Consider the following 72,089-nt stretch of genomic DNA (forward strand, 5'->3'; position numbering starts at 1 on the left):
TGCCCCAGGAACAATGGAGAGAATTTCTATCATAGGAACTTTCACAAGCATTGGATGTGATCAACAATGAAGACCATGTCCTTCATAACATGAAGATCATCTTGAATAGGCTATATAGGAAGGAGTATGTTATGAGACATTTTGTCTTAAACATTAATACTTATAAGGAGCAGGAATACATAGACCATCTAGGGGCGGTTAATTTATTCTTGTTAAATCATTAAAAGACTTGTTTAGTTAGTTACAATTTGTAACTAAGTTATGTTTTATTTTCAAATAGACATGATGTTTCAAGTTTGTTTTATATTTCCTTATAAAAGGAAGATTGTTTGTTTCATGTGGACATATGAAAAAACATTTTAATACTTTTACAATCAATACATCAGTTGGTTGTTGTCTTTTATATGGTGTGTCAAGAATTGTGGGTTCCTATTTTGTTCAACTTATTGTTTTGATTAAAGTAATCAAAGTTTGTTTAGATATTCCTTATGCTTGGTTATTATTTCATTATTTTAGACTACTATATCAAGGATTTTGTAGATTGATGAAGGAGGTATTTGCATTCTTGAATGATTATTGTATTTTCTTCTTTCAAGGAAAGATTAAATGGATGTGTGATAATCATTGTAACAAAATTAAATCATAAAGAGAACAATTGACAGCTTCACATTAGGTGTGAAAATAAAAATTGTCCAATAAAGAGTAGTTTGGGAGTGGATTCATTTGACTCTACACCCAATAATTGATGAGGCACTGATCACAACTATTCTAAATTTAATCAACTATTCATTTTCTTTCATTGAAGGAGGATTAGGAGTAGAGAAGAAAGGTCACCTTAACTTGATCATAGAGCTTGGCATTCTCTTAGAGTTTAGCAACTTGCAATTTTGAGCTCCAACAGAAGGAATTGAGTTATCTATGGAGGATTGTCTTAAATCTCCTACTAAGGTGGAGGATACAATTGGTGTACCATATGTGTTTTGTTGGGAGTCTTATGTATGCTATAGTATGTAAATAATAGACATCTCCCAAGTAGTGGGAGTCCTAAGTTGATATATGAATAATCCTATATGGGTGCATTGGGATTATTTAAGAGAGTGTTTAGATATTTGAGGGGTACTTTTAAGTATTCCTTCTGTTTTCATAGTTATCCTACTAGACCTCAACATTATATGAGTATCCATGGATAAATGGATTTAGATTGGGTAATTGTTATTAAAATAGAAGATCCATTAGTTGTTGTGTTTTTTATTAAGGAACAAATAGGTTTTGAAGGGACCTGAAACCCTCTAACATATCATATTACAAAAAAATTCTTCAAGATAAAAACATTTAATAAGATGATAACCATCCATTAGTTATTTTTTTATTATGTTCAATGGTGGTATTAGTTGGATGAGTAAGTGACAAGATATATTTTTCTTTTCTAAAATAGAAGTAAAATACATAGAAATTAATCCTGCTTGTAAGGAAGTCATTTGACTTAAATGATTGTCTTATGATATTAGGTTTAATGCAAGGATGATTATTATTTGTTATGACAATTACAGTTCTATTTTCTTAGAAAATAATCTAACTTTCCATGCTAGAATAAATCACATATATGTTTAGTTTCATTTTGTTCAAGATATAGTGGAGGATGAGAAGGTAAAATTGGAGAAGATTAACTCTTTGACAAATATTATAGATGTATGGACAAAACCTGTGAGCATGGAGAAGTTAAAATGGTATTCCAGTTTCATTAGTTTTTTGACCCCCTGCAACTGTTTGATAGATTCTTGAAAGATATTTGACGAGTGGAATAATTATAGGATTAATTTCTCAACCTTTACAAGTCCTAATATTGGTAATTAGATTTATTAATTTTATATTTGATTTAATTTTATTATCCTACTATACAATTTTGTTTGCACATGTTATTCCACCATCTTGTGGGAGTTGGCATGTTCTCATCCTACTAGGAAAACTACGTGGTTTTTTTTCCTCACACAAGGAAGTAGGCATCCCACCTAGAGGATATTGGATTATTGATATGTAGGTGCCATGTGCCATGAATTGAAAAGATTGTGATAAAATCTATGATAGGTATTATGACACACATGACAATGTATGGCAGATTCTATGATAGAATTGACAAATGTCAAATGAATTATTTATATGGAGAAGGTGGGTACCCAAGTTGGGTTATGATAGGTTCTAAGAAAATTAAATATTAATAATAAATCATCGTAGATTCTCTTACAACTATAGGTCTTGTTAATTATGATACCTACATATAGAAAAGTTTGGGCACCCAAATTTGGAGGTGTGAATGAGGATTCAAAGGATCGTGTACATGTGTCATTTGCATGCTTACAAGTGGTTGAAAAGTGTACCACATAGATTTAGATGTCCATTTCTTTTGTCTTGGTCTAAAAGATTCCTTTTTTGTCATTTTTTTATGTATTGGATGTCTTATAGAACATTATGTATGTTAATTTTTTTATAGGTAATGTTATGCTACTAAACTCAATTTAGAGTGTTGTTGAATAGATTGTCGAAGACTCCTATAGAAGTAGTGTATTGTCATTTTATTGTATCAATTGTTTTAGTTAATACAAAGTACCATTCTTTTGGAGTGTGATTTTTTCTCTCGAAAGGATTTGTCCCATATATATCATGTGTTCATTGTGTTACTCTTTATGCATGTTTAATATTTCCTTATGTATGTGATTCTCATTTTGTAACATTTAAAGATTTATAGTAAGAAAAATTGCACTATCTTCCCTGCTAGATTAGTTATGAAGAATTTTCCACACCTTTTCTTTCTTCCAAATTCATCTTGATATTTTATCTATAGAACCTTGCACCCCTTAATTTTATACCAAAATATACCAAATGGAAAACTAGATGTGAGTGGTGCATATTTCCATGTGCTCTTGTAACTCATTGATTGCAACTAGCATGTCTTTAAATCTATTTTTGAAAAACACAATAGATTAATATTATGCATGATATCTCATAATCATATTCATAATGTAAAATTTAAATAGTGAGCATCATTTAGGATCATGATCTCTTATAGAAATATTTTTTTTAACAAATTCATGTAGATGACCCTTCCTATTCATGGTTCTAACCAATTATATAATCTATCTATAAGTAATGTTAAAAAATATATACCAGGTAACCCTTTAGTGGCATAATCATTCACTATAGATGCTTCAATTCTTTGCCAATTAGTTTTCTACAATCTACATTAGGGTTATTTACTAATGCATAGATTAGTACCATCTCTCTAAAAATATTTTGTCGTTTAGAGGTCATTGATGTAGATTGATCAATAATGTTTCCTTCAACCATCTCCATCTTAAGAATGAAAAATACGTATTTATTTAATAGATTTTAATTGGTCTAAATTATATATAATTTTAATTAAAGAATTTTCATCAATTTAAAAATCTCTATAGAGGATTTTTATGTTTTATTCCCTCTCTTTATTACTTATTATAATTTATTTTATGTTTATTTAATAAAATAATTGATAAATATTATATTTGATGTGATAAAATTTTATAAATAATAGAAAATTATGATATATCCTTTGTAGTTAAATTGACCTTTATGTTGTATGTGTGATTGAAGCATTGGGTTGATTTGTGTTATCAATGTTTTCTCATTTTGTGTTAAATTTGGATGTCCCAATGGTTATGGACCATTATCCATATTGTTTAATGCTAATAATTAGAGTTCATATTTCTCTTGCTCATATCTATCATAAATAATGTCTTTAAGCACTCTGACAAGCTATAGACGTCTAAAATTAATTAAATTATTATTTAATTAATTTAAACATTTCCACATAATTAATTAATTTAATTGTGTTGATCCTACTCTTCTTAAAATTAATGAAGTCTCATTTAATTAATTTTATCACTCTGACCTTATAATTAATTTATCTAAAATTAATTATTTCCCATTCATCTACCATTTATTCCTTCTAAACCTCTATTAGTTAATTAATTTCAATTAACTAAGCTAACTAGGTGATTCCTACAAATCACTTTTTATAATCCCCATATAGCCTAATAAATCACCCTCTAATCATGCTTATCATTTCCCTCAATTTTATATTCTTCCACTCATTCTCTCTCCTCATGTCATATCCTCCTAACTTCCTCACTTGCTCTCTAATCCTCCATTAAGCCACATAATCAATCCTCCTAATCGCTTGCACATTCCTAATCACCTTGACTAGGGATGGGTCAACTCTTTTACATAAATGGCTTTTCCCCTTCACCTTCCAAACCTTTTAAATGCACCAACTTTGGTAATTTCAAGGAATTTCAAATTCCTTGAATCTCCCCATGCCTTGTCTTCCCAAGGAATTTTTAATTCCTTTTCACATTTATTCTCTCCACACATCCTCTATTTGGAATTTTAATTCCTTCTTCCTTTCACCAAGGAATTTTATATTCCTTTTCCCTTCCCAATGTACTTGGGGAAATCTTTCCAATGAACTTTGAGAGATGTGGAGACAAGAAATGCCTTTATGGCATATCTCTTGGATCTCCCACTTTGTCCTCTCAATTCTCTTCCACCTTCTTTCAATCCTATTCCTCCATTCCAAATCAATATTGGCCCTTTATTTTGGCCTCCTCCAATCTATAAATTAGAGCCTCCTCCCTTCACAAATCATCCATCTTTTTCCCATTGTCATGCTTCTCATTTGAAATCAAGAATCATCCATTGCATTTATATCATACCAAAATCTTGCCATAGATAATTCATCATCCATCACACTTAGTCAAATATCATCACCCTATCTTGTTGTGTAGTGGAAATCAATACACATATCCCCCATCCAAAGAGAAAATCAAGTGGAGCTAGCGCACATCTTCCACTTCATCTAGCTCAATCTAAGGAAGAGTGAAGAATCAATATATAATGGTCTTTTATTTGGCTTAAATGCTTTCATTGGTGTTTTATTTTGTTTATGTGATTGATCACTAGGCCTAGATTTTCTCCCCTCTTCATTTTGGAATGCTTAGTGGGAGCCCAAGTCTCTTTTATTTCATGTTTTTGTAGAAAAAAATTCACAGGTAGTTCATCAGCATCTCCGACTGTGATTCAATGTTTCCACCTTTGCTTTGATGTCTCCATAAGGGCAAATCAGCATCTGCATTCAGATTTCTATTTCTCACCTAACAGTTTTCTGTAAGAAACTACATCAGCATCTCCCCCTACAGAACTATGCATGCACCTCTATTTCAACATCTCTACAATCTCAGATCAACGTCTCCACTGCCGACTATTTCTTTTCTATTTTTTAATATCTTTAGCTTAAGTTTTTAATTAAAAAAATCACATATAAGTTTTAAAAATACAAAAATATCAGGCTATTTTGTTTAAAATTTCATCAAACTGGGTCTTTTTTTAGATTTAATCTTAACCGTAGCATTTTAGGTTGAATATAATTAAAAAAAATTATGGGTTGTGCTTCGATGCTTGTGCAAACATCTGCAGCTTCGAGGTCTCCGTCTTTCTATTTTCTTGCCCTCTGTCTGTGTTTGAATTTTGAATTTTAAATCTAACTGTTTGTCTGCCAAAGAAAATCAATGTCTCCTCATGACTAAATCAACATCTTTGCTTAGGTATAATTCCTGCTTCTTTTTAAATTTTAATTTTTTTAATTTACAGGATAATCCTTCTTTTGTGTAGGACTCAAATTGATGTATGTGCATACTCCAATGTCTGCACCTACGTCAACGTCTGCACCTGCACTTCGATGTCTTTGTTGTAAGTTCTTAATTTTGGTTTTTTTGCTAATTACGTTTTGTCTTTGTAGTATGTCCAAGACTACTAATCACTTTTTTGTAGGACATTTGTAGAAGATTTTTGGTTTTCCACTAAATTAGATTTCTTTCATGCATTAGAGTAGAAAACACATATTTTTGGGTTAAAATAAGCATATGTTTGCCATGTCTTGTGCCTTACACGTTGTATAGGATGGACCCACGTTACACCAAGTATCCTCTCCCCTTGCATTCATGGACTTTTGTTGTAAGAGAATGGTGATTAACAACACCTTATTTTCTATTTTTGAGTAGAGGATCGCCCCTTGGGGGCCTCATCACCCCAAGGGAGTATCTCAAAATTAAGGTACATTAGGTATATTGTCTCTCCCAGGGGTATCTCAAGTAATGTTTTTTGAGTTGCTATAAAAATCTACTAGTTAGGCGATTGGAGTGTTGAGTGAATTTGATGTATGTGGAGGCCTCCCATGCTTTGAGAATATGTTGTTGGATTGGGATCCATCAAAAACTTATTAGACACCTTGTTTTAGTGGCCCAAATCCTATTTTCTTGTTGGTGCAAGTAGTCGGACCTCTGAAGCTGCCCCACATCATACTACTCAAAGTATAGATAGATGTCCCTTGGTTCATAAGATCTTTGAATCTTTGAGGTATGAGACTCTGGTATGCCCAAGAAGTGGGTGTTGTACAAGGGTGAGCCAATGCTACCAATTTTTTGTCTATCCACATTGTTTAAGTATATGGAAAAATCCAAGTGGGGATTTAACAAGTAGAATCCACTTTCCAGCCTATGTTGTATGTCTTTTGCATGTCTTTTATTGTTCAACTAGTAAATTTTGCCACATTGAGCTAATTTAGGCCCTACACCACCTTATCACATTGACCGATGCATTGTACACAAATCCTCTTGAGAGTGGGGGTGGAATAGGTGAGGATGAGTTAGCAAAATGTTTGATAGTGTCATCCAATGGTACCCAAGGGTGGCAAACCAATTGATGCAAGTGTGGTGCTTTGCAGTGTTGGTGCCACTGGTAATTGAACTTATTGATGAATCAGGAATGATGATATGGGTTGTTATTAAGACACTTGCTATTAAGGGGGATCTTGTGGACTCATGGTCACAGTCATGGGTGGATTAGGTGATGCAATAGTCATACCTCATGCAACCATGTTAGCAAAGATAAGACTTATGACTCTCTATAATTTCTTCTACCATTTGGGCATTATCTGGATTTGAAAGGAATCGATCTACCATATTGATTTGAGAATCTATCTCATCAGTTTGGTTGACCATAGTGTCATCAGGGATGACAAGATTAAGCGCATAATTGGTTGTGGGAATGTTCCCACAAGGACTTCACTGGCTAGGCAATATTATATCACATGTGTTCATATTGGGGGGTTTAACATCCAAAAAATGAGGGTACAATATTTTTTCTACCAATGAAAATAGGGGGGTTTTTTATTTGAGCTGTGAAAAAATGCAATATTTGGTGAAAATAGGGGGGTTTTTACTTCAGTGTGTGTATTGGGAAGGGATGACAAAAAAGTATTTTAAGTCAATATTTTTTTTAAATAGTGGGATTCTTTTGTATGCCATGAACGAACATGATATAACCTATATTCACTAAGTGAAGCCCCCTGTGAATGTTCCATGACATGATATGACTAACACTTGAATCGGGATTTTGTTGTGGATCTGAAAAATCCTAATCCTAGTTGAGAAGGTTGTTGCTCCATAGCTTGTCTGGATCGAGACTGAGTAGTGACTGGCATGAACTTAGGAGATGATGATAATGCAACCTTAGCATCAAGGATTAGATTGAATTCTTGATTATATCTAGCTAACAAGAAGAATGAAATGTGGATGAATGCGATGACCAAAGGAGAAATAAAATGAATAAAAAGCATACCCAAATTGCAATTGGGATACCATCTCAGTAGAGTGATACAATACTAAAGTTATTCAAGAGGATGCACTAAAGCAACTAAATAAGTCTAATGTGATTCAGGCATCTGGCTTGAGGTGACAAGATCACAGTGAATCTGAATATGAAACTCTAGTCACGATATAGTCAAAGAGTTTCTAATTTGGTATAAAAAGATGCAAACTATATTTCTATAGACACCTAAAATTGTCTTGTTTAATTAAATAAATATTTTTATTTATTTAATTATTTTATCCTAATTCTTCTATTAATTAAATTAATCTTTATTTACTTAATTAATTCATTTATCCTCTTCTAGCCTTATTTCTCATTTAAATAAATACTTTATTTATTTAAATTATCCTTTTTCCTAAATTAAATAAATATTTTATTTATTTAATTGATCCCATTTCTTCTATAATTAATTAAATCTTTATTTATTTAATTAATTCATTAGCCTTTTCTACCTATGACACATGTCATTCATCTCTTAATTCCTACACTACCTACCCTCTAATCTTAGCCGACCATTTATCTTTTACACCTCTCAATCTTATCCCTTCATTTCTTATAGTGTCTTCTATATAAGAGGATGCTTCTTTCATTATCAACCCAATCAATCCATTCCTCTCCTCAACGAGCATTCAAACTTTCATATGCGATCAAGCTATCAACCACATTTTCATTCTTTGTTGAGCTCTTGTGCACACATAAAATCTGAGAGCAAATATATCAAGCAAGATCAATGGAGATAGGATGAATGGAGATTCAAACCCTATTGGACATGTGATGGTATAATCTTTGTGATTTTGTTGATTTGCATTGTCTTAGGTAATCTTCATATGTTATGGTGGATCTTTGTTGTTGTTAGGCTAGGGTTTCATGGTTGAATTCATTTGGTCTTTCAATATTGTTGTTCCATTTTTACCATAAATAATTTAAATCTAAGATGATTGAGACCAAACAACTTGGGTTGATTTAGATTGATTAATCGGACATGAAAAGGAATGACAAGATGGAACGACCATTGAGGTGAAGAGAAGGATGGACTGATGAGGAGATTCAGTTGGAAATAAGAGGGACTGATTTTGAATAAATAGATTATCCTTGACTTTATAGAAACCATATAAACAGATTTGAGATCTAAGTGACACAAGCTGAGAAATGGCAAGGGTATCAATAGTGTGGTCACAAAGAGGCAAAATGATGATCAACATGGAAACTGTATGCAACTAGGTGACAAACTAATAGCCGACAAAGACCAAGCTGACTAAAATAGGAGAAAACCTGAAGGACTAGAGCTCAAACCCGTGACAGACCAATTTTTGTAGTTTAACAAGGAAAAAGAGAAAACCCGTTGAAGGAGAGGGTGAACCCACCATAATAGGGATTAAACTCACTAGACCTAAGTTTGAACCCACCAAAGTATCAAAAACTAAGATCTGGCTAGTGAAAATTAAAATGAACCCATTGGACAAGGGTGCAAACTCGCTAGACCTAAGTGTAAACCCGCTAGACCTAAGCAAAAACCTGCTAGAGTATCAAAGATTGAGAGAACCTACAAGACTAACAGCGAACCCATGATTTTTTATAGAAAACCTATGAGAGTTAGAAAGATAGTGACTACGCTAAGTATGTCAATCTAGCTCAAAACAAAGGTATTTTTGTTATACTAGGAAGCAAACCTGCTACAAGACAACAACAACTAGGACTATGTGAAATATTTTGATGATACAAATTTTGGCAAAAGATGGTAGTGACACAAACACAACAAGCACACAAATATGACAAAAGCAGAATAATCATGTACGTCCTGGGTTGGTCAAATGATAGTACTTGTTGAATCCCCTTACTTAAAATACCAAATTTAGTTGGATAGATAGAAGCTTGGTAGCACTAGCTCCACTCCACCACACACACTTCTCGAGCATACCAAGGTTTGAATTTCTAAAGAACCAAAGATCTCAAGAAACTTTATATCTCAATTTGAAGGGTACATGAGGGGTGTCTTTGATGTGTGTGTATCACAATGCCTGAGTCAACAAGTAGGAGGTTTTTGACAACTAAAAAAAAATTGGTTTGTAGTGGGGGAACTTCAGTGGAACCCAGTGTCTACCCATGCGGTGATGACTTATTTAAAAAACCCATTCCTAGTCCTCAAAAGGATTTTTACGTATCTCACACAAGTTTGGATACTGAGGGAAAAATGTTGGTGTAGATGCATGTCACCTGGTAATCGTGGCTTTCACCTTAATAATTTATATAACAAGTTGAAGAAGTACCGCTTGGCTCATTCCTCTCACCTAGGCTTATTGGCTACTCAGGAGGTAGGCCCTCTACCTAAAAATAAAAACTTAAGCATCACTAACACTTTTCTCTTGCACTCAGGACCACAAGAGCTACAGAAGAGGATAGTGTGTGCTAGTAGTAGGTCCACTCAATAGATGCACAAGCGTGCCAAACATAGAAAATAGGTTGTTCTTTTCCTTTAAGAAATTGAAGTGTGCCACTAAGAAAAAGCATAAGACACAATGGAAAATTTAATGCAATTAAAGGAAAAAGAGATGTTTTTAAGAAACCCCTCTTTATCGATCCTACAACAAATTGTTAGTCTTTTAAAGCGTGGGGTCTTCAATTGACACAATTAGCTACACAAATATTAGTAAATATCCAACCAAACAGCCGAATCTAGCAACTTAGCAATAATCTAATCAAATGAGCATTTTGGAAAATGAAAAAAAAATAAAGACCCATCAAACCCGCCAGAACATAATTCAAACCTACTGGACTACACAAACAAATTGCAAACCCACGACAGTTAACTTTGAAGTTATTGGATTTAGCGTCGAACCTGCCAATCTATCAAAGCAAACCATGAACCTGCTATAATAAACCTCAAACCTGCTAGACTAAGCATCAAACCCACCACCGACTAAAATGAACAATGTAGTTTACAAGACCTAATACAGACAAAATGTCTGAGGCAGCGAGCTCACTAGACTTAAATGCAAACCCACCATACTGATAAAATTTAAGAATAATAAAAACAATAGGCCAAGAGAAAAAAGACACAAAATTAACTTTGCCTAATTTTGTTAGTTAAAACCCACCATAGTTGAATGCAAACCCGCTATAGCATGGAATTTTAATAGAAAATTATACCTATGGATGAAATGGTGGGAATGCGTTCTCGTTGTAGTTTGAAGCAAAACCCACCAAAGTTGGACACAAACTCGTCAGAGTACTGAAAATAACTTGGTGCTGAAATGACTTCAGCCAAAGTGAAAGTCAGCCTCTGAAATCACATGTTTGCCACCAAGTGCTGAAAAATTGCAAGTAAAATCACTAAAAACAGCAATAAAACCATCTCTCAGCTAGGGATGTTGGAGAGATAGATGGCTATGATAAAGGAATTATTTCATCAGGCAGGTTGCTATAGGGCATAGTACGAGCGGGTCATCCTAGTAGATCAATGGGAGACGTATGTGCCACCACCTAGGGCCAGGGCAACTAGTTCTTCTCATAATGGAGGGTCTAGCGAGGGGATAGGGAGATCTATTCAGAGCACTGGTGGATCTAGAAATAACAGGACTCACACAAAAGGGGAGTACAGGGTTAGCATCATGATCCATACAGGGATAAAGGACTAGCAAGATAGGAACCTATAGAGACACCCCAAATCATTTTGTGATAACTTGATACAGAGGACCATGCAGATGATTCTTTTTGGTCTATCATCTCATCTGTGTGCAGTCAAAGCTCTCAAATGAACTAAAACAAAGGATAGTCTCTACAAATTTCACTAATTTAAAAAGCACAGTGCACAAATGAGCCTTTATCTTGTCATTTTTGGCAATATAATGTCCCTAAACTTCTCATTTTGGTCGACTTGGGCCCTGCCAGACTCTTTTTAGCATACCTTCTTCCTATGTTCTCATCTTTGGGAGTCATTTTTGTCTCCTATTCCTATTTCTCATTCTCTTCCCTCTCATCCACTGGGGTAATATTTCTTTTGAGACGCCACTCGGGCCCTTGTTTTCCATGCACCCTCTTGAGAGGGCACCCCTTCTCTCATCCTTTGTCTATCGCTAGCCTAGTCTGGGGGATCTTCGTCTTGCTCCCCTTTTCTTTGAGTCACAAGTGTCTTATTGTCTCCGCATCGATGCTATTCTAGCACCACCGCAAAGAGGGGCAAAATGTAGACACTTAAATTTGACTAATCAATTTAATCTTATTTAATTCCCTTAGTCACTTATGTTAATTAAATAATTCATAGAATTTTATTAAATGTGGTAACCCATCCCCTCTAGATAAATTAATTTAATTAATGATGTCTTTCCCTATAGCCTATTAATTAATTAACCTTTTAATTTATTCATGTGCCCCTTTTGAGCCCTTCTTTTATTAAATAAAATATTTCAATTATTTTATTTTATTCATGTCATCTTTTTCTTCTAATTCTTAAATTCTAAATTAATTAATTTAGTCACATGTCTCCTAACCTAGACCCCCCATCTAACCCAACCCCTAGCCTAACTCATGGGTTCTAACTAACCTTATCCATCTAACCAACCTTGTCTTCTTTTAACCTCCCCCCTCACATGTGTGTGCACATTCATAATTTCCTAGGAAATTATAACCAATTTTGGGTGGCCATATCCCAAAATGGACATATGTCATGCCTCTTTTTGGCATTTATCCTTCTTGAGGATACTTGTCATTTATGGTTGAGCTACTTGACCTCTTTGCGGATAAGTGTGGAATCTCATTCCAAATGGCACCTTGAGGCCTTCCAATTTTCCTCTTTGAAGACAAGTGCCTCATTTTCAACCTCCCTTCATCTCCCATCCATTTTTGTTTAAACCTTCCCTTTTCTTTGCAAACCATTTACTTCCACACACTCATATTGTCATAATGCTAGAATAGTCACTCTCATTACACAATCCATCAACCTCATCTTTCATCAAACATCATGGAGAAAAATCAAGCATTTGCAACGTCATGAGCACGCACCAAATTACAGGATAATCAAATCAAGTAATTCAAATGAGGTTTACATTTTTAATGATTATTTAATAATTTGGCTTAATTTATTTCCTTTTTAACATCCTAATCTTGAGGTGTTTGATTTATTTGTGGTTGTTTGAATATTAGTTTAGCTTTTAATCATATACATTTTGCACCCACATTTTCATCACACAACCTAAATCTTCTCCAACCTCCCAAAAACCTATATTCTCTCCAACTATCTTATATCTTTGGAATTTCTCATCCCTGGTCAAGGTGAGAAAGATGCCATGTCTAATCCTTTTCCCCCTTTATCTCTCACATTTCAATCAATTCTTTTCAACCATCCATTCTCTCAAGATTAACTCTAAACCATTGATCTTTTCCACCTTGGATTATAGTCCTGCAAAATCTATTAAAGGAAGCCTAAGTTTTCCAACAATTGAGGCTAGTCACCATTAGAACATTCAAGCAATCAAGCATTATAGAATTCTAGAAAATAATGCATTTTCTAAAGTGTGTCTTTGTCTTAGTATAAGAGTATTTTAGTAGATTTCATATCATATTCCATCCTTTCATTTGCATTATCCTCACTATCATCACAATTTTCATTCTAGTTGCATTTTAGTTCTACTTCATTGCAATTTTCATACCACGTAGTCCATTTAGCTTTTTGTCATCTTGAGGTAGATTTTCAATGCATTCTAAGAGCAACCACACCAGAAAGATTAGAAGTTGATAGGACACAATGGAACATGTGGGAAGGTTTACTATTTAAGTTTACTTGTTTAATTTGTTTCATTGAAGATTTGGATACTTTGTATGATTTTGTCTTAGGTTTGTGGTAAGTTAGTATTAGTCTTATAGTAGTTAGATTTCCACATCGCAATAGTTGTATTGGGCATTAACAAGTCAATCTTTTGGTGCAACAACAATTGTGTTCCTAACACAAATACGTTGGAAATTTGATTTAATGCTCTAAACTTTGGTATAATTATATTTTTCATATCTATCATAGAAAATTTGATAAAAATTTTAAAAATCATCCCATCCTTCTAAAATTTTATTTTCTTATATCTTTTTCATACAAGATCATCTTTTAGTAAGATTTTTTTTTTCAAATCTATGAGAAAATCATTAAGAATTCACTCATAACATGATTTATATCATTTGGTTATTATTAGTGTTGTGTTATTCTTGTTGTGACTAACTTAGTCTATGTATCTTGTTCTTCATTTGATGAAAACCCCCCAGATTGGTAAGAATTTTCTTGCCAAAAAGGAGAGGGATTGAAACTACTAATATATGTTTTGTAGGATTCTATTTTATTGTTTTATATTTTCATTTGTTTGGTAGTTAGAAAACATTTCATTTTCCTAAAGGAATTAACCCCTCGTTTGAGTGTCCTGTGCTTCGATACGTTTGTTATTTATTTTAACCCAAAATCTCAAGAGAAGTATCCTCTCCCCTTGCCTTCACGAATATTGGGTCCAAGAGAAAATCTTAAGATTTCTTTAGGAGAATGTTCTTTGGGGATTTCATCACCCCTTGGTTTGACTTCAATTAATTTTTCTCTTTCAACTGCTATATAAAAGAGCAACCAGTGAAAGCTAATTTGAAGCATACGACCAAAGTGTAATTTGAATTGAGTATCTAGTGGCCTTGGACCTATAAGGGTTGTCAAAGCTTTAAGTAACTTGTTTTACGATTTTTCAAATGTGGAGATGTTCATTAGAGAATAACTAATAATCTTTGTTTTTAGAGGCCCAAATCCCATACTTGATAGTTCAAGGAGTGCAGACCATACCTCGTAGATACCCCTAATGTACCCCTCATTATGAGATAGTAATCCCCCAGTTATAAGGTTTTTGGACCTTCAAGATAAGAGGAAAGGTGTGTTTGTACCAACCCCAAAGCAAGTGCCAAGTTGACCTCTACTTGTTTGCCTTGAACGTGTATTTTATTGCAATAGGGGCCCTATCAAGTAGTATCCTTTGGAGCTTGTGTAGCATATGTTCTTTTCTTCTAAGTATTTTCTAAAATTCATTGTACAATACCAATATAGTAAATCTGCATTTGGCCTAATTTAGGCCATTTTATGCTTAACTCTAAATTTCAGAGTATTCCAAGTCCACAACCATACGATTTTTTTTTTCTAACTATCTAATCACATACTTTTTTTGAAATTTCACTCAAACAAATTGTTGTCTAATTCGATCTACTTCATGATCTTGTCATTCCTTCTATAACATATCCCACTCAAAATGGACTCATGTCTTGTTTCAAAAGTAACATGTATCCCATTGCTAAAAATATTTGTCAAAACATCCATTATCAAGGCAAAGGATTGGGCCTACATGAACAAGGTATATTAGAACACTTTCATATCAAAGCAAATCTCAATTATCATGGCCTTGCATACATAACTCACTCTCAAAAATTTGGTGTCCCTACTAAATCCTACAGTCCTCTACCTAAATCCAAGCATACACAATCTCTATCCTTCAAATCTATTTTGAGTCTTTGTATGGAATTCCTAAAATCAAAGCCTTCCTCCCTTCCATCCATCTTAAGACTGTACATCACTCCATCCACTATCCATATGGCCCATATCTCAAAATCCAATTACGCTATCATAAACCAAGATTAGGGAAGGCACACATCTTTGAGCACCTTCCAACCATCTATCTACATGAACCCATCCAAAGAACCTTCATATCATTCTTATCTATACATGAATCTCATTCCCCTTGGAAGCAATCTGGATGCCAAGCATAAAATCCATAAGTCCAAAATTAACATACATCCAAAGATCAATATGTTCTATTTAAAAGACATTAAAAAAAAAGAAAATTTTGATTCAAAAGAAAAAAAGAAAGATCCAAAAGGCCACAAAGGCTCATTAAGAAAAAAGAAAAATAAAAAACTATGCGGATTCCTATGTTTCTTATACAAGAAATGCACTCTGAAGAACCACAAAAGGAAAGAAAAATAAAAAACTATGTGGATTCCTAAGTCACTCATGGAAGCACTATATCCTAAAGAAAAATCAAAATTGGCATCCAAAATGATGTGGATCTTATTCATTCATATGTGTTTGGTCGTATTGATGTTCCTTCCTTTGTAAAATCCACATATTTTATTTCATTGATTGATGATTATCATATAAGGACATGGGAATATTTTGTAAAGAGTAAATATGAAGTTTTTACTTGACTTAAAAAATTTAAAGAAATGGTTGAGTTGCAGACTAGAAAGAAAAAATGTACGAGAACTGATAATGGTGGTAATTTTTTCTCTAATGATTTTGATAGATTCTATAAAGACCATTAATAGATAGAAGACAACTTTGTATTCTCCATAACATAATGGAGTTGCAAAAAGAATGAACAATACACTAATGGAGAAGGCTAGAAGTATGTTGAGTGGTGTTGACCCAGAACAAAAATTTTGTGCTAAAACTATTGTCACTACATACTACCTAATAAATAGGTCTCCTACATTAGCTCTTGCTCATGAAATGCCTCTGGAGCCATGGTCTGGTCATAATTATTCATCAAGACATTTTAGAGTTTTTGGTTGCAAGGAATATGCATATGTACTAAAGAGAAGCAAAAAAAATTTGAGAACGAGGCTACAAAATGTATCGTGATCTTATACAATTATGGAGTGAAAGGATACAAGCCTTGGGACCCTATTGTATAGTCAATAGAAGTGTTGTTTTAGATAAACTAAGCCTCATTTTGTTACATTGCAACCATAATAGACTAAATAGGAAGATGTAATTCAATTTCCTTGTACACTAAAAAAATATAATTGAAAACCCTAGATAGAAAAAAAAAGTTTGGAGAACTCATCTAGCTTTGCATCTTTAGAAGAGGAAGAAGAACCTCCAACTCTACTTGTTCAAACATCTAGAAGACTTAGAAAACAACTTGAAAATTATTCACTTGATGATTAGAGATATATTTTTTCTTTGAATACTAATATGGTTGAACCTAGTTCTCTAGAAGAGGCATTAGGTATGAATGATACATAATCCTATAAAATTGCTATGGATGAATAAATGTTAGCTTCAAAATGTTGGTATTCTACACTCTTATGAGAATAGTTGGTGTTGTCATTGATGGTAACCTACTGGAAATCATATGGCAACCAACCGGCAGTTACCGACGTCGACAATAGACTTCTACATACACCGACAGGCACGTCACCGACAACGGCTACAATGCATACCGGCACTCAAGCCGACATGGAATAAACTTTTGTTTATTGTTTTATAATGTAATTATCTCTTGTAAAAGCTAACATGGAATATTATAAAAGACTCATATATATATGAGATCTTATAGGTCATTTTGATATGAGAGAGAGGAATATAGATGATAAGTATAAGGCAATTTTGTATAAGGTGATATAGTTGACAGCGAAGGTTTTGGTTATAGACTGAGCTTAAACTGGTACTGAACCTAGCATAGTTGATGCTGATTTGAAGCAGTACATTGTATTGGATTTTGATAATCCATTTTGTAAGTCAGTGAGACTTCTATTTTGTAGTTGAGCAGTGAGCTCTAGGCTGCTAGCCTTCCTGCATGTGCAAGCCCCTCATGTAAGTAATATTTATTCACTGGCCAGTGAGTGAATATTGTGGATCACAAATCCCACTAAGGTTTTTCCCACACTGGGCTTCATTGTTAAATATCTTGTGTTAAGGTGTGTTCTCTATGTTGTCTATGTTATTCTTATTTGTTGCATTAATTCTTATTTACCAGTACATTGTTTTGAGATGCAAAGTTCTTAATATGTATAAATATTTTGTTAACTAGTTAGACACTGATTCACCCCCCCCCCCTCCTCTCAGTGTCTGTAGGACTGTCATTGATTCTAACAATTGGTATCAGAGCCTGGTCCTCTATTTTCAAAAGCCTAACAGCTTGAGAAAGATTTTGACACCAGTATAGATGGAGAACTTAAGAAAACAATTGGAAGGAGCTCTTTTAGATTATGATGCAGAGAAATTGAAGAATATCAAACTTGAAGATGATCTAAGAACTGCACAGGAATTCATTAAAGGACTTCAAGAGAACTTTGCTATGCAAAATAAAATAAAAGAACTTCATGAAAAGATGCAGAAAGATGATGATGAAAAAGAAACTCTTAGAGAACTTGCAAATAAATTGAGACAAGAAAACAGTAATATGAAGAATGAAATGCAAGATATGGCTATGAGGTTATGTAAAGACATTGAAGATAAGAAGAAGAATGAAGAAGACTTGACTAGGAGACTTAATGATGCTAGAAATCAAAATCTAAGACTTAGTCATGAAAATGATATGTTGAAGATAGATCTGATTCACATGCAACATGATAAAACTAAGCTTATGAGACAAATGGGAATTCTAGAAAATGAGTTGGCTACTGCAAATAAACACACAGACAAATTCAAGAAAAGTTCAGAGGAGCTTCATGACATGTTGAAAAGTCAGAAACCTAATGGAGATACTAATGGACTTGGATTTGAAGTTGGAGAAAGTTTTGGTACTACAAACAATCTAGATCAGAACAAACCAGTAAGACAACCCAATGCTTATAAATTTAATGGAAAATGTTTCAATTGCAACAAATATGGTCATAGAGAAAATTAGTGTAGATTTAGAAATAATCAGAATATTAATGCACCCACCGGTCAATGTTCCAAATGCAACAAAGTTGGTCATAATTTAGAAAATTGCAAAATGAATGTGAAATGCTATGTTTGTGGAAGATTTGGGTACTTATCTAATCAATGCAGAACACAAACTAACGTAGGATATGGAAAGGATATTTAGAGGAATAATGTAACTTGTTATGCTTGTAACAAGATTAGACATATTGTAAAATTTTGTAGAAGCAAGATTTCACCGGCAAACAATAAAGAATCCAGTTTGAAAGGCAAAGAAAAGGTAGATGAAGTAAAGCAAGAATTTTCAAAACAATGGATTAAGAAGAGAGATCAGAAAGTTGATGAAACTATCTTTGCACTGGTAGAATAGAGTAATTCTCCACTAGTAGGAGATTCTTCATCCAACTGAGAAGTAACCCTTTTGGGGGTATTGCAGCAAGTTGAAAATCATGAAAATTACCCCCGGTTGATAGTGAGATGGTAGAATTCTTCTTTACTGGCAGATGTGTTAAGTTTTCACTTAAACGGTGAGCATTTAATGCGGTTGGTGGAAGATATGTCATTATAAATCAGTTGATTCCCCTCATTTTCAAACTCACTGAGCATTCAAATTATCAGAGAGCACGAAAACTGAGCAAAGGCATTCAAGGTGAAGATGTGAAGTGATTTCTTTAGACATTCAGAATATTTTCAGGCAGTAAAAGGTATTTTTCAATGGCCTCTTCTTATGTTCCCGAGTTTACTGCTAACCCTACCATTATTGAGAACATTAAGAGACCTAGGCCCATGTTTAAGATAATTCCCAAAATTGCTAAACAAGATGACTCTGTCGGGGCATTTTCAAAAATTCCTAAAGGTATAGCATTTGCAAAAGACCCTAGGATTTATATACATTGCAATATAGAAGAACTAGGTTCTGAGGAATTAATGAAAATGTTTAATAAGGTCATTTGTGATGAAAATGGTGTTGTTAAACTCGAACACAAAATTGTGGAAGCTTTAGGTTTTGTGGAGATACTCAATATCCCTCAATTTCCAGAGGAAGTAGTAAGGATTGTATTGAGTAGAGCACATGGAGAATTCTTATGGTCGGATTTTGTCTGCAAGATAACCTGACAAGCAATTAGGGCAGTTATTGGTTTACCCTCAACCAGTAGCAGACCTAAAAATACATTTAAATTGTATCAGAAAGACAAGGACAAGCGGAAAGGAAAAATTGGTGGAGTTCCAAACATCAAGATTACTGTCAATCTATCATCACCGCCTTTGGATACTATACCGGTACACTCAGAAGATCCGTTAGTTATTAACACTGAAGGTATTACACATAATGATACAAATCCTGAATCTAAGATACTCTTTACCATGAATGTTGATACTCAAGAAGTAAATATTGTTGTGGATAAGGATAATTCAAAGGTTAAGGTAGACAATGTTGACAGTGGCAACTTGGCAGAGAAACCGGTAGAAACTGTTGAAGCTGAGATCTCAACCCAAACAGAGCAACCATCAGAAATTGAAAAACCTACTCAAGTTAAAGATGTTGGCACAGGGCCACCGGAGAAAGAGATACTGACAGTTGAACTTGTTAGGCCCAATATGGAAAGCTAATGTACTAAGAGGGGAGGGGTGAATCAGTACTTCAAATCCTTTTCTTAACAATATCTTTACTGTTATGCATGAACTGAATAGTGTAGTAACATAATATAATGCTAATATAAATAAATAACAATCATACATGATTCACTCCATAACACATATATTTTGGTTACGTAGAAACTCTTGGTTAGAGAGAAAAACTGCGGTGGGGATGGCACCCACAACTTCACTACTGCAATAATAAAGGTTGCTCGGTTAGAGCTACATGTTTAGCTATTTCTAATAGCTTACCCTGTTAGGAGTATCAAGATCTGTTAGATCTACCTTGCTAAAGGATTTTACAACACTTAATCTAAATGTTGCACCTGGTTAGAGGCTTTATAATTTATAGACTTGATCAGATTCTCTTACCCTATTAAAGGTTTCTCTTACAACTTCAAAATATTACAATAAAATAATTACAAATATCTACAACTTTACATCTGGAATGTTATAGCAGATTCTATGTGCTCAGAATAAGATTACCTTGCTTATAGCATACCTTGGTAACCCATATAGTAACTCAGCAAACCCTTCTGTTTACTCTATTCTTTGACTGTTCTCTAAAATCCTTCTTGGTGACCTTTGTGTCTCTGTAAGAGTCATAACACTTAGTGCTTTCACATGTCTTGCTTCATATATTTATATATCTTCCTTTTTGTCATGCTACATGTATATGTGTGATCTTAATCCATGTTGTATAAATAGATCTCTTATGTCGGTGATCCATTCATTGCTTCGATCTTAAAAACATGTTTTATCAAATGAATAACCATGCAAAATATTTCATTGGTTAGATGACCTCGAAATCATACACAATCTTTAAGTGCAATTTCCAATGTGATAACGGTTCTATGTTCCTTGATCTTGTAACACATTTTCATATGTATGTCCAGGTTCAATGAATCTGGTAACACGTTTCACTTGGTGTATATCAACTTGGTGTGTCATCTTTGTTTCTCGGTAGACATGGAATGATACTCGGTAGACAGCTCGATGCATATTGGGCTCTTGACTACTTTCTTCTATAACCGACTGGACTGTGCATACCGACTGAATATTTCGGTAGAGATAACAGACTAAAGTATATAGAATAACTTTGAACATAAAACTAATGGAAACTTGATAAGTAGTAACAAACTCCCCTTTTGACAATAGTTGAGATGTTTGACAAAACTACTTTCAAAGTCATAACTCAATAATCTATATACTTTGAAAAATTTGACTATACAGATAGTATATACAATAGTCAATGAAATAATAAATCCAGATATACTCCCCTTATCAATATACTATACAAAACTTTGATTTTGTATGCTCGATGATCAATGATCAGTGTGCTACACTTGTTCTTTGCTTACTGTTATGTTCACTGCTCTTGGATACTCTGCTTACTATGCTCAGTATACTCCCCCTGTATACTACACTCCTTTTGTTTGATACTATACTTTGATGCTTTGAATACTATATCACTCCCCCTTTTTGACAAACATCAAAATTTAGTTACCATTCGGTGGTGGCAACTGGTCAAAAATGGATTTGTACTTTTTCCATGCTTCGGTGAGAGCGACAGAGAGGGCATCCTTTACACTATCCATTAAAGAATTATGTGCTTGAATATCAACCAATAATGATATTAAGCCATCTAAAGTGCTTCCCTCTTGTGTACTAGATAAGTATGTGGCTCGATTGATCTGTTCTTGGATAGATGAAAGATGAGGAAGGAATAATGTTTGAAGTGTCATTATGTCCATCCTGATCTTGTGTTCAACATTTCTTAGGTCCAATTGTTGAGCCATATGAGCTGTTGTAACTTTGTATAGAAATTCTAAACTGAATTGGGCCCTGTGGTCAACTTATTTGAGAGATCAGTGATCTCTTTCTCAGTTGCTTCTGTTTTATTTTTTATGTCTTTAATGAACAAAGAAAATGTAGAGTTTCTTAAATAAATAATGAATGTGCTTGAGTTGAGGGGTCAACTCAGCAATAAATTTGACAGGTTTAACTTTGCCAATAGCTATAGCTTTCTATACCTCTTCTATCATTTTTGCAGTGAGCTCCTTGTCTTTTAGCTTGCTCAAATATTTGGATGCATCTACTCCAGATGTCTCTATCTTGGTTAGGAGTTCATCCAGTTGAATGTGGATGGCTGCATCTTTGGTTATTGTAGCTTCAAGTAGCATATCTGTTAAGAGTGCTTTCACCTTCTAAAGTACTTTATTTTTCTTTTGAATAGCCTTTTGCTTCTCTTGTTCGGCCTTTGCTTTGCATAGTTCACCGGAATCAATGAGTGCTTGCCCCTTTAATTTGGATATATCAACATTGGGCAACACTATTGGTTTTGACAAATCTACTTTGAAACTATGCTTTTTCATCTTCTTTTCTTTTCCTTTCACCGATTTAACTAAGACAATGGCTTGTGAGGCTTGATGACCCTCGGTAGGTTGCTCAGTAGAGGCAACACTTTGGTCAGTTTCTTTGGCCTCTGTAGTGTCCTTTGGTGTCTCGGTACTCGGTGTCTCAATTGCAACATTTTCAGTGCTAGAAGGATCCTGAGACATATGTTCTTGAGTAGTACCTTCTCCTATTGTAGACTTGTGACCTTTAGTGCCTTGATCCATATCTTGAGGGGCTTCCGTTGAGACAGGTTGATTGACTAGTGGATAAGGCTGAACTTGTTCCAAGACTGATTCACTAGATACAAGTTTTGCATATGCATTGCCTTCTATCATTTCTTGGTCAGGTGCCTCTGTATCCATGATATCTTCATCTATTTGAATGGTGTCAGCAAGGTCTTGCTCGGTAACATCAGGATCTTTCTTAGTGACATCAACTATTTCAACTTCAGCTTGCTCATCGGCATCCTTGTTTCTAAAGATTTCATGCCACTTTTCTTTTGTCTCATTTTCCACTTCAATATACAGCCCATTCATCAGTTTCAAGGCTTTTTGTTTGACAAGGAACTTTGTGTGGTAGGTTGTCAGATGTTCTTTTATTTCAGCTATCGACAGGTCAAGAAAGAGATGTACCAAACTTCTTTCTCTGATCTATTTCTTTGAGTCCAGGGCATATTGCCACCTGTTATCAATATGCGCATATAATTCTTTTGGAAGAGAATTAGAGACTTCTAATGGGACCAATCGGAATTTCAGAAGTGTGCAGATGACAGCTTCTTCTATTTGTCTCTTTTCATCTTCATTTTTGGATTCATACTTAACATATCTATATCCTCCAAATCCACCATATTCCTTCAGATTAGTACAAAAATTTTCAACACTATGTACATTTACCTTCTTGCTCTTGACAATCTAAAATTTTCTTGCATCCTCAGATTCGGTGTCACTAGACTCTTTTGCCAAAATGAGTCTCTGAGTATATTTCTTGTAAGTTTTTGTTACCTTGGGAACAGTAACACTCTTTGTTTTCTTACTTGGTGAAGCTACAGATGCTCTAGTGTTAAGTCGCTTTGTTGGAGGAGTCGGTGAGGCCTTTGATGTATCATGTTTCTTTCTTTTCAACACTTTTCCCTTAGGCAATTCGGTGCTCAGTGTTATAGCTACCTCTTGGGCTTCAGATTCCTCTTCGGTAATGGCTATAGTGCCTTTGACAGGTGTGGAGGAAGAATCTTCCCTGAATTTCTCTGATAATGCCTTTATCATCTTTTTTGCCTTTCTTGTAGCTTTGGGTACTACAATGCTCATTTTTACTTTTTCTTTCACTTCTTCATAGGCTCCATACCTTAGCTCGGTAGCATGCCTTGGTAATGTAAGAAATGCATCAAATTGTTGTTGTGTGATGTCAAAATCAATCTCGTAACCCATAGGTGACAAAGATTGAGTTCTTGGTTCCACAATATTCACATAACAGTAATTAGTGTCTACTTCAAAACATACGTCATATTTGTATTTCTCCACTAGCTTGGGTGGAATCCGGTACCTGTTATGCATTTTCTCTTGAAACTTACTGAAGTAATCATCCATAATATCATTAAAATTATCACCTAGCTTCTTGATGAAGTCATTGATCTGATGGGTGGTTGGTTTGTGTAGTTCCCAAACAACTTTACCGACTGATGGAAAGAATTTTTCAAAATAGAAAAACATGCATACAAGTAGTGATCCAAACTTTAGTGTATTAGTCGAGTTCTTCTTTGGCTTCTTGATGGTGTTCAGATTCTCAAACAGGTTTTTCAGCAACACCTCACATAGATCAATTTTCATCCTTTCTTCACAATTTTGTATGCTAAGTCTACTGCTGCACAGGGTACACTGTTTTCCCTTGCCGATTGGAAGAAATAGTAACCTATTACTCTAATGGCAAATTTTAGTTCTGCATCAATGACATTGTTCAATTTCAGTCCTCTATAATCTAATTCTACTCCGATTAAACTGATCAATTCTTTCTGTGATATCATTTTTTGAGCTCGGGCATGATCATAAATAGGGTAACCAGTGATCAGATGAATTATTTCCTTGGTAATCTTAAACGGTTTCTCTTCTAGCCACATGAAGTTATCATGAACTCTACTCAGAACAAACTTGACCCACTGCAGTTTGAACACACAGGGATAGGTTAGGGCTTCAGTTAATCCCTTGATCTTAATGTGCTCAAACTTGCTATCCAATTTACCATCGGTACACAATTCATCATATGTGTCCTTGATTTCAACATGATCGAGTTCTTCAACACGACATTTGGTGAAGAATCTCACATCCTCGACTAATAACACTCTATCTGGGATGAGTGAAAATGCAGTTTTGTCATCCGGTTCAAATGCAACTTTGGGAGTTAAAGAGTATTTTAGTGAGGGATTTTCAACATTCTTAACAATGATGGGATCTTGGATCTTAGGTGCCATTTGTAGATTTCAGATAAAAACTAACAAAAGATCCTTAGGGCTTGAGGATTTTCAAACGACTGACGCTTTACACTTAGCAGATAATAACAACTTGATAAGATCGGTAAACTAGCTTAACAATGTGTTGAGATTAATGTAAATACCTTGAATTTTGCTTTGTAGGAGGTTTGATCGCCTTAGATTCGCTTTGCTCTGCTCTCTCAAAAATTTGGTAAGTAAAAAAAATGACCGCATAAATGTTTTAAGTACACAGTATACCTTATCAGGCTCCGTGCAGGTTAGGTCAAAAACATTAAATGCACTCGGTTCCACTAAACTTTCTTTCCTTTTTTTTTGCGCTTTAACCAAGTATCCAAACTTCCTTCATTTACCGACTTGACAGGTTTCCTGTATAGTGCTCCAAGAGATTTTGATAGAATTTCAAACTTACTACTACATCTTAACTATGCAGATTTTGAATTAAGTACATAATAAAATAGGAACTGTTAAGATTTATCCTTGAGAGAATGTAGTCCCTTCATACCTTTACCGATTAATTTGGAATAGGAGCACCTAACTCGGTAGGTAAGGTGCTTTCTTCATTTGACACAATTTCCTTCTTTTTCCAAATCATCTTTAATTTTTCTTTTATTTCCTCAGTGTCTTTTCTAGGTTGATCTTTGCAATCTCCAGCCAAGTGTCCTACTTTGTGACAATGAAAACATGCCATACCAGGATTTCTCCATGATCTTCGGTTGTTCATCCCAAACCTTATAAAGCAATTGGCACTTATATGTCCATATCTTCCACAACATTCACACCATATCCTTGTATTGTAATCCCATGGTACTATAGCATATTATCGGTTAAGATCTCTGTGGGTTCGGTAGCTTCCAATATTTGCTCGGTGTGCATACCACATATAGTTCTTTTGCTTGTACCAACACTTCTCGATACTATGTCCATATCTATTGCAATTTTTACAAAACCCTTTAAATTTTGCCTTCTGATAATTGTTAACAGACTTTGTCCTACATTGATTAGATGTGTGACCATATTTATTTCCATTGTAACAATAACTATTGGACTTAGTGACATTCGGTTGCTTACCTTTTCTGATTTGGCACATGTTGGCAGTGTGACCTTGATTTCCATAGTAGTTGCAAATAGGCTTCTTTCTTTTGATTTTCTTCTTGATTCCAGCTTGCTTTGATGATTCTCCTCTCTTGGTAGTATGGATTCCCTTCTCGGTAGAGTCTTTTCCTTTGTAACCAAGTCCTGCATCTTTGTTGGGTCATCTTGTATTCAATTGCTCATCCAACATATTTGATGCTTCATAACTCTTCTTCAGTGTTTCTTTGGATTTCTTCTATGTTTCAAGTTCATTGGTCAACCTTGATACCTCAAGTTTCAATGCTTCATTCTCACCATCTTTCAGATTTGCTTCATGATGTGCATAACCTATTTGATCTAACAGGTTTTTTTGAATTCCAGTCAACCTTGTGATTTCATCATTGTTATCAGATACTAAGGCTTCAAGTTGTTGTTTCTCTCTTTCTAGATCTCTTACTTTATCCTCAGCTGTCCTCAATGCATCAAGATTTTCAGTCATCTGTGTGTTGAAATGTTCATGTTCTCTTTTCATTGCTTTTAGTTGATCATCCAATGCTTTGTTCTTTTCTTTCAATACTCCAATCATTTCTTTAGTCTCTTTAGATATATTGTTCTCAGATTATGTCTCAATTTGTTCCACTAACTCTTGAGAGTCCTACAAATCATCAAATAATATTCTTCCCACTTTCAGAGATTTTTGCATTTGCCTTTACATGTCTGCAATCACTTGATTAGCATGATCTAGCTCTTCTTGCAGATACACAATCTTTTAAGATTGTTTATAGCCTTCCATTGATAAAATCTTTCTCTTTAGGTAGTTAAACCCTTTTCCAAGATTGAAGCTCTAATACCAATTGTTAGGCCCGATATGGAAAGCTAATGTACTAAGAGGGGAGGGGTGAATCAGTACTTCAAATCCTTTTCTTAACAATATCTTTACTGTTATGCATGAACTGAATAGTGAAATAACATAGTACAATGCTAAAACAAATAAATAACAATCATACATGATTCACTCCATAACACATATATTTTGGTTATGTAGAAACTCTTGGTTAGAGAGAAAAATTGCGGTGAGGATGGCACCCACAACTTCACTACTGCAATAATAAAGGTTGCTCGGTTAGAGCTACATGTTTAGCTATTTCTAATAGCTTACCCTGTTAGGAGTATCAAGATCTGTTAGATCTACCTTGCTAAAGGATTTTACAACACTTAATCTAAATGTTGCACCTGGTTAGAGGCTTTACAATTTATAGACTTGATTAGAGTCTCTTACCCTGTTAAAGGGTTCTCTTACAACTTCAAAATATTACAATAATATCATTACAAATATCTACAACTTTACATCTAGAATGTTATAGCAGATTCTATGTGCTTAGAATAAGATTACCTTGCTTATAGCATACCTCGGTAACCCATATAGTAACTTGGCAAACCCTTCTGTTTACTATGTTCTTTGACTGTTCTCTGAAATCCTTCTTGGTGACCTCTGTGTCTCTGTAATAGTCATAACACTTAGTGCTTTCACATGTCTTCATATATTTCTATATCTTCCTTTTTGTCATGCTACATGTATATGTGTGATCTTAATCCATGTTGTATAAATACATCTCTTATGTCGGTGATCCATTCATTGCTTTGATCTTACAAACATGTTTTATCGAATGAATAACCATGCAAAATATTTCATTGGTTAGATGACCTCGAAATCATACACAATCTTTAAGTGCAATTTCCAATGGGATAACAGTTCTATGTTCCTTGATCTTGTAACACGTTTTCATATGTATGTCCAGGTTCAATGAATCTGGCAACATGTTTCACTCGGTGTGTCATCTTTGTTGCTCGGTAGACATAGAATGATACTTGGTAGACAACTCGGTGCATACTGGGCTCTTGACTACTTTCTTCTATAACCGACTGGACTGTGCATACCGACTGAATATTTCGGTAGAGATAACCGGCTAGAGTATATAGAATAAATTTGAACATAAAACTAATGGTAACTTGATAAGTAGTAACAAAACTTTCAGAGAAACAAACTCAGGCAGAGGTACAAACTAAAATAGAGAAACCAGCAATCACAAAGACATTAAAACAATCTGAGAAACCTTTGCAGGTTGAGATACAAACCCAGACTGATCCACAAGAGGAAAATGCAAGCAAAGTGGTTACACCTAATGGAAGCATAGAGGTAAAAAAGATAATTGGTCAGACATCCGGCACATCTACAAGTGAATTCAGACCTACCAATGTTACAGAAGTACTTTTGGATTCAATTAAGAAGATAACGGATTGCAATGCATTGGCCTACAAGGCAATTGATAACACTTCACCAGTTCTTAAATTGATTGTAGCAAATTGTAACATAGATCATATTAAGAATTCTTTAGGTAAATTGGACACATTGTCCAAATTTATTGTTGATAATGTAATAACTATTGACAAGGCGAATGAGGACACAATTAAGGAGAGAGTTGAAAAAGAGAAAAACAAATTCTTTGAAGATACTATAAAGAAGTGTACAGATCACTTGAATATTTTATTATCGGTACTTAACTCTATAATTTTGCAGTACAAAGAGCTATATAGGGAAACATGCAAACCTCACCTTTTGACAAAGGACATAGATAAGGAGATCAATAAAACATAGAAAGAAATTGATGACATAGCTGATAATATAATTGGTTCATCCACACATATATCAGTTTTTGAGTAGGAAATGGCAGGTTTTGAGGAGAAATTAGAGAAACTTGAGAAAGAGAAGGCAAGGATAAGGTCAAATGCCCAAGAACTTAAAAACAAACTTGGTCCTAAGTTGGATAATCTTATCTCTTAGAGAATTGAAATCTCTCGGGCATTACTTCAAGGAGAGCGCTCACCAGAAGAACACATGCACTATCTCACCAGCATGATCCAATAGACTGAGGAAACTTTGAATGATAGCAAAAGGTTTATGCAAAGCTTGAATTTGGTTTTGGCAGACATTTTTCAGATTGTAACCAACCAGTTACAGACTTTAAGGTAACATTTTGGTACTCTTTTTGATCATTTATGACATTCTTTGTCATTGATGTCAAAGGGGGAGTAGTGGAGAGAAAAATACTTATACAAAGGAGATCACTTGCTTAGGGGGAGCACATCTTTTTGGAAACTTTTTGGACTTCAATTTTTTTATTTTTCTCATGAGTGTTGCCATCAATGCCAAAGGGGGAGATTATTGGCATTCTACACTCTTATGAGAATAGTTGGTGTTGTCATTGATGGGAACCTAGTGGCAATCATCTGGAAACCAACCGGCAGTTACCGGCATTGGTAATAGACTTCTACATACACCAGCAGACACTTCACTGATAGCGGCAACAATGCATATCAGCACTCAAGCAGACATGGAATGAACTTTTGTTTATTGTTTTATAATGTAATTATCTCTTGTAAAAGCTGACATGGCATATTGTAAAACACTCATATATGTATGAGATCTTATAGGTCATTTTGATATGAAAGAGAGAGGAATATAGATGATAAGTATGAGGCAATTTGTTTAAGGTGATATAGTTGACAGTGAAGGTTTTGGTTATAGACTGAGCTTAAACCGGTACTGAACCAGGCATAGTTGATGTTGATTTGAAGCAGTACATTGTATTGTATTTTGATAATCCATTTTGTAAGTTAGTGAGACTTCTATTTTGTAGTTGAGCAGTGAGCTCTAGGCTACTAGTCGTCCTGCATGTGCAAGCCCCTCATGTAAGTAAATATTTATTCATTGGCCAGTGAGTGAATATTGTGGGTCACAAATCCCACTGAGATTTTTCCCACACCGGGTTTCCTCATTAAATATCTTGTGTTATGGTGTGTTCTCTATGATGTCTCTGTTATTCTTATTTGTTGCATTAATTCTTATTTACCAGTACACTATTTTGAGATGCAAAGTTCTTAATAAGTATAAATATTTTGTTAATCGGTTAGACACCGATTCACCTCCCCCCTATTAGGTGTCTTTGGGACTGTCATTGATTCTAACACGAAAAAGAATGATATATAGGATCTTATATTATTGCCTAAAATATGAAAACCTATTCATTGTAAATGGGTGTTCAAGAAAAAGATTGGCACCAATGAAGTATAAAGAAAATTTGGTTGCAAAAGACTATTCTCAAGTTGAAGAGGTTGATAATGGTGAGATATTTTCTCCTACTGCAAAAATGACATCCATTATATTTTTGCTTTCTATTGTTGATATTTATAGTCGACACATTAGTTGACACATATTGTTTAATTATGGGTTGACAAGTAAAATTAATCTTAGTGGCCAAAATATTTACATTAAGCTCATTATCCCCAAATTTCTACTCAATCCAACCTATGATGAGAGCTTTGCAATAAAGCATGGGCATCCATCAAAGCATAAAAATTGGGCATTTTGGTCAAGTATTACAATTGCAAGTGTCCTAGTAAACTTTTTCACAACACGTGAAGGCATATACAAGATACGTGAACCACCCAAAATTGAAAAAAAATCACCAACCAATTCTACACTTGTACATCATGTGTTGATTGTCAGGAATAACCATGAATCATGTTCAATTCAGACCACCATTTACGCAATCTTGTGATAAATGCCAATAATGTCAAAAGTATTGAATACCTAAGATTATTTCAATCATCTTGTTGTTAGGAACCGGGAAGGACAACTGAGAGGGGGGGTGAATTAGTTATCAATAAATTGCAACCCAAAACAAATTACTCCAACTTAAAACTCGGTGTCGGTAAAATAGATTAACAGTTATAGTAATACCGATACAACTTAATGCATGAAACAGAAAGAAAAACAACATCCACAACACATGACACAGATATTTTGACATGGAAACCCTGTAAGGGGAAAAACCACAGTGGGAAACCTTACCCACAATCAGATGATACTACTATAGATAGTATGTGAATACAATAATGGGGTCTGCACATGCAGAAAGGCCAACCTCCTAGAGCTCACTACTCAGTCACAAAATTAGGAGTCTCACTGACTACACAGTTGATGCTTAAATCCAATAATCAATGTACTACTTCAATTTAGCATCTTCAATGTCAGATTCAATACCAGTTTAAGCTCTGCGTAGGACTAAACACCTTCATGACCTTTAACATTCTTTCCTTCAACCTTCAGATGATATATGTGTGATTCGCACAAGGATCTGCTTGTTTTCACTCTTCACAATAATCTCAACACATACACACAAACCTCTTCCAAATAATATCTTACAATTATTTATACAAAACCTAAGACCTAACCATTAGGTCGGCTCCCAAAAGATATTACATTTAAATCAATTACAAAATAAGTCTTGGTGCAATACAATATGTCAGCCTCAATATATTTACACATTATCCAATTAATAAATCATTTCCAAAATGTTTCGTGTTGATCTGGAACATGTTTTCTTATGTTGGTACATAACCTAGATCTATCTACCGGTTAAGGAAAATATGTGAATCCGATCAGTCCAATATGCAAAACATTGAATGCAAACATCCAATCCATATCTTTGACATAACCAAATGATCTCTAGATGATAACAAGTCATCATCAACTTCCTAAGCTGTCAGTGAAACATATACCGGTAACTATGCATAAGCCAATATCCATACCGGGACCACAATGTGTCAGTTCATCAACAAACCAATATAACCGGAGTGCCAAATCAACAATGTAGACCTCCAGAAAGATAAGTGTTGACATCAATGACAAAACCAATGCAACACATGATGAAGTCATCCATAATACCAACAATCTCCCCCTTTGTCATTGATGGCAACACTGGATGGAAAAACATATAAGTGCCCAAAACAAAATGCCAACAATCTCCCCTAAACAGATCAACACAAACTTCTATACTAAAGATAGAAATAGTATAACCAAAACCAAAATACATCTTTCCCCAATCTTCAAAGTACTATATTTTTCCATAGACATCTCTCCCCCTTTGACATCAAATGCCAAAGTAGTTAAAAATCAAAATCGGAACATAACATATAGCTAACTACTCCCCCTGAGCAATAGCTCTCCTTCATCAAACCAGAAAAAGATTTTTCTGTTAGCCCCTATCGATTTGATGTCAATCCACATCATTTAATTCTTTGTTGATGGGGTGATTACCCCAAGATTCTCTCTGAGATATTCAAATGTTTCCTTGGGCAAAGGCTTTGTAAAAATATCTGCAATTTTCTCTTTAGTGTTCACATAAACCAATCTCACTTCATTTGCTTCAACATTTTCTTTCAGAAAATTATACTTATGAGAAACATGCTTTGTTTTAGAGTGAAATACCAAATTCTTTGATATATCTATTGTTGTTGAGTTATCACAGTAAATAACTACCGGTTCATTGCATTTTACCTCGATATCCTTCAACATTTGCTTGATCCATAATACATGAGTGCAATTAGTTGTCGCTGCAACATATTATGCTTTTGTTGTAGATAATGATATGCAAGTTTGCTTCTTGTTGATCCATGAAACTAATCTTCTGCCAAGAAAGAATGCTCCACAAGTGGTACTCTTTCTGTCATCCACATCTCCTACCCAATTTACATTTGTATATGTACATAACTCAAAATTGTCATCCTTAGGATACCATAAACCAAGATTTGTTGTGCCTTGCAGGTACCAGAAAATCTTTTTTACTGTATTTTCATGATTTTCTTTAGGATTTATTTGAAATCTTGAAACAATATAGTTTCATTCATTATATCAGGTCTAGTTTGTGTCAAATACAGTAACCCTCCAATCACAGATTTGTACCTTGTTGAATTTATAGGTGTTGAATCGTCCTTTGATGTCAATTTATTAGTTGTAGTCATAGGAGTGCTTACCAGTTTGGAGTTTTTCATTCCAAATTTCTTCAAAATTTCCTTCAAGTAATCTGTTTGACAAATGAATATACCTTTATCTGTTTGAGAAATCTGCAAACCTAGAAAAAAAATTATCTCTCCAATCATAGACATTTCAAATTATTCCTTCATCTTATTAGAAAAATCTTTGCATAGCTCTTCTTCTCCTCCAAAAATGATATCATCCACAAATACTTCAATAATCAAAATGTTATCATTGGTAATTTTGCAATACAAATTACTGTCAGCATTACCTTTTGTGTATCCTAGCTTTAAAAGAAATTTATCTAGTCTAGCATACCATGCTTTGGGAGCTTGGTTCAATCCATATAAATCTTTTCTTAATCTGCAAACCATATCCTTATCATTTTTTAATGAAAATCCATCAGGCTACTCAATGTAAACTTCTTCTTCAAGATCTCCATTCAAAAATGCACATTTTACATCCATCTGATAAACCTTGTAGTTATTGTGAGCTGAAAATGCAAGAAATAGTCTTACTCTTCAATTCTAGCTACCAGTGCAAAGGTTTCATTATAATCAATTCCTTCTTTTTGAGAATAACCTTTACAAAGTAATCTTGTTTTGTTTATGATTGCTTCACCATCTTCATTCAGTTTATTTCTAAATACCCATTTAGTTCCAATTACATTTTTGTCTTTAGGTTGGGGAACTAATGTCCAAGTATTATTCTTTTCAATCTGTTCTAATTCTTCTTCCATTGCTTTTATCCAATGTTTATCTTTACATGCTTCAACAATTGATGTTGGTTCAACTTGAGAGATTAAGCATACCTCTTCATTTTCCAATCTTCCTTTTTTCATAACACCTTGATTTTTATTTCCAATTATCTGATTTTCTGAATGATTCAATCTTACATACGTGGGTCTTTTTCTAATTTCCATTCACAGGTTGTTGTTCTTCAGTCACAATTAAGTTCTCTAATGATGCCAGTGTGACTAGTTCTTCATTTTGTTCTACTACAATCTATGTCGATTCATTTATAATATATTCTACTATTGGTTCAGAACCTATAGATCTTGATTCTCCTCTAAAATGTTCATCTATCTTCACATTAGTACTTTCAATGATTTTCTGCAATCTTTTATTATAACATCTATATGTCTTGCTTCTAGTTGAATATCTAAGAAATATTCCTTCATCACTTCTAGGATCAAATTTTCTAATAGACTCGTCTCTCCTAATATAGCATTTGCTTCCAAATATTCTAAAATATTTAAGAGTAGGAATATGATCAAACCATAGTTCATAAGGGGTCTTACCGGTTTCACCTTTGATGTGAAATTTGTTGAAATTATAAACTGTTGTATTTACTGCTTCTCTCCAGTACATATGAGGTAGATTTGCTTCCATCGTCATGGTTCTTGCTGCATCTAGTATATTTTTTTTCTTCCTTTCCAAAACTCCATTTTGCTGGGGTGTCTGGGGTGTTGATATTGTCTTTTGATTCCATTCTCTTCATAGTATGCATTGAATTCCCTAGATGTGAATTCTCCTCCTTGATTAGATCTCAAACATTTTATTTTCTTTCCGGTTTCATTCTCTACCATTGCCTTGTATATCTTGAATCTCCCAAAAGCTTCTGATTTCTCCCTGAGAAAAGTAACCCAACACATTCTAGAATAATCATCAATTATTAGCATAAAGTATCTATCACCCTAAGGACTTCTTGTTCTTGTTGGACCACATAAATCAGTATGAATTAAATCAATAATATTATTGGATTTGTCATAAATTCTCTTAAATGTTGTTCTAACTTGCTTTCCCATTTGACATTCCTTACATATCGGATTATGAGGTTTCACAATCTTAGGTAAATATCTTACTGCCTTGGTTGAACAGATCTTTACAATGCAATCAAAATTCACATGACAGATTCTTTTATGCCATAACCAACTTTCATCAATGTGACCAATCAAACATGTCTTTTGCTGGTATTCAAATGAAAGATATTACCTTTAGTCTGATTACCAGTTGCAATCTCCAATCCAGTTTGGTTTATGATTTTGCATTTTCCATTCTTGAATTGTAATTGAAATCCTTTTTCCACTAACTGGCCAACACTCAAAAGATTATGCTTTAAACCTTCAACATAATAAACATTATTAGTATTGTTCTTACCATCCAAAGATATAGTGCCTCTTCCTTTGATCAAACAAGCTTTGTCATCTCCAAATCTTACTTGACCTCCATGATATTCCTGTAATGATAAGAATTTGCTTTTATCATCCAGTCATATGATGCAAGCATCCACTATCAATGATCCATTCATCCTTTTCTTCAATTTTTGTTGCTAATGCCTGCTCTTCCAGTTTGACAATAGGTGTCGGTTGATCTTCTTTTATTGCAACAAATGTCTATCTACTATATGCTGGATCTTCATCAGAATCATTTGTAACACCTTCATCTACATAGTAACATGACTTATCTTTGTTTTTCTTAGATTTGTATCTCTAACATTCAAGGTTAGGCTTATATGTTGTCTTTTCCTCATCTCTTAGTCTTGAATGTCTATCAGGACACCTAGATGCCATATGACCAACTTTATTGCAATTAAAACATTTGAAAGGTGCTTTACCTTCATACTTACTTCCTATTGGACCTTTAGGCATCTTCCTTGCAAATAGTACATCAAGCTCTTCAAGTTCTTCATTTTCTCTTATGATATCTTCAAGTTCTTTTGCATAAAGTGCTTTCCAATCAGATTTTTCAAATGATGATGATGATGATGCTTTGAAGGCTATATCGGTCTTGACTATAGCAATAGGACCAAATTCTTCAAGCTCAAATGCTGAAAGTTTTCCAACCAATGTATCTCTAGATACTAATGTATTAGGCATTGTTCTTGACTCATTAATAGTTGTCACTTTCATTTTGTAAGTCGGTGGCAAAGCTCTTAAAACTTTAGAAACAATTTCATCTTCACTTAAATATCCTCCACAACATTGTATTCCTAAAACAATTTCATTAACTCTTTCCATAAATGCAAAAATTCTTTCATCCTCTTCCATTTTTAAAATTTCATACCTGACCCAGTAACATTCCAGTTTTGGAATTTTGATAGTGGAATCTCCTTCATTCAATGTTTCTAGTTTATCCCAAATATCTTCTGCTATGGATCTGTCTAATAATCCCATGTTTTTTTGATCTGGTAATGTGCTTAGAAGTGCTTCTCTTGCTTTTCAATCATTCTCCAAGTCTTTAGCCAAGATTGGTGGATTAGGGTTATTTTGATTAGGAGAAACATAGCCATTCTTTGTAGCATCCCATATCTCTCTTCCAATGTAGTTCAGATGTGTCTCCATTCTGATCTTCCATATACCATAGTTAATTCCATCAAGTTTGGGACTGTCCTTCGTGAAGATATTTTCTACCATAGGATCTCCTCAAGTTGTTAGGCTTCTAAAAAAAGAGGACTAGGCTTTGATACCAATTGTTAGGAACAGGGAAGAACAACTGAGATAGGGGGTGAATCAGTTGTCAATAAATTGCAACCCAAAACAAATTACTCCAACTTAAAACTCAGTGCCGGTAAAATAGATTAACAGTTATAGTAATACCGGTATAACTTAATGCATGAAATAGAAAGCAAAACAACATCCACAACACATGACATTGAGATTTTGACATGGAAACCCTATAAGAGGAAAAACCACAGTGGGAAACCTTACCCACAATCCGATAATACTAGTGCAGATAGTATGTGAATACAATAATGGGGTTTGCACCTGCAGAAAGGCCAACTGCCTAGAGCTCACTGCTCAATCACAAAATTAGGAGTCTCACTGACTACATAGTTGGATGTTTAAATCCAATAATCAATGTACTACTTCAATTTAGCATCTTCAATGTCGGATTCAATGTCAGTTTAAGCTTTGTGCATGAGGACTAAACACCTTCATGACCTTTAAAATTATTTCCTTCAACCTTCAGATGATATCTGTGTGATTCGCTTAAGGATCTGCTTGTTTTCACTCTTCACAATAATCTCAAAACATACACACACACCTCTTCCAAATAATATCTTACAATTATTTATGCAAAACCTAAAACCTAACCATTAGGTCGGCTCCCAAAAGATATTACATTTAAATCAATTACAAAATAAGTCTTGGTGCAATACAATATGTTGGCCTCAATACATATACACATTATCCAATCAATAAATCATTTCCAAAACGTGTCATGTTGATCTGGAACATGCTTTCTTATGCCAATACATAGCCTAGACCTATCTATCGATTAAGGCAGATATGTGAACCCGATCAGTCCAATATGCAGAATGTCAAATGCAAACATCCAATCCATGTCTTTGACATAACCAAATGATCTCCAGATGATAACACGTCATCATCAACTTCCAGAGCTGCTGGTGAAACATATACTGATAACTGTGCATAAGCCAATATCCATACCGGGAACACAATGTGTTGGTTCATCAACAAACCAATATAACTAGAGTGCCAAATCAACAATGTAGACCTCCAAAAAGATAAGTGTTGACATCATTGACAAAACCAATGCAACACATGATGAAGTCATCCATAATACCAATACTTGCATCACTATAAATATAGTGTTAGCCACTAATTCCCGAAGGCAACATAATTAAAGTATTTAATTTTTAAAAAAAAAAATTTAAACTAAATATATTATGATAGTTTACATATTTTGATAATTATTTAAGGTTTTAATTTGGTATTAATCATAAATAATTGTCTACAATTAAATTTAACTATTACTATTATATTCAATAAATATTTTTTATGGTCGGTATTTAACAAATATTTGGTTAACTAATCAAACTCAACTTCAATTATATTAATAACAAATTATTTGACAAATTACTCATTATAAGAACGTAATAACAAAATTAGAGATAAACAACGTACACAATTTCAAAATCACTAGGAATGTAATATTTCATCCACACACACAATTATTCATAAAGAAAACATATAACAATAACAAACTAAATCAACAAAGCTAAGGGAAACCTAAAAAAGATAATCTTAGAAACAACTGATGGCATATATACTCTAAAACCAGTATGGTTTAATGGGCCAGTAGCAGAAGATTTAGCCTTCTGTAAGAGGTCAAACCATAATTTTTAGAAGTCGCAAGCATCAGTTATAGATAAAATTGTAGCTTCAAATGGGAAATTAGACATACAATTTAATGTGAACAAGGGTGGCTTTATTATAAACACTGGTTAGCAAAGGATTGAGACTACCCCAACTCTGCCTCCTTTCCCGGTCTTGGGAAATAGTAATAACAGAACCCTAGAAACTTAGACTCATAAAAATGAAGAGCAAATCCAAGATGAATTGAACAAGGTTATAGAAAACCTAATGGGGAAAATAGCTGATGAATATGTAGATGAAATACTCATCAATACACCATAAAAATTGGCAGAAAATGATAATATCCCCATTATAGAATAGGTTCAATCCCCCTACTGATCGGCAACCCTAATGAGGAGGCTCAAGAAGATATAACCACAAACTACACCACTTTGGAGGATTCCCCTGTTGTGGAAGGGTTGAATGCAAATGAGGAAAGAGATTTCATTATCAAGGAACTAATCAATATGTAGGTAACAAACAATAACAAAATAGTAGATAGAAGCCTAACTAGTCCACAAAATAGGGGTATCCTCCAAACAGGAAGTCAGAGAACAACTCTTGATTATGGAAAAACTCTGAGCAGCAAAAGAGGTAGGAAGTCTTTTTTAGACAAAAAAAAAGATGGATGGGGATGCGGAGGGGCGGGCCAAAATAACAACACTATTGGGGCAAGGAAAATCTCCCCATCCCTTAGCAGAGGTATAAACATACTTACTTGGAATGTTAGGGGTTTGGGAGCCCCTAATAAATAGAGACTGATTAAGAGAAGTATACTGAAATCTGCCATGGATATAGTTTTGATACAAGAAACAAAACTATGCAAGACTGATATAAATAATTTTAGCAAAAAATTTACCCAATGGAAAATGGAAGTTGTGGAATCTACAGGGGCATCAGGGGGACTAAGTATAATGTGGCAAAAAAGTACAATTGCATTCACATGCCAATCCAAAATGAACAATTGGATGGTTAGCAAAGGTAGAACCCTTAGTCTTAACCTTGAGTTTATAATTATTAATGTTTATGGCCCAATCCCAATAGAAAAGAAGAGATTAGTGTGGCATAAAATTGAACAATACTTAAGGATGTAGGATGGAAAACACATCATCATAGGTGGTGACTTTAACACTATCTTATACTCATCGGATAAAAGCGGTGGTAAAACAAACATTAAACAATCACAAAGAGACTTCGATAACTAGATAAACAACAATAACTTATTCAAAATCAAAATAGAGAATGGTTTCCACACATGGAACAACAGGAGAAAATATTTCACTAACATAGCAGAAACACTCGATAGATTCTTCTTTAAGGGAGATCTAATCGTTTTCCATACAGAACTAAAAACTACAGTATTACCTTGGTGAGGCTCTGATCACTTCCCGATACATTTAGAACTTGTGGGGGAAACAAAGCAAATGGGATATCCCTTAAGTTTGAGAGAATGTGGTTTACACACGAAGACTTCCTCCCCAACATACAAAAATGGTGGAAGGAAAGCACCTTTGTAGGATTAAAATTGTTTTGTCTGGTCTCTAAGATGAAAGAGATTAAGCACAAGTTATTAGACTGAAACAAAGAGAAATTTAAAAACATCTTTGAGGAAAAGTAAAGAATTGAGAATGAACTGGAGACAATAAACACTAATGTGATGCAAAATGGGATGACTTTTGAGACATATGAAGCTTAGAAAAGGCTCATATGTGAATATGAAGGCATTTTGGCAAGAGAAGAGATATACTGGAAACAAAAATCTTGAGAATCATGGTTAGAAGATGGGGATCAAAACACCAAATTCTTTCACAACAATGTTAAAATTAATAGAGCAACAAATAAAATCACCCAAATCACCAGTAACAGCAATCAAATCATAATGGACCAAGATCAAATTGCAAAAGATGCAATCATGTATTTTGAAAACATCCTCAACAATTGGGAACACTCGGAACTCACCAACAATAGAATCTTAACAAACAACATACCCAAACTGATAACAAAGGATGACAACAAAATGTTAAACTCCAATATCACACATGAAGAAGTTAAAACAGCTCTGGAATAATTTCATGGAGACAAAGCCCCTGGTCCAGATGGTTTCCCTGCTTGCTTCTTCTAGAAATGCTAGCACATCTTAGGGGATGAGGTAACTAATGCCTTGGAACCCACCCGCAATGTAGGAAGATTCCTAAAAGAAATTAACAACACTTTTTTGGCCTTAATCCCAAAGAAGGAGAACCCCTCAAAATGGGATGAGTTCAAACCTATTTCGCTATGCAACATGATCTACAAGCTACTAGATAAAGTCATGGCCAATAGATTAAAAAAATTAATGCCTATCATAATATCAGAAGAACAAACAGGATTTGTACCCAATAGATCTATTTTAGATGGGATTATCATTGTCCAGGAAGCCATTCACTCCTACCAAATCTAGGGGCAGCCCAATATGCTGCTAAAATTAGACATTAAAAAGGCTTATGACAAAGTGGATTGGTACTTCCTATGCAGCTGCATGAAGGCCTTTGGCTTTAACAAGCAATGGATAAATTGGATTCACTTCTGTATATCAAACCTTAGGTTCTCTATCTTACTAAATGGGAAACTGGAAGGCTTCTTTGAAACCTCTAGAGGACTCAGACAAGGGGATCCTTTATCCCCATTCTTATTTATAATTATGTCTGAAGCCCTGGGAAGGAGTTTGGAAGCATCACAGAGGTCCAACAAACTATCAAGAATTTAGATCACGAGTGAAGTTGACCCATGCACCCATCAACAATTTGCAGATGACACAATAATTTTGGGAAAAGGACAGCTAAAGGAAGCTAAGGAAATTAAAAACATATTACAGTCCTATGGGCTGGCCTCAAGAGAGATGGTAAACAAAGAGAAATCAAAAATATTCTTCTTCAAAATAGATCCACGAGAGGAACACAGTATAGCTTCATACTAGGATACAAAAAAGGACATCTACCACTAACATATTTAGGGATGCCCCTAGACAAAGGCATCAGATCAAATAAACTTTGGGACCCCTTGATTGAAAAATTAAGGAAGAAGTTGCCATCCTAGAAATCCTTATGGTTGATAGGAGTAGGAAGATTAACCCTCATAAAAATAGTATTAACAACAATGCCTATCTACCTTCTATCTTGTATACCTCTTCCAAAAGGGACATATAAAAAACTAACTCAAATAATGAGAGATTTCTACTGAATGGAGCAAAAGATAAAAACAAAATGAAACTAATGTCATGGGAAAAGATATGTCATGAAAAGAGAGATGGAGGAATGGGAATAAGAAAATTACTATGGCAAAATATGGCTTTAGGGGCAAAACTAGCATGGAAAATATATGCATCCTCATAAGCAAAATGGGCTAGAATCCTTAGGAGCAAATATATGTCACAAAATCAAAGAGAGGCAATATTTAGGGAAGCATATCCTCCCAAGGGATCTAGAATCTATAACTTTATAAGAGAAATTTGGTCACTCATTATGAACCACCTATCCTGGGATATTCATGATGGCAAAACAACCTTGTTCTGGGAGGATTCCTGGGGTGGCTACCCCTCAATTGACAGTCTAATGAACACAACTGACATTAAAAACCAAATGAAATCTTTATGGGGGAACCAAGTAAAGGATTATATGATATTGGCACTGAATCAATAATGGGATGGACATGGAAGAACATGTGCCAATTCTCAGTGGACAACAAAGACCAAGAATTATTGCAAATTCTAGAGGGTAGAACAATAATACTCAGACCTGGGTTGGATGAGCTTATATGGTCAAAATAAAAGAGTGGACAATACAACTATAAAGATGGCTTTAGAACCATATATGAGGAGGAAAACATAATCAAAGACTACACCCCTGACACAATTTGTTGGGATAAATTTGCAATCCCAAAAGCTGGCTTCTTTGCTTGGGCAACATTTCAGGGGAAAGTTCTTACTACAGAACAATTTAAACTCAGAGGTTATGAAGGGACCTCAATGTGTGTCTTATGCAAGAAAGATGAGGAAAAAAATGACCATGTATTCACAACCTATAGCTACACACAAAGATGTTGGTATTGGTTGATGGCACAATTAAATTAGTTAGGAGCCATCATCCCTAACCTAAAGGACTGGCTTAGAAATTGGCCACTAATAAAAAAGAATAGCATCTTCCATAACATATGGATTTTCAGTAAAACAATAGTAATGTGGGAGGTTTGGAAGGAGAGAAATAGGAGAATCTTTCAGGAAAAATAAATGAAGATAGAAATACTGATAGCAAAAATAGAAGCCTCCATCACAGAAACCTCCAATAATAGGAATATGACCATCCCACAACATGATAAGACATTTACAGGGTGGGATAACTATATTAGGAAGTAGTGGAAGGGGATAAAAATTCCCCCTTTCAGGAAAGGGAACAGAGATAAATCTAAGGATAGAAAAGAATGCAAATGGGTGCCCCCGAAGATTGGATGGTGCAAACTCAATTTTGATGGAGCATCCAGAGGCAACCCAGGGGAGGCAAGGGCAAGATACATAACTCATTCACATGGAGGGATATGTATTGGATCGAGCTCTCGATATTTAGAACATGGTACAAACAATAAGGCAGAAATATTGAGCCTATTAGAAGGTCTAAATTTATGCAAACGATTAAAAATAACCAAATTAAAAATAGAAGGGGATTCAGCTATCATTGTTAATACAATAAGGACTAGGACAATGACAAATTAGGATCTCATAAGCTTATTGGACAAAGCCCTATTGTTATTAGGAAGCTTCTCAGACTGCACAATCAATCACAGCTACAGGGAAGAAAACACATTGGCAGATAAGTTAGCCAATTTAGGGGCAGATGCAATTAATAGAACCACATAAACATTCACAACATATTTTTATGTAGAATGGAAGGTATACACAGGTTCATGCGCAAATAAAGATATATATGTACGTATACAGGTGTATCTATACAACTATATATGTACATGTGCATATATATGAGCAAAGAAATATATAGATGCATAGATGCATATATAGTTGTATATGCAGGTATATACAGACATAGGTATAGATATAAGTGCATGCAATCACATATATACTCAACATAGTATCTTGAGAGCAGAGACCACCCCCGTCTATAGGCACAAACATAATCTAGGTATGGTGCCAGGGACCAAGGGTTTAAGGAAGACAAGAATGTGTCAAATTGGAATACAACTCATACACACATAGAAACAATCTCACACTCATGCAGAGATATACATAAATATAGACATATATATACTCAGAGGCAAAAGATGCAATACTCAGCCTGAGTCCTTAGCAAAATGATGGCACTAGTATAACACCAATCTCTAAACTAATACGACATGACAGGACAAAGATGGCACCATCACAGATTTGACACATAAATATGCTCATATGCATACATATAGCAGGACAAATTATATACTTACAAGCATATATATGCACAGATATACAGATATATAAGTATGTATATAAAAATAGATGCATACATGCATATATATATGCATATATGTACATTTGCATATATGTGCATGTGAATGCATATGCGTATACATAGCCACATAAATAGAAATACATAAAGACATATACATCATGCATACTCGAGCATGGACAAATTGGAAACGAACACATATATCTACATAGGAATATAGATATATTTGCCCATATATATAGATATATATATATATTTACTAGATATGTATATGTATATATATATATATGTATATATATATGTATATATGTATATATATATATATATATATGTATATATATACATATATATATACATATATATATATACATATATATATATGTATATGTATATGTATATATATATATGTATGTATGTATATATATATGTATGTATATATATATGTATATATATATAAGTATATGGACATATATTTATGTCTCGATGTAGTATGTAAAAATGATGAAACATAGCCAAAAATCATCATAATAATACTGCTCGATTGTCAGAGCAATCATGCACTAGCAATGCTAGGCGTAAAGAGAATCAATAATCATCACTCCCACAGTCATACAGCAGGACATTTTGGGGAAGGAAATATGTTAGAATTATCTACAAGTAGTCATACAACATAGTGAATGATAGAGAGGTAAACTTCATGTGACTCGCTTGGCACAACCAGGGTCACTATTTGTAGTACCGGTTTTTCCGGTTGCCATAACTAGTATATCTTTGCATAAGCTTTCATCACTAAAATCTTCCTAAAATGGATTCTGGTATTTGTCTCTGCTCTGAGAAGCGGGAAATGTCCTCCAAAGGAGAAATTTCTAATAAAAGATGGTCGATTATCCTGAAAACGGAGGATGATCTGGTTATACATGCAACCAAAAGGATTCTAGGCGATGAGATAATCCTTTCAGAACATAGACATAGAGTTAACAATAGCATCCCAACAGGGTTTGCAGTGATTTTACTTACAATGGGAGAAGGAAAAGTAGTAACAGTCACATTATGCAAGTTGATTTTCAAAGAAGAATACTTGGATAACCTGGAATTGGTGATAAAATGTGTGGATGAGAATCTGCAAACACCATACCCGGAAGATTACTCCAAAGTGGTGGAAGCCATTGATAAGGGAGAGGTGCTTAACATAGAATTCAAAAGGCACATTCTCAGTAATAAGGACCAGAGTCTCTACAACCAAAGACAAACAGAGATCGCTAGAAGCATTGCATTCCCTAAGCAATGGTTGGGAGTGGTCAAAGAACCAAAAGGAGAGTGGTGGGTGAGTTACATGGTCGAAGAAGGATGGACACCATTCCAGGCAAAGAATCCCACTAAATCACAAGCCTCTGGTATGAAAGCTACAGATGACAGGGAAGAAGATTAAGCTCCAGTTACATAGTTTTTTTTGCTATAATTATTATAATGAATCTTAAGCATAGATAGATAGGATCGATAGATAGCTAAAGACACATAGTGAATTGTTTATTTTCTGTGATATAATATGCATAGAGAAGGGTAATGTATTCATTGTATGACAATATCAAATGATAGTTAAACAATACTTAGATGAGACATAAATCTTGATTACCATAATAAGATACTAAAGTGTAGACTAGAGAGGTTGTGGTAGTATCAATCCTTTGTTGACCAGTGCTTCCACTTCTGAGAAATATTGTAGACTAGGTAATCTTTCAAAGTAGGACCAACTATTTCTGATGTTGACCTATTTGGAAAGAAACCTAGTCTAGAATACCAATAGGGGAGAGGGTACTGAAATAGTATTGGCTTTATTCTTTTTTTGAAACTAACAGTTAACATAGTAGTTTTGCAGAAGAAGGTATTGAAAATCTATTTTGCAGGAGAAGGTTTTAAAATTTGTTTTGCAGGATAAATAGAAGGTGACTATGATGGCAAAAGGGAACTGGGAAAGCTAGATAGAAATACACTATCCCATGCCAAGCACAGATTCTCCATATGAAGGGCTTTTTTACAAGCCAGGTTGTAGAACCTATAAAAGGTCAATTGTAATTTAAAGGTTGCAAGTTTGACTAGACAAATGGTCCCAGGCAAGGCTAGAGGTTTTCTCCTCTCCGCTCTTTCCTACTGATGCCCGCACAAAGCGGAGATTGTAACATTTTTTATCAATAAAATATGGCTTAGGCCTTTTTATCAAAAAAAAAAAAAAACAATAACAAACTAAAGACAACTATTAATCATGTTTTGCCACACCTAGAATTTTTTTCTTCCTTTGACAATTTCTCACACCAAAAAACCAAAAATGGGTTCTTATTCACTTACACACATCAATATAAACTAGCACCCACACCAAAAGAAGGTGTGATGATTACATATCTTTACAATTATGCAATGCAAGTGGACAAAAACAAATGGGGGAAACCAAGTGTTGATCTTGCATTTATCTAATTCCTTCATAGGAATTTATCTTTTTTTTAGTCTCTTCATGAAAAGATGTTTCAATAATAATACAACAAAGAATATATCATTTATTACCAAACTCTTGTGGATGATTTCCACTGCTATCATGAATAAATTACACAATACCATTAAATAGCGTCATGTTCAACAATATATATTCTCCATATCAAAACTATAATAAATAATATATCATACTCATCCTAATTAGTTTTTGTAGTTCAGATCACAAACCATGTAGCATATATAAAATTAGGTATACATTATTCTTGGCTTTCTCTTGGAGTGGGTTATTGACAATTGATAGACTCTATTTTTATATGTATTCTAATCCCATGACCTTATATGCTTTATGAATAAAGACTTATGAAATAACTCATCCCATTAAGTAACATTCATATTAGAGACCATAAACTATAAATTCAACTAATTTTGAAAGTGAATTATTAACAAACTATGTTGTTAGTATTAATCTAATTAGTATACTTTCACACACACACACATAAACTATAGACCTTGAATTCATGTACGGTGGCAACAATCTATCCCTATTGGTATGAAAACATGACTCATGACCCACAAGCAACTTTCATCTATATGAGCAATTAAACAAATTTTTTCACCGACATTCAAGTGAAAGATATTACCTTTAGTCTAAGTCCTAGAAGAAATCTCTATACCAGAGGCATTCAGAATCTTGAATTTACCATTCTTGAATTGTAAATCATATCCCTTATCAACCATTTGTCCAACACTCAAAAGATTATGCTTCAAACCTTCAACATATAAGACATCATCAATATTATGCATACCATCAAAAGAAATAGAACCTCTACCATGAATTACACAAGCTTTATCATCTTCAAATCTTACTATACCACCATCATACTTATGCAGATTCACAAATTTACTTTTATCACCTATCATATGATACGAACAATCACTATCAATTACCCATTCATCTTTCTCTTCAATCTTAGCAGCCAAAGCTTTCTCCTCAACAATGTAGGCTTGTAGAATTCACTAGTACCAGATCATCTTCCTTGATAGCAATAAAAACAAATTCATCTTTTGAATCCATTGATTCTTCATCTATCACACCTTCATCAATGGCATAATAACATTTCTTTTGATATTTGTACTTTTGATTAGGCTTATAAGGCTTATCATACTTATCATGCCTCTCATATCTATCATTCTTATTAAATTTATCATGCTTATCATACCTTGACATTCTTTCAGGACACCTAGAAGAAAAAAGTCATATCTTATTACAAGAGAAACATTTCAAAGGTAACTTTCCATCATACTTACTGTCTCCCTTAGGCAATCTCCGAGCAATGAGTGCTTCAAGCTCATCCAACTCTTTTTTTTGTTCTTTCATCTCTCTCATTTCTCTTTCATATCTAGAAACCCTAGATGAACTCTCTCAGAAATCATACTTATACCTCTCGGATACAAAGGCTTTAAATGTTGTCTCAGATTTACCATGTGATTCTCCAAATTCACTCAACTCAAAAGTAGTAAGTTTACCAACCAACATGTCTTTTGTCACAGTAGTCACAGTCTGGATCTCATCAATAGTAGCAACAATGTCCTTTTCTTCAAGAGTTCCACCAACACATATGATGTTCATGACAAGTTCATTCACTTTAGCCATAAAGGATGATATGTTCTCATCATCTCCCATCTTCAGCATCTCATACTTTCCTTTCAAACTCTATAGTTTAGCAACTTTGACATGTTTATCTCCTTCATACAAGGTCTCTAACTTCTCCCAGATCTCATGTGCAGTCTGAAGTCCCATCACACCTCAACACATCAACACATGTCCCTCCCTTTTACAACTTATTTATGTGTTGATGTGTGTTTTAGCCCATGGTTTTGTAATACTGTTTGATGATTCCCTGTGACGTGTTACAACACACATCAACACATGTCCCTCCCTTTTATAGCTTATTTATGTGTCTGATACAAATTATATTTCCTATATCAGTAGTACAAACTTCCAAAGGTCATAACTTGTGAACCGTGTGTCCGATTGATGAACCGTTTGAAGTGTCAAAAAGCTCACAAAGTGCTCTATTGCCTCATAAATAGCTACACCATTTATGTATAGGGTTTAATTTAGTGGTGAATATTTCACGTCGATGACCTAGAAAATGGCAAATATTTCATGTCGACGACCTGAAAAATGGTGAATATATTATATTAATTGAGGGTGGCCATGTCTCCTAGACTATATAAATATCCATCAAATGCATGACCGAATCACCCATTGTTTTATGTAATTAATTGTATCTCTATCAATATTTCTCTAATAGAATCTATGTTTTCCACACGCTAAATTCAATATTTTCGCCTACACTTTCCGAGGTTATCTTAATAGATTGTGATAATTCACCCATAGCCATATAAATATTTACTGGCCAGGAGGAGCCAAATTTTGCTAACTCTATTATAATTGCCAATTAATTGGACGACCCATAATCTCCTCAAAAATTACATAAGACGTGTTATAGTTAAGTGTGATTTGCCAAATATTTGTATACCATATAAAATTCCCACCGAAATCGCCAAATAAGAATTGGTATAAATATAGTCAAAGATCAAATTTATCTCTACACAATTTGGTCGGTTCTGAGTTCTCGATTCAGATCACTAGTGAAGTTTCAGACCAGGAACAACCATTGTTGTTGACTGTATTGGCGATTGCTAGTGACCTAAAGGTAAGTGATCACATTTTTGAAGTGTTATAATAGTATTTTGAATTCATCTCTATTTGTTTGCATTGTTGAGTTTATTTTGTATTTCTCTTAGGAACTTACCCAGAAATTAAAATTTGAAACTACTTTCTTCCACCCCCGAATCTAGATTCATCCCTTCCAAATTTCCCATAATCAACTTTGTGATACAACTATCAAAACCAACAAAGGCCACAATGGTACTAATATTCCTTATCTAACTAAATCCCCTGTCCAACTCCTACACATGCTTGATCATCTTTACCCGACTTCCACCAATCTTATTCTCTAGACAATCCTCCCATTTCTACATGATATTTCAAGTCTAAAATAGAGCATATCCTCCAGGGAAAACAACTATAGATGGTTGATGGTAACTAATCCCCTGCCTTGGAAGCGAAGATGAATCTCCACCCTTCATGACACCTATCTCCCTTAATTTCAATAGCTTCCTAAAAGGGAAAAACCGTGGTTAAAATTCTTTTTTTTTTCTTTTTTTCTTTTATTAGTAACATTCATTTATTAAAAACTTTCATTCCTGACAGTGCTCACATGTGTCTTTATGTCTATTCCAGAGACTTTTTTAAGAAACCTATGTCCTTCACAAGTTCAGCTCGGAATAGAGCTTATGTCATTGATTAAAATTAATTCAGTGTAGACTTAGAATTAATTAAGTATACAATTTATAATAGTTAAATAATTATTAGACAATGCTCAGACCTGTCTCTATTTCGACGGTTTTTTGAAGAAACCTTTGTCCTCCAGAACTTCAAGCCGAAATAGAGCTTATGTCGTTGATCTACGATCATCCAACAATCATTAAATTGATTGATTAATTTAATATTTAAATCTAAATAATGAATAAATTTATACTTTGTTTATTTCATTTTATTTGCATGTATTTTTAGTTCTCTATTGGTTAATTGTTGAATTAGTTTGTAGATCTAGGGTTAGTGGTTGAATCTTTAGGGTTTACAAATAGGTCAATATTTAGCATACATAGATGTATGTACCTATTATGTGATAGTTACATAATAGGTACATACATTATATATATACATTTTTATACTATGATGTTATAGACGATTATGGATGTATTTATGATGCCTGTATGTAATAATTTTAATCCATATTCTTGTGAATATGATGCTATGGATTATGACCTAACCTTTATGTTGAAAATGCCACAAGATTGAGAGCGGGGTGAATTAGTCTAAACCAAATCCTAAACTTCTTTAATCACAAGTACTTATCAATTATCATTAACAAATTAAACATCAATGCAAGATGAAACAAAAAAACACCAAACACATGAAAATCATAATTTTTACCTAAAAAACCCAGTGTGGGAAAAACCATGGTGAGAATCACACTCACAATATAAATATAATAAAAATTAAAATTAATGACTTTCATATTTTACCCTGTCATGCACTTCTTTTGATATCAACGGTCCAGATCTCCGCGCGACTACGCATTTAGATCAAGATGCTCTTTCACCTTAACTCTGCAGCCCCGTTGCACACATGGCACATGGGCCATGCTGACGTCGGGCTCTTCTTAAATGGACCAATAAGATTATGCATGTTGGAGGTCAAAGGACACATCGGAAAGGGTTGGCCTAATCTATCCTCCTTGTTAATTAAGTATACAATTTATAATAGTTAATTAGACAATGCTTAGACCTATCTCTATTCCGAGGACTTTTTGAAAAAACCTTTGTCCTTCAGAACTTCGGGTCGAAATAGAACTTATGTTGTTGATCTACGATCATCCAATAGTCATAAATTTGATTGATTAATTAATTATATACTTATAGTTAACTAGCACTTGCAGCTCATTGTATGGATAACCGAAAGAAAATTAAAGATAAAATTTGATGTAGTTTAATATTACAAGTGAATAAATTAATCTAGTATTTAAATTCAAGTAATGAATAAATTTAGAATCAAAAAGTGCCTCATTCGCACTTATAGAGGTGAAATTAATGTTGAATCATGTGGATTGATTGTAGAACAAAGCTTAGACAACACATTGATGGTAGAGCATGGGGATTAGAATTTGAAGAGAATGCAGACAAGGTGAAGAGGGCCTTGCAAACTTTAATTGCTGCAGAATACCTAGGAGGGATGGATTCAATTTGGGAGTGGGTTTTGTCATTTTTGAAGAGTCAGTGGAGCCTACAGACCCACTACCCTTTGTTCACTAGCAAGAAGATGAGCTGAAGGCGATATGCAGAGAGCTCGCAAGAAGAGGATGGGAGGTGGGTATTAGGGTTTGTTTCAAAGTTGGCTTCAGTGGTGGTGGGTATAGATAGATGGATCAGAAGGAGGTTATTTGATGACTCCAATCTTTTTGTAATCTATTTTGAACTTTAAAACAATAAAATATCATATTACCTACTGGTAGATCCAGAAAAGTGACAATCTAATAAACCCTAACAATAAATAGTTACGCAAGACCAACCCATACCCATTATAATATATTCTGGTTCCCCCAAAATAATGAAAGATTCACCAAAATAAATCATTTGAATAATTTTTTTTGATAAGTCGATAGCTAGTAGGGCCAGCACCCATTATATTAAGATTTAAAAAAAGATACAATAGTATTTGGCTTGTAGCCAAAAATACATTCTTGATAGCATTTCCAATGACCATCCATAACAACTCATAACCCACAATACAAAATTCAAGCATCAAAACAAAACAAAGCATCTACACCATACTTGAAGGCTAAGAAACATTCCTAATCCACCTTGTCGCCTTTGCAGCTTCACATTCCTCCCTGAATTTCTTGGCTTGTAAGATGAGTGTGAAATCCTATCCGCAGTTAGCATGAGCTTCACCTGCTGCAATTTCTCCACACTGCGTCTATCATCCTCAATCCATTCCTCTCCACTCCCTAGCTCTAGCGCCCCTACAATCTTAGCTACATCCTCCTCATCAATTTGTCTTCATCTACTAACATTTCAGTGGTCAGGTAGTCCTAATTCCAATCATCCTCCTCGAGTTCCTTGATTTTGGCTGCATACATGAGGAAATTGATATTGCATAGTATATCACTCCTTCATGCCTGCAACAACTGTGCATCTTGTGTTTATCAAATCAAAAATTTAAAAAACCTTCCAATGTAATATTTATGTGGGAGGGGAATGAGGAGGTTCTCATCCACATTGTTGATCACCACATCAATGTCACACAAATATGCATGCTCAAACACCACCTAGGTGAGTTTTTTCGCCCACTCCTTGGAAACCCTGACATATAATAGCATGGAAATAAAAAAGGCCAAAATGTCTGAACTAACCTTATGCCCATGATACACCATTAGAAACTCCAACCCTAGCACTATCTTTGTAATGCCCCACCAGGAACCCTAAAGGAAAACAACACGACTAGGCAACTAAAGGGTGAAATAAAAGAAATTTAAAGATAAAGTGCATTAATTATAACAATAGCATGTTTAATAACACAGCGGAAGTCTAATGCATGATTTCCTAAGGGGTACCAATGAAGATTAATGCATAGATTATATTAACACCATGGTTAATCCAATTGTCCATTTTAACTAGGTAAATTAAATGCTTAAGAATACACTTACACATACATCTAAATTCCATAATGAAAGAATCAAATTATTCCAATGCATTTATTTATCCATATTTCATTTATACATATGATCAAAGCAACTAAATTAACATACATTCCACTGATATAATATTACAATATCCATAAATACATGGCTTCCAAAAATACCACGAAATCCAAAAGTTACAATATCAAGGTTACTTAAAAGTTTGATACAATGACCACAAGGTCTCAACTGAACAAAGATCATGAACCAAGAAACACCAGCAAATCCTTTCCTCTCCTGAAGATACAATCCAGAACATCTGATGGGAAGTGGCACTACCACCCAACCATGCTAGGAGATAGTAGAAGACCCTCAAGCAAGTAAAATAAGACAAGTACGAAAGAACTACATGACTCTACAAACATCCATGCGACTCAACTCACAAACACTAGTGACTCTAAGGAGAGAGTGTCATCACATGGATTATTGTGGTTACCCTTGTAGGCCTCCATAGGTCCTGACCCCCATCCTAGGTTATCCTGGTAACCTCTCCCAAACCTCCGGCTCCATCTAAGCTTCATGCAGACCCTACCAATCCTTTCATGAAGACAAGGTGGTAATTTTGCCATTCTAGACCTTCTCATCACATCCTGAGCCTATACAAGCACTCAACCATGTGTGAGGCACATTATCTTAATTAATATTAAATCTACCCACCCCCTAATCAATTACTAGGTTATCACTTCTTAACTGACTTTCGAGGGGTTATCCTGCCATCCACTTTGGGCGTGGCCCCCGCTCGAAAGCCACTCTCTCTCATAGGACACTAATAGGAAAGGTATCTCTACAAGAACTCTATGGCGAAACTAACAACCATATCTAATCCTGACAAACCACAGGTGAAGGATACACAATCACTAACGCAGGATTGACCATTTGGAACAAAACACACAATGGCTCATATCAACAAGGTTACACAACAACACCTGACCAAGGGGTTATAACAACATATGACATAATGACAACTCAACCAGAATTGCAATGAAATTAAGCTTGACTGCTAACCATTTACACAAGATTCCTAATACAAGCAATCTTTTCTTAAAACAACCAAAAGCATAAATAACTTGCAATTAAAGATTTCCCAGAAAATAAGAAAATACAACTATATTAATACAAAGAAATCAATGTTGTCATTTGTCCAATAAGGTTAAAGAAAATCACGTTAAAATTTACCCCCTAATGTATTTCCAAGCATAAATATAGAATCTTAAATTATAAGCTTTTCTGAAAAATAGCTAAATTCTGAATTAATTAGCATAGTATTAAAATAATACATAAATGATATAATGTCCAAAAATTAAAATAAACTTATATATATATATATATATATATATATATATATATATATATATATATATATATATATATATATATATATATATATATATATATATATATATATATATAATAAATTAATTAGAAACTAAATTTTATACCACTGGAACGGAAATCTGAAAGTACCATATTTTGGTTTGCACAAAATTTATCTAGGGAACAGTGAAAATAAAACCCCCCTGCTACCACACGGTAGCAGGTACTACCGTCGGTAGTACATGCTACCTTACAGTAGCAGGTGCTACCGCCGCTAGGTGTGGTAGCAGGTGCTACCGCCGATAGCAACTACCGACCCTACATGCATTTTTTATTTTTATTTTTTTATTATATATATATATTTTAAGTTCAATAATCTAAATAAAACATTAAATTTAAATAACCTAAAATATTAAAATTTCAGTGACCTTAAAAAAATTAAATTTTATTTCCAATTAAATTTATTTCCAATACAATTTATTTCTAGGGAATTAATTAATACATATTTTCTCCAAAATGATATAATAAAACAATTTCTCCTTACTTTTAATAACCCAATAATTAATAATTAAATTTATTTCTATAGTAACTAAATAAATTCAGAGAGATGTACAATTATTGACAGAACAACAATAGCCAAATATTGAAAAAATCAAACAAGAGGGAATACTTTCTCTAGTAAATCTCATTTCTCCCAAATCTTGCAATTTTCATGCACAATAAAAATCTTGGCAAAATTTGCCAAAATAACTTTTCCCAATTTTCTCAAAATTTTAATCTACAAACACCCAGGAAATAACTTATTTCCATAAACTAGAAACTAATTTCAGGAATGGACTTTAGCTAAGAACAAAAAATAACCAGAAAGGATTTTGGATTTAACAAATATTTTAACACACACATCATTCAGAAAGAGGGAAGAAATAGAAATATTTTCTTTAAAAACAACTAGAAGAAGCCACCCAACCTAGTATAGCTTTCATGGAAGAACTTTGTAGGAGAGATTCAATCCTTCAACAAGCTTCCAAATAACTTTTCTTCACCCAAATCTTTGCCTCTTTCCTGTGACTTCCCCAAAATAAAAAGATATATTCCCCTTTTAAACTAAAATTCTAGGTTGCATATATTTTTCCCAAAACACCCTAATATTTAATTTTCATAATTAAAAGCAATTTTATTTTTCTTTTCTAATTCCTAACAAAGGAATAAATTAACATGCAATAAGCAAAAATCATTTTTTCTCTTTTCTTTTCTCATGCAAATTAATTAATTTCCTAAAAAGGGAATTTTTTTTTGACAAAAGGGTAAAAACTTTATTGAGAATCAGAAACAGACATTACAAAAAGAATCAGAGCCCCGAGGCCCCAGAGAAGGACAACCAACCCAACCACATTTCAACCAGCTTCTAAGCCACCCATGTCCTCAGTGAGAATCTTCTTCAATTCCTGACAGTAATCCCCAGAGAGATGCTCCCAGCCCTCCACTTTCCACTCATTTTCATGTTCCGATGCCCACTTGGCCAAACAGTCAGCCCCTCCATTCCATTCATGAGGAACATGGTTGAAGGACACTTGGTCCATTAAAGAGCTAATATGAAGAATCTGTTGAACAATCCCTGCCAACTGCCACTGAATCCCACTCACCTTCTGATCAGACAACAAGTTAACAACAATTTGTGAATTTGATTCACAAATCACCTTCCTAAAACCCCTCACCAAAGCCTGCTCAAGTGCATAAAGAATCACAAAACCCTCCATCAAATTATTAGACTGAAATCCTTTATGCACCGAAAAGAAGGAAACAACCTCCCCCCTACTATTCTTGCCAACACCCCCAACACCAGCAGGGCCTGGATTGCCCCTAGATGAGCCATCAGTGTTGATCTTGATATACTCATCCTAAGGGGGTATCCACCTTCCAACCCTTTGCACCTTCTTCATAGCCTGTCTACCTTTCCGGACACAAGCCGAGCTAGGAGACAACTCCTGCAATCCAAGCCTACTCATAATATCCGCCTCATCTCTACCCAATGGGAAATTCACCTCACATTTAGCTTCCACTGTCTCCTGAATCATAGCAATGATCCTATTCCAAACTTTTTGAACAAAAAATTTGGCCTCCCAAAAGATCCTCCTATTTCGTTCGAGCCAGATCTGCCACAAAATGAAGATAGGCCCAATATACCAAACCGTCTGGAGGAAGGAGGACGAAATAGGAGGTCTGCCCAAACTACTCCAAAACTCCACCAGAGAGTCCGCATAGACACAAGGATGCTTCCACACCCCCCACCAATAGTGCCAGATCAACATAGAGAAGGGGCATCTGAAGAACAGGTGTGAGGAGTCTTCCTCTTCATTACCACATAAAACATAGATAGAGGTCCCCAAGAATCCCCACTTGCAAATATTGTCCCAAGTAAGACATCTATTCCATGTCAAAGTCCAGGCAAAGCAGTTACACTTCGGCCAAGAAGCATTATTCCACACCTGTTTCCACCAGTTCACTTCTCCTCCCTCAAGTCTTTGACTCAACAACTCCCAGTAACCACTAGCCACAGAAAAAATGCCCTTAGGATTTGGAGACCAAGAAATCCTATCCCTACCCTTCAGGGAGCTACAGTGTCTATTCACCAAAATGCCCTGCAACTCTACACATTCTTCCTCCATCCCAACCATCGGCCATTCATTAGGAGTCTTCCATCGTTCCAATTCCAGCCGACCGCACCTATAGACAACCTTAAAGTCACTCACCCTTGACCATCCAGCTTCCAAGAACCTCTAGCCTAGGTTTCCAAGGTTAGAAAATTGATCAAGAATGGGAGGGTAACCATCCCAAGAATCATTCCAGAAAAGAACCTCTTCCCCCCTTCTGTAGATCCAAAAAAACCCTGCCTTAATGAGAGAAGCCCCCCTCTTGAGAGTGTACCAAATCGATGAGCCCTTTCCTTCAAGCAGATATCTAGGGATTTCCTCCATTGGGATCCTCTGCATATATTTGTTGGCCAAAATCCTGGCCCAGCCTCAGTCCTGCTCAACACACCACCTCTAGTACAATTTAGTAGCCAGAGCTTCCCCAAAAAGACTAGACTGCCTTAACCCAAGCCCCCCAGACTGCTTCGGCCTACAAACTAGGTCCCAATTGACCAGACTCCATTTGGAAGAGGTGAGATTATCAGCCTATAAGAATTTCCTAGCCAAAGAGTCCAAACCCTTCAAGAACCACTTAGGAGCCACCTGAAGCATACATCGATAGGTCAGTAAAGCCTGAACCACCAACTAAATCAGGAGAACCCTCCCCACAAAGGATAACCATCTATGAGTCCAATGATCAACCTTGGAGCAGAATTTATCCAAGATCCCCTGCCACGACTCCCTAGGGGGGTTGCCAGGAGAAATAGGAATACCCAAATACGTCAGGGGCAAGGAGCCAACTTGGAATCTCAGTATAAGAGCAATCCTCCTCTGAATAGACTCAGGAGTGTTGAAAAAAAGGATGGAAGATTTATCCTCATTGATCATCTGGCCAAATGCTGCAAGATAAACATCCAGGACCTTACGCAGATTCGAAGTTTTGTTGATCCGAGCAAGCCCAATTAGGGTTGTATCATCCACAAACTGCAGGTGAGACTGCGGCTGCAAGTCATTCCCCCATCTCCAACCCTGAATAGAACCCTAGCCCACATTATGCTTAATCAGCCTCCCCAAACCCTTAGCAAGAAGAATGAATAAATAAGGGGAGAGAGGATCTCCCTGGCGAAGACCCCTAGAAGCACAAAATAGCTCAGTATGGTCTCCATTGATAAGCACAGAGAAAGAAGTGGACATAACACAACTCATAACCCACTGGACCCACTCGTCCGCAAAACCAAAAGCCTTGAGGATCTTCTGAAGGAAGGACCACCAAACTCTATCATGCACCTTAGCCATATCCAGCTTGATAAACATAGCTTTTTCCTTGGAAGTTGCCATAGAATGAATTGTCTCCATAGCAATTACCACCCCATCCAAAATTTGGCACCCTTCCACAAACCCACTCTACTCCTCAAAAATAACATTCCCCAAGCCTTTCTTCAATCTATCCACTATTAGCTTAGAGATGATCTTATAAATCACATTGCAGAGGGAGATCGGGCGGAACTGGCCTAACCGATCGGCCCCTTTGCACTTGGGGATTAGGGTAATGAAGGTCACATTCAATGCCCTAAGCATCTATTTATTCCTTTGGGACTCCTGGACTACTTCCAATAAATCCAACTTAATTATATCCTAGAACTCTTGAAAGAACTCAACCGGGAACCCATCCGGTCCAGGAGCCTTTCCTTTCCTCATGTGGAAGACAATCCTCTCTAGTTCTTCTAGTAAAATAGGACCCAAAAGCTGCTCATTCATCTCCTTGGAGACAAGAGAAGGGATGCAATCCAAAACTAGATTCTCCTCTACTGTTTCCCCCTGAGAGTCCTCCCTAAAGAGGGACTGGAAAAATTGGAGAGACTCCCTAGACATCTCCTACAAGGATAAGCACTGCTCACCTCTGTCGTTAACCAGTACAGGAATGGAATTTCCATGTCTTCTTGCTTTCACTGAGTTGAAGAAGAAAGCAATGTTCTTGTCCCCCTCCTTCAGCTAGTCAATGCAAGCTCTTTGCTTCCAATATATTTCTTCCTGAAGCTCCCATTCCTCAAACACCTTGACAACCCTGTCTTCCTCTCTAAGCAGTTCCTCAGACAACCCATGCTCCCTAATTTTACTGGTGATCTCATTCAGTGCAATTTGAGTAGCTTTCTTCTCATGAAAAATGTTCCTGAAACCTTGACAATTCCACTGTTTAAGCTGAAGCTTAACAAATTGCAGCTGCTTGGCAAAAGAGTACACGGCAGTGCCAAAAGCCGGTCTCCCTTTCCTCCACTAGTCTGCAACAAGAACCTGCAAAGACGGGTCCTGAAGCCACATAAATTGGAATTTCAATGCAGGCGAACAAGCTACCTGAGCCGAAGATGAAACCAGTTTGATGGGCCAGTGATCTGACCCTCTCTAGTCAAGAATCTCAAAACTTGTGGACCACCCCCCGCCGATCCAAAAATAGGAAACCAGAAAATGATCCAATTGTTCAACAATCCAATTCTCTCCCACCCTCCTGTTGTTCCAAGTGAACAAACCATTGCTAGGCTTGACATCAACTAGTTGCATCAAGGAGATACTATCCTGGAAAAGGAAAGAAGAAGGTTCCAACCGCATAACACACCCCTTCTTCTCACTCAACTCCAAGATGGCATTGAAGTCTCCTACCATAATCCAAGGATGAAAAGGGGCCAACCTTCGCATACTTGAAACATGTAACCATAAGCTTTGTTTACCCTGAAAATTAGTGGGAACATAGATATTCGAAAACAAGATGAATTCCCCAGTCTCAAAACTAGCCAGCACTCGGGATAAAGAGGATCTGGAGGCAACCCACCAGATAGGGCGGAGCCTTAAAGGGTTCCAAAGACAGGCCACCCCTCTTGAGGAACTAGCTGCCCCAACACACTGACACTCGCCTTGCCCCCACAACTTTGGTACGAGACCCATCATACTATCCATGGTAGGTTTAGTTTCTTGCAAGAAAAGGATATCAGGAGAGTGATTCCTAATCAAATCCCGAACAACTTTTTGTCTAGGGCCATTGTTCAAGCCCCTTACATTCCATGAGAGCACAATCATTTAGGAGGGTTGGAAAAGTGTGAATCCAAAGTCTTCACTGACCCTGACTCAACCAAATTCTCCCCCATCAATTTGATCTTATCCAGATCCTTCTTTCTGCCAACCTTTGAGCTTTTCTCTGAAGCACTTTTCTTAATATCTCTCTGATGTAGGCCCAGGTGAATGGCTGACTTATTACTTTTAGCCCCAACCAGTTCCAATTTTGAAGCTTTCAGAGAACCCTCCCCCTCAGCTAGGTTCGCCTCAATACCGGGAGCCAGGCCTAACTGAGCCCCAACTGTCTGGTCCATCTCCATATGCTGGCTTCCAACCACTAGCAAGGTCTGGGAAGATTCCTCCATTACACTTTCCAGCACCTCTCCTAATTCACCCTGATTGAGAGGGGTTAACCCTGGGTTAACTTCCTGATGGCTCAAGTCATCCAGGGCCTCAAATCTGTTAAAGGTATCCTCCTCACATCTTTCCTGTAAGGGTCTCTTTTTTCCTCTATTCCTATTCTTTGTCTTAACTAAGACAAAACCATTAGCACCCTCCACCACATCCGACATGACAGCTTTCCCCTTCCCAGCCCTATCAAAGCTCGGATCTGACTGCTGAGGTTGTCTCACTATCAGTTTGAATCTAGGACACTTACGCTGTAAATGACCATACTCATGACACAGACGACAGCAAAATAGTAAAGTTTTGTAATCTAGTTGTTGAACCCATGAATAAGAGCCTACACACATATCTATAGCATCTGGCAGGGAATTACTAAGATCTATTTCAACACAGATACGTGCAAAGGTCAGTACCTTTCTCCCCAGAGTTTGCAATGAGGATCCCACTGGCCTCCCAAGCAGAGCAGCAAGCATCCGAAGCACATCCTCTTGACAGCATTCCACTAGAAGATGTGGTAACCGAACCTACACCGGAACTCTATTTGGGAGCTCCTCTAAAGGATTAAACCCCACATGCCAAGGTTTGATGAATAATCCCACCTAGTTGTAAAAATACGGACCTCCTTCAAAGACCCTATTCCAATCCTCCATGCAGTTGAACGTAACCATGAAATAGTTATTTGTCAGCAACATGATCTCCATTTCCCCTTCCGGTGCCCATGTCCTCTGCGCCTAGTTTTCCAAGAACGGCAGGGAAACCCTCATTCCCAAAAATTTGCAATAAAGCGAGTGGTTTGAAAAGTACTCTACATCTTCAACTATCATCTCAAGGGGAATAACCAGCTTCGGCCTTTCACTACAATTCTCGAGACACCCATTAATCTTCATGAGGCGAGAGCTGCCAGCACTTCCAGACCCCGTATCGGAGGTGAAAATATTATTGGAAAATGTCTTCATATTCTGAAGTGGGGGTTTTGATCCCATCGCAACATGGAAGTCCATGGTTGGGGCCACCTGTGAGGCCTCACCACCAAAGCCTATCATTGGATCGCAAGAAGAATTATAGGGTGACAAAAGATCGCCAATGATCAAACCCCAAAACCCCTTGAGAAAGTGCAGCCCTTCAAGAAACACCCCCTACCAAACTGCTCTACCCAAGAGGCCGAATGAGCCCCCCCAACCCCCCAGGAGACCCACGGGGAACACACTGCACACAGCTGGCTGAAACCCAGCACCCCCGCAGATCCAAAACTCCCCCCGATGACCACTACAGAAGCCCCTCCTCCTGCAGCCGCTCCCCCCTCTATTCTCCCCTGACACCCTTCACTGCCCTCTCCCTCTGTGACGACTACAACTACGCCTGTGAGCTAGGGCGTCAAAACCCTAGCTCTGCCATCATAGCTCCCTGCACTCAGGCCATCGATTGCTTCAAAAAATCTTCCTAAAAGGGGAATTAAAGAAATACTTTAATTCTAATTTATTATTTTATTCATTTATTTATTTATTTTGCTATTCTTTTATTTATTTAAAATTCTAGGAAACAATAAATGAAGTTAATCTAATTTATTTTTCTCTAAAATTTAAATAAAATATATTTCTAATATCATGCAACTTGCAACTTAATTTAATAACTTCTTTTAATTAATTAAGTTTATAATCTCAATGCATAAAATACATAATTCAAAAATACCAACTATGAGATAACTCCATAAAATTAACTAATTAATTAAATCCACTAAAACACACAAACTGAACAAACCCCAAGCAAAGACTCAGAAAAAGTCAAATGACAATACACGAAGGCCAACAAACTGATAGGATGACCAACTAACGACACTCACAAGAGTGTAACTGGGTAAAATAGGGTCAACTACTACCTCCTCCACTTCCATCGGACAATATAAGGCACGCTCAGACTTGTGAAGCCAAGTGGAGATGATACCCTGTACCTACAATATCCTGCATCACCAAACCACACATGCATATATACAATATAGAAAACACGACATACACACTGATGAAGGAGAATCACGACGTTCCCTGTCTCACTAGAGTGAGTGAAGGAAAATCGTCCCCTTGCATCCAATACACTCACAGACACGCAACATATAATTACACATTGCATAGATAAAGTAAAGTGTCAGTACATAGCAATAATCCATAAAATGCCATAAATCACAAGTACTAAAATACTGCAAATAAAAATATGCATCTCATATCCAGATAAAGCATGAAATAATGTCATATAAGTCTGAATAACACATCATGGTAATGTATCCACTGAAAGTAAACAATAATAAAATATGAGTCTAATAAGTTCAAACGAGGAGGGGTACTATAGTCTTGACCGTATGCATTATGTACAGGTGGCCATTCACTAAGACCCCCCTAACCGTTTATTTATTACTTCACCTACAAATGTTGTATGCGGTTTTGTTTCCCTAAGCATAATTAGTGTGTCCATCACTCCCACCTCAGTGTTTCCAACTCGAACATGTAATGTGAAAATATGGTAATACCCCAATGCCCAATTTAAAGGAATTTGATCAGCTTCAGCATAAATGTCTCATTAAATGCACACTTACCATAAGTTGCTTTGCGCAATATATATTAATAGTATATATATCTATTTTTCTAATCTTTTATACAACTACATAAACCCTCAAACAAAATTTTACTTTCACAAGAGATTTTCAAAGACAAATAACAAAACCATGATATTATTATTCATGTGAGATCAAGAAGTACATTCTACAGACCATATCTGTATTAATTGTCATGACAGATCATAAACTAATTAATATTGTTGAAGGAGTATATACATTCTTCACTGTGGAAGACTCCACATTCTGACTTAGACACTACTACTATACCCTTTCGAAAGAGACCAAGATTCCCTCCAAAAAATTCTCTTAATTATAGCCCTGGAATTCCTTTTATAAGAGTAAGGAATGCAACAAGCTTCAGGTTGTATACAAATGTCATGCTCCCAGTTGACATAAGTTTGTTTTATACGCATGGAAATGATTTATTCCCAATATGAAACCTAAAATAGAACATGATAAATTATCAAACTATATGACTAAAACTATCATGAAACTATCATGGACCATAGTGAAGAATAAAATATTGTTGAAATTCAACTACTTGAGCCATGCCACCATCGCATTGTTGACAACTTTATGGATGCAAGATTCTAACTATAAAAACTAGAGGAGTATTTTTATAGATGCAAGATTCTAGCTATAAAAACTATTGGATGAGCTCCAGAGATGGGTATTGTAATCATAATAGGGGTCCAACTTTAGTTATCAATTTTAACTAAATAGGCTCTTTTCTAGAGCCGACTCTTCCCTGTCCTCGTTCTCCTCCTCACTCCCTCTCGCTCTTAGGATTTAGGAGACGAGGGGGAAAATGTAGGCAGCCAAGGAAAGGCCATCTGCAGTTGTAGATGGCCTTTGAAAATCCCTTTAGCTACCTCCTTCGATTTGAAAGTCCCTTTAGCTACAAAGCAATTTGTTGTACTGCTATAACACAACCTTCTTGAAATATTCTCCACCCGGTGTCATTAAACCTATATCTTATGAACACACATGAAAAATCTACATATGGGCATTCCATTTCTGATACTGTTCTTGAACAAGTGTAGAGGGAAATATCTATAATGCTCCTTGATCAACTCAACTGCTACCGATTTATGAAAAACCTCGAAGCTCTAAATTTAGAAGTTCTAAATATTCCTTTTCACCTTTTTGCCTTTCCAAAGAATCAGAACTCTCCATGTTGGCATGCAACTCTTCATGCCATCTAATAAAAGGATCAAAACTCAATAGTCTATTATAATCATTTAACCATCAATTTAATATTTTCTTCAAGAACAAACTAACATCCATACCAATGCAACTCTTCATCAAAATGAGAAGCATAAAGTCCTCTGATAGGAGTGTTTTCTATGCGAAAAGATCGCTTAGAATCTGAGATGAAGATTTCATATGTGCTAAAAAATATGTTTCTAATTCCAATGGATATACAGTACACTTTGTATATGGGTTATTTTCCAAAAAAAAATGTGAAAGATGCGCCTTAATTATTCTACATTTAATTGGACTTTGATTTTGATGAATTTCTTAAACAAAGGAAATTGCACTTTGATTTTGATGTATTTCTGAAACAGATCTTGGAGTTCAATATGAGATCAAGAATGCAAACTCAAATAGCAGATAATTTCATAATAGTGAGTCACTTGAGCATTAATGCCTAGCAATAATACAACTTCATGTGTAGTTGCACAAACTATTCTTATAGATCCATTACATTACTCCAGACTTACAGTAACTTGCAAATAGAATGTAATTCCTTCCTTGAAGGAAATCCACATTCACATTACACAATCAAATATTGACAATGAAATTTCCAAGACAAAACAAAATATCCTTAATATTTTGATTCACCATTCATGTAATATCTGAAAGTACAAATGAAGACAATGTTAGCAACAATAATAAATATAGTAGTCTATTCATGAACTAATTGAAAAACTACTGAAAGAAAGTGTACATTCTTTCACCATGAAACCATCCTACACACTAGACAAGACAAAGCCTCGTTTCTAGTTCTACTCTCCCCAGAGATGAGAAATTTACAAAATCCTTCTTTACAATCTTGATATTCCTTTTATAATCATAAGGAATGCAACAAGCTAATAGCCTTTTGCAAGAATGTGTAACATGTACTCCAATATCGTAAAACCTCCAGACCAATATTCATGAAAGCTTTGGTTTAGAGACACAGAAAGCTTCCATGAATGTGAACTACCTTATGAGCCATGCCACTATCACACATTTGTGGTTATTGATGCAAAGAATACCGGGATACAAGATTTTCATTGCATTTCTTGGTAAGGGAGAACTTTGAGAGTTTTGATCAAGCAGGGATGCTTGACTCCAAAACCGCATCTCCCATGTCTTCATCCAGCTTTCTCTCTGCATTCTACCCATTATAAGGGAGACACAGAGGTTGACAAAGAGATCGGAATTATTTGCAACTGCAGCTGAAGCCTGCAGTTGCACTTGAGCCTTTTAATAACCCTCTAGTTATCTTTGGTTATTTTAATAACCCTTTGGCTACAAGGTAAGTCATTAATTTTATTTACTTCATGGCACTTTCAAACCTTCAATCATATCTCCTTATGCCAAAATTTAACTGCACCTTCTATGCACTTCATTTTAAAACCTCAGCAAGCAAAACAACAACACTTCCTAAAAAACTTATCTCTAGAAAATGTTTATCTTCTACATGTTGGCATTTGCATGAAGAATTGCATTGATAAACTATTGTGTTGTCATTTATGTCAATTAAAACTAGTAATGATGTTGTTATGATATATTTTTTGCAACTGGTAGGTTATCTAGTGAAGGAAACTGGTATTACTTGAGAAGCAATGAGATCAACTGGTAACCCTACCTGTTGATGTGCTAAACCCTAACCGATGGAGCTTGGTGAATCGGTTGTATTGGTTTATGATCAAATAATGAATGGTAATGATTATGCCACATATGCATATTATATGTGAAGAGTTTCAAATGGTTTTTCATGCATAGAGATAACGGTTTTATCGTGGGAATGAGCGAGAACATTGCATGAAGAGGAAACTACATGATGAGTTACAAGAATCGGTGAAATGGTAATCAAGGAGCAGTCGAGGTTATCTTGAATAATGTGCAATGATTGCTATGTAATCCAACAGTCATACTTGAACCAATTTGTTTGTAATCTCTATGAGATCTTAGGTTTGTGATGTGTTACTGACCTATTGTTTTTCTTATAAGGTCGATGAGTTGTTTTGTTGTAGTGTTGGCAATTTTGGTTAAGTGTAAGTGTGATTGGTTGCCAAACTAGAAGGTGTATCTGAAGTATGTGTGAAGGTAGATAGAAGCATGTGAAGGATCTGATCAAGAAGAGTATTTCTATTTACTAGATCAACAAACCCATGTTGTTCTCTAACAATTACAACAATCAAATCCCTTAACTGGGTAAGCTCTAACAGGCTTATTGCTATCTAAATCCTCTAACCAGGTGATCCATTAGCTTGGATTTCAAATCCTCTACCGAGGTTACTCCTAACAGGGTATTGCTTCTAATAGGGAATTATAGTCAATCCCTTAACCATGTGGTCCCTAATAGGATTTGTTCTTAATAGGACTTTTTGTAAAGCTTTAACAGGCTTGGCTCCTAATAGGGCGAACTTCAGAAGAGTTCATAATACTTGTGGGTATTCATCCCCACCGTGGTTTTTCCCATTTGGTTTTCCACATCAAAATCATTATGTCAAGTGGTGAATGGTTTTTGTGATTATTTTTGCTATTGTTAATTTGCTTAACTACTAAATCCACTTAGATATGATATGATGACCGACAATAATCTGAAATATGCTTTTACTATTGTTAGTAAAGTATTTGGATGTTTTTGTTAAATGGTTTGACAGTTTTAGATCTGTTACTATTATTCTGTTATGACAGTCAACCAGTATACTTGACAGTGCTATCGAAGTTTGTAGTTCAGTGTTTGAACTAGTTAGTTCTGAGATTGACTTGTGAGATCATTATTAAATTTGGTGAAAGATTAGTCAATTTCTATCTATTGATTCTCCCCCTCTCAGTAGTTATCTGGATCCTTATTGATTCATCATACCATCACTACATTCTAAAATGCAACATGTGAATGATATAACTTATATCTTCTACATTTTGAAATGCAGCGTGCAAATAATGACCCTATTTCTTGATTTGTGAAGTGGTGGCAATTGACTGTCAAGTCTATACTTTGGATTATTCCATATACTATATTAATCTATGTGAGATGTACTTTTCTCCCATTTCACAAGAAATCTTTCATTCCAATAGTCCTGACACATGTACATGACTCACAAACCTCGACACAAATTAATATTGGTAGCTTCTCATTGAATATTAAATATGTGCTATCCTCCGTATTTTTCTTCCTTTGACACACGCAGTGTTTTGAGTTTTCTATGCAAAAAGATAGCAGATAGTCCTCGATCAAGATTTCATACATGCCAAAAAGAGGCTTTCTAAAAGATTTCATACGGATATGCAGGACACTTGTAGCTAAGATGTGATGTGTTTTCTATATTAGTTTTTTTCTCCAATTAGTAATGGAATATTAGCCTTAATTATTATTTTCCCCAAAAAATAATGAATTATTCGCCTTAATTTTTCCACATTTTTCATGCAATATGAACAAAATCTCCAATGTAATTATTATTTTTCCCCAAAAAATAATGAAATATTCACCTTAATTTTTCAAAAAAATCACGCAAAAGAAAAAGATTCACCATTAAAATTAATTATTTTTCCCAGAAAGAATGAAAAATTCGCCTTAATTTTCATAAAATTCTTATGCAACTAAGACAAATTTGCCAACGAAATAATATTTTTCCCCGATTTTAAAAAAAATAGCCAAATTTTTTTAATATTTTTCCCCAAAATATTGAAAGATTCACTAGGATCTTACAACTTTACCCGGTGGGTTTATTAAAGTTATCCTTGTTTATGCCCACTTTTCAAAGTGTTTTGAGGCCTCTAAAGTCCTCAAAATCAAATTTAAACCTTTCATTAGACCCCTCCAAAATAAAAAATGTAATATCTTCAAAACTAGTTGTGATCTTGCGATGTAACTTTACCAGAATTCTTATCTAACCAACCAAAAGTTTCGGGGAGAATTTTGCACTATTTTGTGCTCAAATGAAAAATTACTATAAATAGTAACCTTATGTAAATGCAAGGTTGAGACACCATTTTCCCAACAAATCTCCCACTTGTCAAACACCTTGCAAGAGCAAAGGGAGTAACAACACAATGAATTAATTGCTAGGGGCCATGAGGCCCATAGACTTCGAACACCATCTAAACTTCTTTGTGCTTACAACCCTAGTTAAAGAATTTTTAACATTCATCAATTTTTCTACCTTAACCAACTTCACTCTGCCATCTTCGACCATATATCTGACAAAATGATACTAAACATCAATGTGCTTGGTCCAGGCATAAAATGTCAAGTTCTTAGCTAGGCCGATTGCACTCTGACTATCACAATAAATTGTCATGGCTCCTTATTTTATTCAAATGTCTAAACACGGTCTCTTAAGCCAAATGACTCATTTACAAGCATAAGTAGCTACCATATACTCTGCTTTAGTAGTGGAGAAAATAACCTTAGCCTATCGCTTACTCATCCAACTAATTGTACCACCAAATAAAGTAAACACATAAGCACTAGTAGATCTTTTGCTATCAATATCACCTGCCCAGTTTGAATCCACATAACCATGAATATCAAGGGAAATCTTGTCTCCAACCAAATTACCATGATAACACAAAGAATACTCTGAGGTACCCTTCAAATATCCGAACTCTTTCGATTGCATCCCAATGAACTCTACTAGGATTAGACATATATCTTGACAGAACTCCCACTACTTGGGTAATGTCTGGTCTAGTATAGACCATAGCATACATAAAACTTCCAACTGCACTTTGTTAAGGCACTCTGCTCATGTCTTCCATCTCCTATGGGGATGTAGGACAATCTGCAATAGATAATTTTGTTCCAACTGTAAAAGGAACACACAATGGTCTACAATTCTGCATGTTGAACCTTTGTAACACTAAATTCACATACTTACTCTGGCCTGGCCATAGAATTTTGTTCACTCTATCTATTTTAATTTCCATCCCAAGACTATGTTTCACTGCACCAAGATCTTTCATTTCAAATTTAGCAGTGAGTTGAGACTTTAGTTCTGAAATCATGCATTTCCCTTTACCAATGAATAACATATCATCAACATACAATGCAATGTACAGGAAATGATTGCCATCAAATTTATAATAAACATTGTGATCTGATTTAGAATGCTCAAATCCAAAACTCAACACATATGTATCAAATTTCTAATACCACATCCTAGGACTCTGTTTGAGGCCATACAAGGATTTCTTTAATTTACAGACCAAATTCCTTTTACGTTTCACCATATAGTGCTCTGGTTGTGTCATATAAATATCCTCCTCCAAATCACCATAAAGGAAAACAGTTTTTAGATCCATTTGCTAAACTTCTAAATCATAAGCATCAGCAATAGAAAGCAAAAATCTAATGGATGTCATTTTGGCAATAGGAGAAAATATCTCATCATAGTCAACACCCTCAACCTGAGAGTATCCTTTTGCAACCAACCTCACTTTATACTTCTCAATGCTTTCATCTGAACCAATCTTTTCCTTGAACACCCATTTGCAACCAACAAGCTTCCATCCTTCAGGCAATGGTACAAGATCCCATGTATCATTCTTTTTCAAAGCTTCCATTTCTTCTTCCATAGAAATCTTCCAGGATTTTGCATCATTCATACCTAATGCCTCTTCTACATATTTCAGTTCATCCGCATTAGTATTCAAAGCAAAAATACATCTTCAATCACCAAGTGAATACCTTTCAGGTGGTTGTCTATGTCTTGTAGACCTTTGAACAAGCTGAGTTGCACGTTCTTCCTCCTCGTTTGAAGATTCAGAGGTTGATGATCTCTCCTCAACTTCTTACCTATCTAGGGGTCTTGATTCAACTCCTTCAAGTGTAGATAGAAATTGAATCACATCTTCCTTTTTAGTCTATTCTGGCTGCAATGTAATAGAATGAGACTTAATTTCTCTAAAAATAGTATTTCTAATATGAATTACCTTTTGTGCAACAGGGTCCCAAAGCTTGTATCCTTTCACACCATAAATGTACCCGATGAAGATACATTTCACAACCTTGTTCTCCAACTTTGTCTACTTCTCCTTTGGCACATGTGCATATGCCTTGCAACCAAAAACTCTAAGATGTCTCAATGAAGGCTTGTTAATCGACCATGCTTCCATAGGCATTTTATCAACAAGGGTTGATGTAGGAGACCTATTAAGCAAGCAATGGCAACAACTTCAGCCCAAAAATTTTAATTCTAGACCAACACCACTCAGCATACTCCTATCCTTATCCATCAGTGTCCTGTTCATTCTTTCTGCAACTCCATTCTTCTATAGAGAATATAGAGTTGTCTTATGTCTGTTAATGCCACGGTCTTTACAAAATCTATCAAAATCATTAAAGAAAAATTCACTGCCATTATCAGTCCTCAAAATTTTAATTTTCTTTCCAATATACAACTCAACCATTGCTTTAAATTCTTTAAATCGACTCAAAACTTCAAATTTACTCTTTAGAAAATATACCCATGTCCTACTAAAATCATCAATAAATGAAACATAATATGTGGATTTTCCAATCGAAGGAACATCTACATGACCAAACACATTAGAATGAATAAGATCCAAAACACCATAAGTTTTATGAGAACTTGAGTGAAATTGAATGTGGTTTTGTTTTCCATAAATATAATACTCACAGAAATAAAATTCAACATTACAATCACTCAAACCTTCAACAAGGTTTTCATTTTTCAAGGTCCTTAGATCATTTTCTCCAATGTGGCCAAGCCTCTGGTGACATAACATAGTCTTCTTTGTGGGTGACTTTGCTTCAGAAGAAAGAGAACCCTTAGGTACCCAAAACCCATTTCCATCTACTAAAGGTGAAACCTCAAATCTTCCACATATTTACCTTTTACATAAGTGTTATTACACTCAACAGTGTATGCGTCTAGCTTATACAAAGTGTCGAACTTGACACCTCTAGCAATTGCCATAGCACCATAGCACCCTTAATTATGTTACATCATACTTCAGAAAAGACTACCTACACACCCACATCTATCATTTTGCTCACAAATAACATATTTTGTTTTAAACCATAGATATGCAGGACACCATTAATCCATTTTATTCTACCATCGAAAAACCTGATTCTAACTTTACCTCGAGTAACAATGTCTAAATGTGAATCATCACCCAAGTACACCTTACCTCCATTAAACTATTCATATTCAGAAATCCAATCTCTATTGGCAATCATATGAAAATATGCACCTAAGTCAATTAACCAGGCATCATTACCTACATGAGTCACCAACGTCGTAATTAATGCATCACTATCTTCCTTCTTGGACTCAGAATTAGAATCAATCTTCTTCTTTTTCTTTTTCTTTTTATTTTCTTCTTTGTAGTCCTTATGGATGTGACCTGGTTTACTGCAATTCCAGCAAATGACTTTGGACTTTCCAGAAGATTTCAATCTTCCTTTCAATTTGGACTTATCGCACTTCTCACTCTTCTTGTCTTTCTCCTTAGGTCTTCCATGAATAGTTAGGACTTCCTTCAAACTATGGGATACCTTCCTTTGCATCTCTTCACCAATTATAGCACCCACCACATCTTCAGACTTCAAAAAATAGAAGTACTACCGATAGCCATAACAAGAGAATCCCACGAATCAAGTAAAGAACAAAGCTAGATCTGGCATTTCTCATCTTCATTCATCTTAACACCAACAGATACTAATTGAGCCACTAGCATATTGAATGCTTCCAGGTGATTTGCAACTTATCCACCCTCTTCCATCTTCAAAGAATACAATTTATTCCTCAAGAAAATCTGATTTAATAAAGATTTTTCTTGATACATTTCACCAAGCTTATCCTACAGTTTCTTTGCAGTGTTTTCTTCATCGATATTGATCAGAACAGAGTCTACCATAACATCATACTGAGCCTTAACAATAGCATTTAAGGGCATTTGGACATTAGCATCAACAATATCCCATAGATATCGATCTATTAGCATATCTTCCATCTTCAGCTTCCACATCTCAAAATTTGTTCCTTTAAATTTCTCCACCTCTATTTTCCATGACAAATGCCATTTGAAAATTCCTACAACAAGATCAAAAAAAATTGTTTCCTACACTAACCTTGAGAGGAGGGTAATGCAAAAACTTTTATAGATATTTACAACAATTTTAGAAAATAGAAATAGATATAATAACATTCAAACCATAACATAGTGATTTACGTGGGGAAAACCCTTTCGGGAGAAAAACCCTACACTCCAAAAGTCGCCCAATATATTATTTAGCAATCAAAACATTTTACAATATGCTTGTAGAGAAATATCTTCATAGGAGTACCACTAATCAGAGACTCAAAGGTAACTCAATAGCCATAAGACTCTTACACACAATCTCTATCTCACGCACCTCATATATAGGAGATACAATAAAAGAAACCATCAAACGGTATTACAAAACCATGGGATAAAACCACCCAATAAGGTGTAGTTGACCTTATCTCCCTTCTAGATTCCCTATGACATGTTACAAGACACATCAACACATGTCCC

The sequence above is a fragment of the Cryptomeria japonica genome, chromosome 7, assembly GCF_030272615.1.
Source record: "Cryptomeria japonica chromosome 7, Sugi_1.0, whole genome shotgun sequence".
In the NCBI taxonomy this organism is placed as follows: domain Eukaryota; kingdom Viridiplantae; phylum Streptophyta; class Pinopsida; order Cupressales; family Cupressaceae; genus Cryptomeria; species Cryptomeria japonica.